This window comes from Diabrotica virgifera, chromosome 8 (assembly GCF_917563875.1).
Source record: "Diabrotica virgifera virgifera chromosome 8, PGI_DIABVI_V3a".
In the NCBI taxonomy this organism is placed as follows: domain Eukaryota; kingdom Metazoa; phylum Arthropoda; class Insecta; order Coleoptera; family Chrysomelidae; genus Diabrotica; species Diabrotica virgifera.
This window is the reverse complement of record NC_065450.1, coordinates 214,776,949-214,849,037: the sequence shown is the minus strand read 5'-3', so window position 1 is coordinate 214,849,037 and position 72,089 is coordinate 214,776,949.

The following is a 72,089-nucleotide window of genomic DNA, read 5'->3' as shown; positions in this document are numbered from 1 at the left end:
ACCTCTCAATGTTTTCAAATTCGTTGGTCTTGGGTATTCATCTATGAGCTTGACTCTGTCTTCGGCTAATCTTACTGTTTTGGTGTCCAATTGAAAACCCAAATAAATGACTTCTTTTTGAAAAAATTGACATTTTTCAATGTTTAATTTCAATCCCGCTGTGTCCAATTCTTCCAGAATTATTTCTATGTGTTTCAGATGACTCTGAGTATCTTGTGAAAAAATTAATAAATCATCGATATAATGAACTATGAAATCTTCGTGGCGATTCAAAATGGTATGTAGAGCTCGGACGAGTGCAGCACAAGCACTTTGCAATCCAAACGGCACTACCTTAAACCGGTAGACAATACCATCAATAGAAAAAGCGGTGTAGTTTCTACACTTTTCAGCTAACGGTATCAACCAAAAACTGTGTTTTAAGTCAATTTTCGAAAATATGTGTGACCCCGTGATTCTTCCAAAAATGGCCTCGATGTTTAGAGGTGATTCATATTGTGATACAGTGTGCTGGTTGATATTCCTGGCATCTAAACATAATCTCAATTCTCCACTGCTTTTCTTTACTATCACAATCGGGTTAACATACGGTGAATCACATCTTTCGATGATTTGATCTTCCAACATTTTATTTATTTCTTCTTTCACCTCTTGTCGATACTTGTATGGAATCGGGTAAGTCTTTGATCGAAAATTTCCCAAGTTTTTCACCTCAAATGAATGTTCGTACTTTTTAGCCACTCTGTTTTCCTCATTGATCAAATTTTCGTAGTTTCTTAACATCATCCGCAATTCTTTTTCTTTCCCTTCTCCACATATCAATTTTCTGTCTTTTTTCTCAGATTCTTCACACATGTTTACCGTGCATTCTGCATCCTCGTTTGCATATACCTCCTCTTCAAATACCACTGTTTCAATCATATTCTTTTCACTTTCATTTTTTAGCTTTATTTCTTCTTCTCCTGAGCCCGTCTCTTCTTTTGAGGAATCCCAGGTTTCCTTTGTTTCTGATACTCTCAAATTTTCTTCTTCTGGGCTCAACTCTTCTTTTGAGGAGCCACAGGTTTCATTTTCTTTTATCTTTTTCTGACCTTTTCTCCTTTTTTTTCTTTGTCCTTGCTTCGCTGCCAAATTCATTTCCACTGTTTGTTCTTTACCTGATTCGTCCGTATTTTGTTTCTCATGTTCCTTGTCCTGTTCTTTTTCTTTTTCTTCTGTTAGTTTCATCGTATTATTTTTAAAATCTATCACTACATGTTTTTCTGCCAATTCGTCCACTCCTACTATCATGTCATGTGACATGTTTGGCATTATTACACATTGTAGTGCATACATATTCTTGCCCAGTCGTACCATTACTCGTATGCCTTCATTTATAGTTGCCAATGTCCGTTTGTTTGCGCCCACTAAATTTACCCTAGGTATTTTATAAATTAAATTTGTTAAGTTAACTTCTTCTATTAGTTTTCTGTTGACCAATGTTATTTCAGATCCAGTGTCTATCATAATTTTAATTGGTTTCTCGTTGATAAATCCATCCACAAATTTTAAATTAACTCCATTTTTCTTTTCGTTGTTTCCTGCCAATTTAATAAACTCCTTGGGGTGACAAAAGATTCCTGTTTGATTTTTGGTTTTTAGTGAGCGCCGTCGTGAAAAGACGCCGGTTGCTCATCGTTGTTTATATTTTCGTCATAATGTCTCTCTCCGTCATATTCATCTGTCTGGGTATTATTTACTTCTCTTCTATTTTCTCTTGGTCTGTCGGATCTGTTTCGGTTTTCTCGATATCCCTGTTCATTTTGTCTACCATTATTTCTGTTTTCTTGATTTTAGCGTGTGGTGTTTCTATTCTGGTATTCTCGATTTCTGTCCTCATTCCATTGCCTATTTCTTTGTTCATAATTTCCTCTTCCGTTGTCTCTATTTTCGTTTTCCCTTCTGGGATTAAAATCTCGTCTTGTATAGTCCCTCCTATTTTGATTTCTATCTCTGTAATCTTGTGTTTCTCGGGGCCTGTAATCTTCTCGCGACCTTCTTGATTTTCTTTCTCTTAGACGTGATTCTCTTATTTGTAAGAATTGGCATAGACTATCTATGTCTTTGTAGTTTTGCAATGTGATATGGTCTTCCAGCGTTTCTTCGAAATGTCTTGCAATCAGTTCGACTAATTGTTCCGATGAGTAATTATATTGTAAATGTTTTGCATTATTGTAAATTTGTAAAGCATATGTCCTTTCTGATACCCCCATCCTATCATTGTATTTCCCATTTTGCAATTCCTTGTTAATTTCCAATTGTTGGACTTTTCCCCAGAAATAATTCAAAAATTTTTGTTCAAATTGTTGCCAATTGCCGAATTCTTCTTCTTTACTATCGAACCATAGGCTTGCTTCATATTTGAGATGGTTTCTGATAGTTTCTTTTGCTGTTGTAACGATGTGATGCCTCGGCGGGCGATGAGCTGCTGTTACCGGAGGGGACTGATGGAGTGTCCGTGTTTGCGCATTCCTTCTTCACGGCACCGCTGGGGGAAACCGAAGGAGAGGGCATCGAGAGCATATTTAAGGCGAGCTAGGAGAATGAGAAAATCAGTCATGGTTCGTGTATTGAACTTACTATGGCTCAACAGCTGATGCCTCGCGTATTGAACGAGCTTCAGCTGGCCTGGCAAAGATGCGCCGTTTGTGAGGCGGAACTATGCCTAGGTAGACGCCACCGTAGTGACGTGGAGTCTTGCCACAATCGTTATCGCAGTAGGCGGTAGTAGCGAGGAACGAGTGACTGCATTGAAGTGAAATGCCGTCTCCAGGCTACGTTGTTTTAACGTAGCGAGATTATTATTGTATATATTGATTATCGTATTATTTCGATGTTGCTATTATGATCGGATAACTATAATAAAGTTTAATATTGTTTTTCCTTTGCAGAAGATGGAATTATATTTTATTTTATTTGTTTTAAACTGTATATAATTACCTTTAATATATTTGCTTTATTTTTAAATTGTGTTTTACTGAGTCTGTCGTCCTTAAAACAACTACCCGTTACAAAATGGCGCCCGAGCAAAATAAAAGCTACGCAGTTTGTAACTACCCGTTACAAATTGGCACCCGAGCAATAATTAGAACCATACAAAGACACAGACTCAGTACCAGGTCCACGTCGTGGATAAATAAATAGAACCCGTTCAAAGATGATTAAGCTTCTTTGTTTTCAGATTCTTAAGGAACCGAAACCGAGAAGGAACCGAAAATAAACGTCGCCGATGCAACGAGCAGGAAGAGTTGCGACCGTTCGCTGTAGAAAAACCTTGGCATACTGTCCCAATGGAGTTGAGGGGATCACGCCCAAGATCTACAGAAGGAAGCACCTTCTAGCCAGTCATCCGAGACCAATTTACGAATCACCGAAAAATACGACATTGTTGATGGAACCGTCAAAGATGAAACCAGCAAGAAAAATGTGACCATCTGCTGTAGAAAAACCTTGATAAGCTGTCCCAATGGATTTGAGGGGACCACGAGCAAGATCTACAGAAGGAAACATCCTCTTGACAATCATCCCAGACCAGTTTGTGAAAGAAAATCGACAGAAAGTACATGCCTTAAGGGTAAACCGTCGCAGATGCAGCCAGCAGGAAGAATGTGACCATTTGCTGTAGAAAAGCCTTGGTACACTGTCCCAATGGATATGAGGGGACCACGATCAAGATCTACAGAGGGAAGCATCTTCTTCATGCCTTAAGGGTAAACCGTCGCAGATGCAGCCAGCAGGAAGAATGTGACCATTTGCTGTAGAAAAGCCTTGGTACACTGTCCCAATGGATATGAGGGGACCACGATCAAGATCTACAGAGGGAAGCATCTTCTTGACAGCCATCCAGGACCAGTTTACGAAGTAAGGAAGAACCGACCAAGACCACACCGATGATGAGCCCAAGCCGTGTTGCACACACGGCACAAAAAAAAATGTATGCTACATTTTTTTTTGTTTTCCAAAGAGAAGGGGGTGTAACGATGTGATGCCTCGGCGGGCGATGAGCTGCTGTTACCGGAGGGGACTGATGGAGTGTCCGTGTTTGCGCATTCCTTCTTCACGGCACCGCTGGGGGAAACCGAAGGAGAGGGCATCGAGAGCATATTTAAGGCGAGCTAGGAGAATGAGAAAATCAGTCATGGTTCGTGTATTGAACTTACTATGGCTCAACAGCTGATGCCTCGCGTATTGAACGAGCTTCAGCTGGCCTGGCAAAGATGCGCCGTTTGTGAGGCGGAACTATGCCTAGGTAGACGCCACCGTAGTGACGTGGAGTCTTGCCACAATCGTTATCGCAGTAGGCGGTAGTAGCGAGGAACGAGTGACTGCATTGAAGTGAAATGCCGTCTCCAGGCTACGTTGTTTTAACGTAGCGAGATTATTATTGTATATATTGATTATCGTATTATTTCGATGTTGCTATTATGATCGGATAACTATAATAAAGTTTAATATTGTTTTTCCTTTGCAGAAGATGGAATTATATTTTATTTTATTTGTTTTAAACTGTATATAATTACCTTTAATATATTTGCTTTATTTTTAAATTGTGTTTTACTGAGTCTGTCGTCCTTAAAACAACTACCCGTTACACTGTTTCGAAATTTCCGATGTGCTGTATTTTCTTTTTTAGGCTATTTATGAACGGCACTGGGTGTAATCTTCTTACATCCCCGCCAAACCTTATCTTCACGTCATCTGTGCTATGTATAACCATTTCTCTTCTTTCTCCGACATTCTGTTGAGTATTGATTTCCGCAATCTTTCTTTCCACTTCTTCTATGTCTGCTTGAATAGCGTTTTGCAACTTGTTTTCCAAACTTTCCATTTCTTTTTTCTGGCAATTCGTTAACTCCTTCATTTTATTTTGAATTTTCATTTCTTGTTCTTTCATGTGGTCCTTCATTCTCATTTCTTGTTTTTGCATGTGATCTTTAATTTTCATTTCATACTTTTCTATGCGTTCCTCTATTTTCTTATTGTTCTCTTCTATCGCTTGTTTTGTTTCCTGTTGATTGTCATCCATTTTTTTCTCCACTTTATCCATTGTCCTTTTTGCTTTATCCATTTTTTGTGACTGGAGTTGCATCAGTTGTAATAGTTTATCTATTCCTGATAATTCTTGCTGTTCTGATGCCATGATTGTCGTGTCTAAAATATCTTCTTGGTCTGAATGTTCTTTTTGTTTTTTGTTGTCTTTGCTTTGGCTTCTTGTCACAGACATTTGTTTTCAAGAAGTACTATCCCCGCCAAATATGAAATTTTACTAGTGTTACCAAGACGACTTTTTCTCACCCAAATATTATAAATTGTCAATAAATATATCAAATGTAAATATCGTAAAAATAAATTATTAAATCAGTTATGTAAAATTTGTACCTAAAGAGATCTAAAATTTTATGTTATCAAATGTAAGTATCTCACTTTTTACCACAGGCATATAAATTTTCAAATACCGGCTTTACTCTTTCTATCCTTCAAATTTGCCACTAGAAATACTTTACAATGCTTTCCACGTTGGACGACAGTTGATGTGATCTTGATTATTGATATGAGATAATATTCTTATATGTCACTTAATTTAATCAATGTATTAATACTAATCTAATTAATTAACCAGATCACATATCAATATGTTTTTAATCTCAGGGCGAATTATAAATTAATTACTTACTTTCGTGGCTTCAAATATTTCTTAATGGTTCCTAATCGGGATAGAAAAGAAAAGAGTAAAAAAAATACACATATATGGGTTACAATTATAATCAAAATATTTTTTATTTTATTTAAAAGGCAATCAATGCTTAATATTTGCTATTTCTTATTATTCTTAAACATAACATTTACAAATGGGAATCTTATTTCCTTTTAGTTTTCAATTGAAAGTTTTTATTAACATTTAACTATTAGGAGTTATTAGCACAACTCTATTTAAGTTTGATGAAGCTTTTCTGATATTATTGATTATGTTATTCAATTTTTTATGTGGAATTTAATACGAAAAACCCATACATTCATGTCCAAACAAATGAGACTGACCTTTTCCTGGTGAACTGAAAATGTCCTCACACAAGACCCGTTTCCTGCTATCCTTGGCTGCGATCAAACCTCGTCCTGGCTTCCAGTAATGTTCTCCTTTGTAAAACTAGCTCGAATAGTTCTCGTTCCTGCTTCTGTTGTGATGCTGTGTTCTACCTTTTTCGAAACTGCTATCAGCTACCGGGACACTCTTGGCTCAAGGAGGTTCTTTTACTCTCGACCTGGCCTACTTCTCGTTCCACGATAGATACTCCACACTCACGGAACTACACCGGCTTTCTCACTCTCCGTACACTACCGTCTACTACTCGACTTCACTTCTCGACAGCTCAAAACATTCTGCCCTCACTTTGTCATTCATTCACCTACTTTCTAAATATCCCTTCCAGATTCACAAATCAATCTTCCACCACCAACTCTCATTCGCAGTATTCCTCAAAACCAATTTTTAATCTTTCTAAATATGCTTAATGGATTTCAAAAGAAAATATTTAATTCCCATTCTAAAATACTTTCTAACTATTTACAAATTTTAATGACCTATTCTCTCTTTCAAATGAGTCTTATTTAGCATAGGCTAATGATCGAAACCTTCCGCGAAAAACGATAATGAACTATCATCTATTTCACTGAGTTTTATTTAGCATAGGCTAATGATCGACCTTCCGAGAAGAACGATAATGGTACGCGTCATTCACTTTGTTTATCTAAGCACATTGTTCCGAGTTTCGTACGCTTATTCTAATCACTTCTTAAAATTAAATATAACAATTTGTTGTATACAGGTTGTTCTAAATTTATATGCCCGAGGTTGAGAAAATTAAAAATATTTTATATTACAGTAAATTTTGTTTATAATTATCAAATTTTAATTTTTATATCAAATAGAAATATAACAATATGTACATATGTTTTAGTTACAAGGAATAAAACACCTGCATAATAAACAAATATACCTATTGTATGTTTTTCTGCATAAACAAAACAAAAAGCCGTGGTCATATTTTGCCCATATTGTCATATTATTAAATCCAAAAATTCGATCCGCGATCATATTTTTAATTTTATAATTTTTTTTTCATTTGGATTAGCGAACGTTCGGATTATCGACGCTCTACTGTATTCCTAAAATAAGTATTAAGTATCTTTGAGCTTTGAGTTCATCAATAATACAGATATGACAATATTTTGTACACAATAAAACCGAAACTCTTGCGACACCAAACAAATCACTGGTTCTTTTTTTGGTACTTTCTTCTCCGCTTCCTGTCGAGGGTTAAAATGGCTCGGTACCGCAGAATCTTCTCGCCGCCTCGAGCAAGGTCACTTTCGATGGATGATGCATCATCATCAGTGCCTTGCTTATAAAAAAGATTTCTCGTTCGTGCGGTTCTCGTGGTAAAAGACGATCAAGAAGATGAGGAAAGTTATCTAGAACATGACCGCCTCAGCTACCGGTCTTTGAAACGATGAAGGCTTGACACGTTCGAACGAACACACAGACATGCACGCACTTTTTTAGGATTAAAAATGAAGAGGGTTTTGCGACGTTGCCACTTCTTTATATTTATATACCCTCAAAATGTATGCAAAAAATTCAAATATCCGAGTTTGGATTTAATTTTATCCTCCACAAAACATTTTTTTTCACGAAAGTTGGTGAAAATGAAAACATTCTTATATCCCGAACACTGCATTTTTTTATTTAAAACATATATTTTGCTGTTACCCCTCGCGGTATTGGGACCGTGCAAGTTCGGCAAAGCGACCCTTATTTCTACGGTCTGCAACTTTATTCGCACTTTTAATTATATTGGCCAATTATATTAGTCCTGGTTACTGGATAATTGTCAAGGCCATAGCCCAAAAAAATAATAAGAAGAAAAAATAAGATTCAGGTTATGTTATTAAAACGTAAACAATTATATGTAATAAATAAAATTAGTTATTAAAATGCAGTACTGCAAGCAAAACACAATTAATTAATTTTACCTTTATACAGGGTGTCCAGAAACTCTACCGACAAACGAAGACAGGAGATTCCTCAGCAAAATTTAAGACATTTTAACCCAATTCTTTTAGTCCGAAAATGCTTCCTAAGGAAGCTAGAGCTCTTTGAAGATGGAGTCTTGTAATTAGTTTTTCTTAAATAACTCCAGAACGCGTTTATTTAGAAAAATGAAAATTGGTACGCATATTTATCTTCCAGAGGTAAATCGATCACATTTATTGTGAACTTCTAGTACCGGTCATAGGCGTCCCTTTTGGGCAGGGAAACGGTTATTTTATCGCATAGCTTTTATGTCCTTAATTTTTAAGCATTTTTAATACTGGATTATTAAATTATGAGGTATAATAGTACTAAAAGGTACTCTTGCATTAAGTCGGTAAAACACACCGTTTTCTAGGAAAATCGATTTGAAAATTTTTCGTTATTGATTTTCCAAAAAAAAAATTAAAAAAAAACCATTTAGAAAAGCAAAAACTGGTATGTTTATTTATATTCCAGAGATAAATAGATTTCATTAATTGCGAATTTCTAGTACCGGTCATAGGCGTCCGTTTTGGGAAGGTCAAGGGTTATTTTGTCGCATAACTTTGTTGTCCTTAATTTTTAAGAATTTTTGACTTTAGATTATTAAATCATGAGGTATTCTAGTACTAAAAGTTACTCTTGATATAAATTGGTAAAATACACCGTTTTTTAATTTTTTTTCAATTTTTTTTTTCAAATTCAAAAAACGATAAATTTTCAAATCGATTTTTCTAGAAAACTGTGTGTCCTACCGACTTAAATCAAGAGTACCTTTTAGTACTAGAATATCTCACAATAGAATAATCCAGTATCAAAAATGCTTAAAAGATAAAAACAAAAAAGTTATGCGATAAAATAACCGTTGCCCTACCCAAAACGGACGCCTATGACCGGTACTAGAAGTTCACAATAAATGTAATCGATTTATCTCTGGAAGATTAATATGCGTACCAATTTTCATTTTTCTAAATAGAAGCGTTCTGGAGGTATTTAAGAAAAACTAATTACAAGACGCCATCTTCAAAGAGCTCTAGCTCCCTTAGGAAGCATTTTCGGACTAGATGAATTGGGTTAAAATGACTTAAAATTACATGAGGAATCTCCTGTCTTCGTTTGTCGGTAGAGTTTCTGGACACCCTGTATAATAATTGCATATCATATCAATATTGTGGAGCAACATATAATTTTTCTTTTTCAATGACAGTAGATATGAAATGTACGTCAATTTGACAATTTCAATTGACAATATGAATTATTTAAGAAAGTTGCAATATTTCTCCGCTATTCGCGCACAATCGTTTAACGTATCCCTTTCAAGTACTTGCAAACCGCGAATAGGTACGTTACTTAAAATTATATACTTATAGATACTTAAACAAATTATATAAGTACGATATATTAAAATAATATTTTAATATTAGGATATGTATATTTATTCAAATAATTATTATTATGTATGTTTGTATTTACATCATCAGTAAAGCATACGTTATTTACGTTTGATTTAGACAGATCCGTCAATGTCAAACTAAATTTTAAATTAGGTACCTACATATTAAAAAAATATAATAGTTATTTATGATATAAGTGTTAAAAGTACACGTTTAAGGCACGCACGTGAAAGTTTGCAAAATGAGCGATAGCGAGTTCTGCAATTCACATGAGTGCCTTAAAAATGTACTTTTTAACACGCATATCATACAATATTTTTTCTTCAAACGTAATTACAGGGCAATATCTACAAAAACTTTTACTTGAACTTGACTGACATTCCATTTTTATATTTTTTTGACATTACATCAAAATTGCCTATATGGCCAATACGAACTGCAGTGCCTTAAACATTTTTTAAAGCACTAGTGCATTAAAGTAGCATTTTTAACGCTCGTATGGAGTGCTAAAAATTGCATTTTTAACACGGTTGTAGAAAATAGTTATTTATGATATAAGTGTTAAAAGTACAATTTTAAGGCACGCATGTGAAAGTTTGCAGAATGGGCGAAGCGAATTCACATGACTGCCTTAAAAATGTACCTTTTAACACGTATATCATACATTTTTTTTACAAACGTCTTATATATCAACAATTATAATTTATTCATTCTCAATTACAGGACAATATCTACAAAAACTTTTACTTGACTGACATTCCATTTTTATATTTTTCTTGACATTACATCAAAACTGCCTATACTGTCAATACGTAAATCATAACAACTATAGAATAACATCTTACTTTTATTGTTGTATATTTTAACAAATTTTAATAGTTTTTTTCTACAAACGTGTTAAAAATGCAATAATACAGTTTAAATTAAATATTAAAAAACCTTTTAAACCATCTTTTTCAAATTGCGCAAGTTGTACTAGTAATATTAATGTTAATAAATTAAATATAAATATTTTGACGTTTCACAATTTGACAATTCACTTTTAACTGCAGTTCCTTAAAATTTTTAAAGCACTAGTGCTTTAAAGTAGAATTTTTAACGCTCCTATGGAGTGTTATAAAATAAAATAAATAATATGTTTAAAAAGACAATTTGAGTATAGTTTAGTTTAAAGGGAATAATTTATTGACAGCTTTAAAAAGATTTGTACACTTTTGTATAACGGAATCCCCTTTAACGGGAGTAATAATAAATGAACTCTTCCATGTATTGTTGACGATTCTAATTTACACGAAATGTTTACTATACTTCATCATTAATTAATTTTTTCGCCAAATTGAAAAAAAAAAGAATGTGTGTGTACTTTGTACGCACGTAAGAAGTTATACTTCTATTATATGATTATATGATTATAAACGAAATTAATATACTTTTTATTTATATTTTATTTAAATATTAAATTAATTTATACTTACTACTTCTAAAACATTTTTATTAAAACAGTGCCAAAAATTAAAATAATAAAAAAATAAAACACACACAAACACATTAAAAATGCCACAAATGATTTCTGAACATTAATTGTCGGAAAAAATTTTAACTAAATACGTATTTTCTGAAAATAAAATTATATAATAAATATACTTACAATCATAAAATGTATAAAAAAAATAAAAAAATAAAAGTTTCTATTGGGATTCGAACTAACTTACCACGCGGCTGGTATTTGCGTTGTATTGGGATTCACTCGCATTAAAACTTCGCCACAGAGACAGCTTGTCATTATGTGCGAAGATCGTCTAACTAAACAGATTAACCTTTTGACATTTTTAACTTATGTAAATCAAATTATTTTGAGTTTGAATTGAAATGATTTAGAATTGAAAAAATACAACAAAACATAGAGTAAGAAAAGAATATATTATTAGGTGAATATTGATAGACATTTTGATGGTAATCAAATTATGTAAATAAAAGTATTACATACTACTTATGTATTTTGGTAGGTTCAAGGTAGGTATCGGAGCCCGTATAACGACTAATAAATTTCGCAATCACTTGCGTCGTGCAAAGTGGCTATGTTCAAATATCATAACAAAATTTGATCAACTATTTATAAAACACTTACCAGTGAAAGATTCTTTAGCTTTGAATAAGCGAGATCTGCGGCACTCATACCATACTAGTCACAGTTTCATGAGCTTTCACATTGGCATGCAACAATCATCTCTTCTTTGTAAATAAGTCCAAAAATATAATATGAAAACTATTTAAAAAGGCAGTATAACCATTAACTAACTTTTTGTTTGTTGTTTTTCTTTCTACAAATTTTAAAACGCAACAAGCATACATTATAACCAAACCACAGGCCCACAGCTGCCATATTGGATAATTTTTGTCATGTCATTTGAACATCCAATCAGAACAAAGTTATAATGCGCATGCGCCCGGTCGCTAGGTTTTACCATATACAATTTCACCGTCATTACGCCCGTAAAGAAGTATAACTTCAAAAATTGTTTACTTTTTTAAGAAAAATAAATTAAAGCTTTATGTAACTTTACATTTACTTGGTTTAGATCTCTCTCTCATCGTTTCCCCATTACTGAGGATCGTGATTTCTTCCAATATTCCTAACAATTTTTCTTCATTGGTCTCTATCTTCAGCTGCTCTAAGAGCTTCGCAGAATGAGTTTCCAGCTGAATTCATAGTTTGGTCGGACCATCTAGTTGGTGATCGTCCTCTTGATCTTCTCCCCGGAAAGTTTCCAGAAAGAATTAATCTCTCCTTGCTTTAGATGCAAAACGTTTATTATTTTACAAATTTGAAATAACAATTCCTTTGAAAGTTTGTTAATCCTAAAATTAACGGGGAAATCACTAGTATATAATATTATATATTAAATTGGGTATATATTATATATTAACTTAGAGGCATAATATACACTCAGCGGCACAAAATTCCGCCACCCAAAATTTTTGATTAATTTTGACAATTTATAACTTTATTATTTGTTCTACGATTTTCAAGATTCTTACACCAGTTTGTAGGTACATGTATTCATATTGTTTGGTATTATTCCGGTAACAAAAAATTTTGCTTGCATGTCATTGTACAGGGGTGAAAGGAAGCGTTGTATTTTCTCCTAATTTTAAAAAATTCTGTGGAAAAATGGAATAGCTGATTTTGTTTCATAGTCCTGTCATATTTTCCCGGGGGCATCACCAACATTTTATTTTTTGAATTATCCGAATATCTTTTTTCTTGTAAGAGCTGTACTATTTTTTGTAAATAAAAACACTGATTGACTCATACAATTGAGGTTGGATTGATAAGATTAGAATGGCCCGCATGCAGCCCAGATCTCAATCATATTGAGCATTTATGGGATGAATAAAAAAAGCTATTTTCCGTCATCCTGGGCCTCCAGAAAATTTGGTACAGTTATGGCCCTGGTAGAGGAATATCGGGCTATTCCCCAGGCAAGGAAAACACATCTTTATTAGATGCTAAACAGATTGCGAGCAGTCGTTGCTGCAAGAGGTGGACATAACCGCTATTGAATTGTTTTGTTTTGTTGTTAAATTTGTTTTGTTTTGTTAATTTTAGTGTGTTTGATATTTTTAATTAAATAAACCTTCAAAGCAGTGTTTTTAATTACAGCTCTTACAAGAAAAGAGATATTCAGATAATTCAAAAAAACAAGACCTGAGTGATACCTCCAGGAAAAAAGGAGTATGAAACAAAATCAGCACTCCAATTCTTCCACAGAATTTTTTAAAGTTAGGAGAAAAAACAACGCTTACATTCACCCCCGTATAATGCCATCTAAGCAAAAAATTTTTGTTACCGGAATAATAGCAATTGACATCAATACATGTACCTACAAAGTCGTGCAAGAATCTTTAAAATCGAAGTACAAATAATAAAGTTATAGATTGTCAAACTTAATCAAAAATTTTGGGTGCCGGAATTTTGTGCCGGTGAGTGTATATTAAATAAAATTAAATCTAATCGAATGGAATCAAATTGAATCGAACCGAATATAATCGAATCTATAAGAAGTATTCACTTCTGTCAGCAGTTTGCAAGTGCCACGCTCTAATTTTTTTTATTATTTTGTTTATTTCCTTGAAAAATAGTAATTGATTTCAGGGGAAAGCATTTAGGAGAAACATTTGGCAACATTGCAAGCATTTATTTCGTGATGTTAATTGTAGTGCGTTTAAAAACCTTATGTATAAAGCGTATTATTAAGCCTTTATCGTAATTTAAAATTCAGAAGCAGGGTATGCATTCGAAACAAGTTTTTTTCCGACTTAATACAGGTGCGCCTTTCTATTAGTTAAAAACTAATTTTTAGGTTTTTCAAAATAAACCATTCATGTGTTATCTCTCACACGCAAAGCAAAAAGTGTAGACTAAAACGTTTAGTGTTTAAAAAATGTTTTAGTTGCGTTTTTAATTTGAGTATAGTACAAGAGCTTTTTCGTAGCTTAGCTTTTTGCTGTGAGAACCATTGTGAGGAGGAAGTGGTCTTCTTGAAATACTATATCTGCTTCAATTTATTGGCATCATGGATTGGCTATATACACTTGCGATCATAAAAAGCGGGTCACTCGATGAATTATTCAAGTTAGATGTCTCGAATTTTCTAAACCTGTTGTCCGATTTGAGTGATTTTTTAGTGTGTTATAGCCTTATTCTTTAACAATATCGCCATAATAATATTGTTGCTAGACAAGTAAATTGCCATTGCATACCGGGTGTAACAATCATACTGTGTTTATTCCTCAAAGTTCGAAACACCCCGTGGAATGTTTTAGCATAGATAAAATATTGAAATTAAAACTCGATTGTAGACTTAGGCTTTCTTAACATTTTCTTTTTTGATTTATTTGTTTATGTTGGATAATAAAAAAGTTAGGCACCTTAACAACTAACCATGTTCTTCATTAATACGGGGTGTTTCTAAATAAGTGCGACAAACTTTAAGGGGCAATTCTGCATGAAAAAATAATGACCGTTTGCTTTATAAACGTATGACCGCAAATTCTTTGGTTTCGAGATACGGGATGTTGAATTTTTTCTTACAAACTGACGATTTATTTATTGCTCTAAAACCGGTTGAGATATGTAAATGAAATTTGGTAGATGTTAAGAGGTAGTTATGGCGCATTTTTGACATACAATTAAGAATTTAATATTCACCATTGGCGTGCATACGGGATGTATCTAAAATGTTTATACCCGTATGCACGCCAATGGTGAATATAAAATTATTAGTTGTATGTCAAAAAATGCACAATAACTGACTCTTAAAACCTACCAAATTTCATTTGCATACCTCTATTGGTTTTAGAGCAATAAATAAATCGTCAGTTTGTAAGAAAAATTTCAACATCCCGTATTTCGGAAACGAAGCATTTGCGGACATATGTTTATAAAGCAAACTGTCATTATTTTTTCATGCAGAATTACCCCTTATAGTTTGTCGCACTTATTTAGAAACACCCTGTATTGATGAAGAACATGGCTAGATATTAACGTGCTTAACTGTTTTATTATCCAACATAAACAAATAAATCAAAAAAGAAAATGTTAAGAGAGCCTAAGGCTACAATTGAGTTTTAATTTCAATATTTTATCTATGCTAAAACATTCCACAAGGTGTTCCGAACTTTTAGTAATAAACACAATATGATTGTTACACCCGGTATACAACGACAATTTACCGGTCTAGCAACAATATTATTATAGCGATATTGCTAAAGAATAAGGCTATAACATACTAAAAAATCACTCACATCGGACAACAGGTTTAGAAAATTCGAGACATCAAACTTGAATAACTCATCGAGTGAACCGCTTTTTATGATCGCGAGTGTATTTAGAGTTTTCTAATTGTCGACCAATTATTATTATACATCTATACGTATACCTAAGTCGATTTAGTATGAAAATACCCTTCAACGAATACATCATTTTCGAAGTTCTATGTCTAATAATCACGGACGTACGTTTTTTTCTGTCACTTCGAGCTTAATGCGTTAGAGCGAATTCAACAAACTATGACGCACTGAAAAAAGAATTTGGGATCAACTGTAACTTGTCTTCTTCTTATAGTGCCTATCCGTTTCGGATGTTGGCTACCATCATGGCAATCTGTACTTTGCACACTGCTGCTCTAAAAAAGATTTCTGTTTTTTGTGTTGAACCACGTACGTAGATTTTTCAGCTATGAAATCGTTCGCCTTCCTGGTCGTCGTTTTCCTTCCACTTTTCCTTGCAAGATTAGTTGCAATAGTCCATATCTTTCGCTGTTTCTCATGATGTGACCGAGGTATTCGATCTTGGCTGCTTTTATTGTGGTTAACAGCTCTTTTTTGCATTCTTAGCAAAACACCCATTCGACGATAAAGCCAAATGGCAAAAGCCTCAATTTTTTTGCAGGTGGCGTCTGTAAGAGTCCACGACTCAACTCCGTACAACAGTATAGGAAAGATATAACATCGTAGTAACCTGACTTTTATGGCTATCGAGACTGTAAAGTCGGGTCCATAGATATTTCGCCCGTCGGCAAATTCAAACAGATAACATTTGTATGCTATGAAATTCGATTAAACCGATGTCCCTTTGTTAAGGCGCATGCCGGTATTTTTACAACCGGGATACTCATCGTAAATCAATCAGTTTAACACTTGAAAATGTATACTTGGGCATTAGTACAGTTAAAATTGATAGACGATTATATTTAGATGAAATATTAAGCAATATAATTGAAACTTTTTTCTACTTTTATGGACAAAAAGCAAGTTCATTATCGGAACGTGATTCAAAATTATTCTGCAGATTATAATTGAAGCAATATTTGATTAAAACATCTCATTTTTGGTGGTAAAAATATATTAAATACATATATCAATTTGTCTGGACTAAAGGTGGTAAAAGATGGTCTGGAGTCTGAAGTTATATTTTTGTTTGAATTTGCCGAACGGACGATAGATAGATGGTGTCAACTTTAACTGTAACTTTTATTTGAGACATTTTTTCGAATTATGGATAGATGGTGCTATAATCGGAAAAAACGATTGTTGGAAATGGAAAATGAAATTAAAAAATGGAAAGTCCCCACTAAAATGGAAAACTTAACTTTTTTGGTTTTAGGATCTAATCTTTACAACTATAATGCTTGTTCACATTTCTTTCTAACGTCACTTAGTGGGTATATAAAGGCGGAGATACATATGCGCTCTGCTCGGTGTGCGAGCCGCTCGCGCGCAGCGTATTCGTCAGATTAGTACGTGTTTTCAAGTGACGCACAAACGGCACGCACACGGCGCACCACGATCTAAATTCTGTCGGTTTTTCAACAAACGCTTTGATGGTTCGCAATACGTATTTGGACGGGTTTGCGAGTGGTTTGTTGGTTTTGGCGCGCATGAGTTGAATATTTGTTAGTAATGGAATGGTCGGAACTGTCGGAAGGAAATTGATGTTTACCGTGGAAAATCATTATTGTGGGATCCTCAATAAAGAACCATTTAATTTAAAGAAACAACTTAAATCCGATCTGAACGGAAATAGAAGCTGAAATAAAAAAATGTACAGGCGGATCTTTTTAAAAAATGTTAGTTCATTGTTGTACTAAAAATAACATGTATTAAAAATAAGATTTATTATTTTATTTGGGCATAAACCACAATTCGAGTTTGAAATCAAGTTTACTTGACCTTTCGACTTTCACTTCGGAAATAGTTATCAATATCAAAAAAACATTCATAAGCAGATATATATTATGTGTCACCGGAAAGCGAAATAGGTAACGCACGACTTGGAGAACCTATAGTTTTCTAACTTCGTGTCTGGTGAAGCAACGCAGTTGAAACAAGCGGATATATTATAATTGTGTCACCGGAAAGCGAAAAAGGTAAGGCACAACTTGGAAGACCCAATAGTTTTCTAACTTCGCTTCTGGTGAAGCAACAGAGTTGGAACAAGCAGATATATTATAATTGGGTCACCGGAAAGCCAAAAAGGTAACGCACAACTTGGAAGACCCAATAGTTTTCTAACTTCGCTTCTGGTGAAGCAACGGAGTTGGAACAAGCAGATATATTATAATTGGGTCACCGGAAAACGAAAGAGGTAACGCACAACTTGGAAGACCCAATAGTTTTCTAACTTCGCTTCTGGTGAAGCAACGGAGTTGGAACAAGCAGATATATTATAATTGGGTCACCGGAAAGCCAAAAAGGTAACGCACATCTTGGAAGAGCCTATAGTTCCCTAACTTCGCTTCTGGTGAAACAACGGAGTTGGAACAAGTAGATATGTTATAATTGTGTCGTCGGAAAGCGAAAAAGGTAACGCACATCTTGGAAGAGCCTATAGTTTCCTAACTTCGCTTCTGGTGAAGCAACTGAGTTGGAACAAGCAGATATATTATAATTGGGTCACCGGAAAGCGAAAAAGTTAACACAGGGCTTGGAAGAACCTATAGTTATCTAATTTCGTTTCTAGTGAAGCTAAGCAGTTGAAACAAGCAGATACATTACAATTGTGTCACCGGAAAACGAAAAAGGTATCGCATGACTTGGAAGTACCTATAGTTCTCTAATTTTGTTTCTGGTTGTAGGAACAAGCAGATATATTATGGTAGGGGAGCAAAGTATGCTAAATGTGCAGTCACTCGAGCGCTTTGGCGACCTATTGGGTTGTGATTATTAGATCCTAAAACCAAAAAAGTTAAGTAAAATTTTCCATTTTAGTGGGGACTTCCCATTTTTTAATTTAATTTTCCATTTCCAACAATCTTTTTTCCGATTATAGCGCCATCTATCTATAATTCAAAAAAATGTTTCGAATAAAAGTTGTTTATTTTTATACAAACAATCCAAATCTGCAATAAGAAACGGGGTCTACCATTTAAGATTTTAAAGTAACCCCCCACCTCACCTCCGTGGGGGGTCGTGTTTGGAACCATTCGATAGATTTTTCAAAAACATTGATAAAGTGTATTTTGCAGTTTTTCGATATGATGTTTATTTTGCGAAAGATCGCGGGATTTGTATTTAAAATTTTAAATTTACCCCCCACCCCTCTCCGTGGGGGTCAAGTTTGGTATTTTTTGATAGATTTTTGAAAAATATTGAACACGTAGTTTTTAGTTTTTCAATCTGACGTTCATTTCGCGAAATATTCGCTTTTTTTTGTGAAACTTTTTGACTCACCCATTTCCGTACGCCCCGCTCAAATCGTCATATTTTTGAAATATAGACTCTTTTGCATGTACTTAACTTACCTTATCTTAATCTGACAATTTCGAATATTTTAAGGATAGATTTTTTTTCGGGCCCCCCTGGACGAACTCCCCTGTGTTAAGAGCCAATATATGGTAGAAATATATCTGCAGGGTACCAGATTTCTCCCCATATGATAATCTGACGCGCTCGAGTAACTGCAAAAATCCCCGCTTGGGCTCCCCTACCATTATATTTGTGTTGCCAGGAAGCGAAGAAGGTAGTTCCCGAAATGTTCCCAAACTGTGGCTTATTCCACATAAAATAGTAAATTGCATAAGATGACACAAGAAAATAGTTTCAGAACAATACCAAAATAAGATGTAGTAGAAGTACAGGACAGAGACATGATTATCTACAATTACTAAACGTTCGTAAGTTTCCTCTGGATCGTCAAAATGAAAAATTTTAACGAACAATAACCGCGCCACGAACGCGCTGCGCACACACGGCGCGGAGTTCGCGGCGCGGATATGTATTTCCGCCTTAATGTAACCAATTCTGTAACTATTGACTGATACTCTTGATGATTTTTCTGCTCTAAAATTTCTAAAACGGTAAGTTTTTGAATAATCAAAAAAAAATTGAAGCAGAACTATTTTGATATGAATTAATTACTGTCTGAATTGCAGAATTTGCTTATTAAAAGCACATTTCTGTCCTCAAGTGTGTAATGACAATTTCCTTGTAATCGTTTGATGCTGCCAACCATTATAGAGAAATTCTCATTTCATACTTAATTAATATATAACTCGCAAGTAATTTTGAACCAGGAAACGAAGCTGTTTCCAAAATTCCATAAAATCTATTATAGTCTAATGCCTCCTCTACACATCGGCAGACGTGTCCGCGGACGGCATCTGCGTATGCATCCGCAGATGTGTAGATGGGGTAATTTGATCGTCTGTTGTTTACCTCGGACCTCTACGACGCATTAGTTTTCGCAGTGAATTCAAAGTAGATATTGCGTCACCCGAGAATTAACAAAGACTGAATGATTTACAGATGTGTACCTACAGATGTATGGTCACCTCGTGATGATACATCGGCAGATGCATCCGCAGACGCGTCTGCCGATGTGTAGAGGAGGCTTAAAGCGACCCAAATAACATTCCATGCAGAATTAACAAAGCGAGTCGAAGAATTTTAACAAAAACATAAATACGCCATGATCCATACCAGTGCTGTGTTTAGGGATGGGAGTACAGGATAAGTACGACTACGACTCGTCTGCATGTTCACGCATTTCGGTCATTGTTGTTGATATTTAGATATTTAAAGTCAAATTCCAATGAAACTAAAAGGATAATTGTATAAAGCTGCTATTAGTGCGGGATCCGAATAGGAGGTCGAAATGTACCCATCTGCTTGCCGGATGAAACATTTTTTTTTATTAAATTTCATACATAGACAAATATTTCTAGCGTGGGTTGCCTATCCAAATCGTGTCATAGCTATCCTTAAGGGGGTTCAAATCAACATTTCAAGCACATTTTTGTGGATTTTTTTTGAAAGTATGATAAAATTATTTTATTTTTAAATTAAATAAGCGTATACAGTATAATTCAAAGAATACTCGAAAAAAATTCAAGGAAAAATATTGAAAAATAAGCTAACGGTGGCAAATTTTTAAAGACACCTCGAGAAAAAAAATGGATTTTGCGGTGGACATCCGAACTTATCATTGAATCATGGTAAACAAAAAATTAAAAAAGATTTTATTAGCTTGTATGTTTATCGAGATAATTTTGTCTAATTTATTTACTTATAACGATTTTTGACTTTTTGGTATCACTCAGAAATCAAAACAACGAAATTTCTTGCACAAGAAAGGGCGAATATCAGCATATTTATTATTGTTAAATAAAAAATAAGCATAAATCAAAAAATATCTCGACAGTGTTACCTCACAAAATGTCTAAAGAAAATATATACAAAATTCCAGATGGATCGGTCAAGTAGTTTTTGAGTTACATTCTACAGCTTTTGAAAAAAGCAGTTTTGAGAAAAAAGCGTTTAAAGTATTGTCAACTTTTATTTTCAATTTCTGTTTTATTTTCAGTTTGTCTGTCAAATCGTAAAATGATGCACACCGGAATATCTATTTAAATCGCGGAGTAATTTACAAAAGAAAATAAGAATAGCTGTTGACCGTTGTTCATTACGTTCAAGCGTGCTGACGCGAACCTGCTGCAAAGATAGGAATATTCAACACTATCTCCCTACCTTCGACTCGCTTTGCAGCATCTTCGCGAAAGCGCGCTTGAGCGTAGTGAGAAAAGATCCACAGCTGTTCTCATTTTCTTTTGTAAATTACCCCGCGACTCAAAAATATATTCTGGTGTGCATCACTTTACGATCTGACAGACAAAAAAGAAATTGAAAATATAAGTTGCAATAATTTAAATGCGTTTTTCTCAAAACTGCTTTTTTTTCAAAGCCTGTAGACATTGTAACCCAATTTGGAATTTTGTACATATTTCCTTTAGACATTCCTTGAGGTAACACTGTCGAGATATTTTTTGTTTTATGCTTATATTTTGTTTAACAATAAAAAATATGTTGATTTCACCCCTTTTTCTGTAAAAAATTTCGTTGTTTTGACTTCTGAGTGGTATCAAAAAGTTACAGATCATTAAAACTAAAAAAAACTTGACAGCGTTACTTCTAGAAACTCATAAGCTAATAAAATATTTTTGAATATTTTGTCTACCATGATCCAATGATTAAATTCTGATGTCCACCGCAAAATTCATTGTTTTTTTGAGGTGTCTTAAAAAATTTGCCACCGTTGGCTTATTTTTCAATATTTTTTCTTGAATTTTTTTTAATATTTTTTGAATTATACTTAATATGCTTATTTAATTTAAAAATACAATTATTCTCTCATCCTTTCAAAAAAAAATTCACAAAAATGTGCTTAAAATGTTGATTTCAACCCCTACGCCCCCCCCCGAAGATTTGGGGTGGAAAAAGGTTTAAAATCTACCCCCCCTGGGAGGGGGTAGATTTTAAACCTTTTTTAGGATTCTTCTTTCCTCCATTCGTCTTATCGTGCTAGCTGTAATTGTTTATTTGTTTAATTTGTTGTATTTAGTTTTGTTTCGTTTGACTGCATTTTACTCGCGATAATCGTGAAATTAAAAATGCAAATATTATACATTAAATACTTATACATATCAACCATGAATAACTATCCCTTAGATATGTTCCTATAAAATCCGGCACTGACCAGAGCATATTTTCCTCCATCATGTCGTATATCTAAATCCAGCCACACAATTATATCCAATCGGCCCCCTTACACACCAATTACTGTCCCAGTAATAACCTAACAAAACACCGAATTAATACGACCACATGTTACCTGCTGACAGTTGTAAATGACACAAGTTTCTCTCTCTCTCTCTTTCTGATCCCTGCAGTGGCTTCGTTAGGCCAGTTTGGTATGTCGATGAAATTAAGATTCGGAGGTATGCGACGAAAAAATGTGCGATCGGTTCTGCTGATAGTTCAGAATAATAAGTGAATGGATTTTTGTTTTTTTAAAGAAGGGTAGACCGATTATATTTAAATATGTGTATGTTTAAGTAGATGCATAGATACGGATCAAAATATTCCTGCCATTGACACTGTTACTAATCACACCAGACATATCAACACCTGGCGGGATTAGACAAAGTATAAAGTTTCACATATAAGAGACCATGTCCAGATGGAACATACCCAGAAACGTTGAAATTGGTCAGTGAAGAAAGTATTGAAATATTTGTCCTTTTTTTCAATCGCATTTATAATACATACAGAAAAATACGTCAAGTCTGGCTAGAATCAATTGAAAAAGCCAAACCCACAATCACAGCAACGATTTCCGTCTAATAAGCCTTATGAGAGTCACACAGAAAAAGTCATACATAAGCGAATCTATAAAATAGGGCGATAAATTTGGATTTAGACTTTACTTTTTCGTGTCTGGATCCGACTATAGTTTTTCTGCCTAGTATCGGGCTGCGTCTACACCCCTTGTATTTGCGAGCCATAAATCATCGAGGGTGCACTGAATGGGCAAAGTCTGCACACTCTCAGGTGCTCCACGTTCTATATTTCCCCACATTCGCAAAGTGCGTCGTTATATGTCTTGATGCACCATTTAATAAGGTTCTGTTTTACAGAGGCAACACCTGTACATATGCGGTTGGGTGTTCTCCAGTCCAGGTTCATTCCATTAGGTCGTTCTGGATGAAGGGGGAACAGTTCGGGTGGTTCGAAGCTGACATTTCTCATAAACCTTTTCCTTGATTTAAGTCGGCTGGTTCCTGGCGGTTCGTCAAACCCGTATAATTGGTGATTTTCATCGAAAGTTTGCCTGAACTTCTCCACATATTGTGAGGCGCATCTACGGTCGTCTGGTGATGCGAATCCAGCTGCCCGGTACAGTAGGGGTAGAGGGGTAGGCCTCATACAACCGGTAATTATTCTACATGTTTCATTTAACGCCGTGGTCACTTGTTGGGCGTGTCTAGATCTATTCCAGACGGAACAAGCATATTCCCTGTTGAGAAACATAAGGCCTCAGCTGTTGACTTTAAGACCTGGAGGTTTGCACCCCACTTGCTCCCTACAAGTTTCTGGAGAAGGTTGTTTCTCGTAGAAACCTTTTGTCTTATGCTCCGACAGTGGAATTTATACGTTAGTGATCGGTCTAGTATATTTGGGCCTATCAGTATGTTCCAAGCGTTGTCCCTCCCAAGAAACATTCAGTTTTACATGCGCCAAATGGTTGTTGAGATGGAATGCACATACTTGGGTTTTAGTAGGGTTTGGCTTTAACGAGTTTTGTTTGTAGTAAGTTGACATCATGTTTAAAGCCTCTTCCATTGTCGACTCTACTTGTGTGAGTGTTTTCCCCTTTAAGGCGATACCAAAGTCGTCAGCGTAAACAAAACTCTCAGTCTGGGGGTGCATTGGTTGTTCGTTGGTGTATATGTTAAATACGGACGGCGCTAGAACGCTTCCATGGGGTAGGCCATTTTTTGGGTTCTCCATCTGCTCTTCTTTCCATTTAGCACAACGTAGAAGCGACTACTACATAACAGTGATCTAATGATATTTACCAGGTCATAGTCAAGCAAAGTGTTATAGATCTTAGTTGGCAAGGTTCTGTGGTTTATCGTATCATAGGCCGTTGTGAGGTCTATCAAAGCCACTCCCACTATCTCTTTCTGCTCAAATCCCTCCTCTATGTACTCTGTTAAGTTCAGCACTTGGCCTGTGCATGATTTACCTGGCCTGAAGCCTGCTTGTTGTGGGATTTTTGCAGCTAATTTTTAGTTTAGTTTTGCATCTAATTTTTCCTGGATGCGGTTCAAAATGAGGCGTTCATACAATTTATACAAGTGGCATAGGAGAGATATTGGACGGTAGCTACTCGGTAGTTCAGGGTCTTTCCCAGGTTTCAGAAGGGCTACTACTTTTGATTTACGCCAAAGTTCTGGAATCTGGTAGGTAGAGCGACAGATGTTAAATAGATCGAGCACTCATTGTCTCGCTTTTTGTCCGAAGTGTTTTATCTGCTCTGTTAGGATTTCGCCCACCCCAGTCGATTTTCCATTTTTCATAATATAGTCCATACCATTTTTGAGCTCTTCGATGGTAAATGGGTTTCGCAAGAGAGTTCCTTCCTGTTCTTGAGTTCTTATAATCTTTGGCGTTTTGCCATTCAAAAGCAGTTGGTAGGCTATCTGATTTGGCGTTATCGTACATGGCTCTTCCATTTCTGTGGGATCACCGTTAAGTTTTTAAATCATATTCCAAGTTCCATTTTACGTAATGTCTCGCTCCACCGTTCTGGTCTTGGATTCAGAGCCAGCATGGGAACGAGAGAAGCCCTGTTCAGTTTACTAGTTCTGGTCAAACATGCTACGACCAACAGAAATATATATTTTTATACTTCATAGTTCTTTGAAGTGTGGATCTAATGGAGAATCCTCAAAATTTCATGAACATCGAATACCTCAAACGAAGAAGTTGTGCTGCATATAATAGACAAAGAACGAAAACTTTTTAACAAAGTGAAAGTTCGAAAAACATCACACATAGACCAAATACTGAGAAATAATAAGTAATACCAATATGCTCAACTAATAGTGAAAGGAAAGATCGAGGGAAAGAAAGCACTAGGAAGGAAAAGACTTTCGTGGCTAAGAAACATCCGACAATGGACAGGGCTAAATTTTAAACAGCTTATAAGAACAACCTACAAAGGTTTTGTTCGAGCCTTTCTTTTCCAGCAAATCTGCTCGTTCATTCCCATGCACTCCTTGATGACCCAGCACACATATTAATGTCCGGTAAAGATTATTGATGTTTATGACACAAGATAGAAACTTATGGAGAAATGCAATTAGGGGAGCCCACCCCGCTTAGGGCAAAGATAATGATGATGATTTGATGATTAAGTAAAGTATATTAGGTCCTCTTTAATATCTGCGTTATAAAGGCTACCGCCGAAACATATAATTCCAGCAGGTGCACCTGTTATAGCCCCTAAAGATGCCGTTCTACATTCTACGATGCCACTCTACGAGCCTAGGCTCCTGCCATATTTAGAAGTGCGACAAAAACAGAATAAAATACTTACTAATATAGTTGATACTGATGAGTGTGATTTTTGTTTACTTACCTAAAACAAAAGAGAGTATATTAAAAATTACCAATAAAAAAACAAAAACATCGATTTTTCTGTTATATATCTAAAGGCCCGTTTTCACGCTACGTTTTCTTGTACGTTTTATGGGTCATACAAAACGTACGACAAAACGTACGTTTTGTCCAGTGTATACACATATCTTCGATCTGACCTTGGATTTCATTTCGATTCGACAAGACGTACGTTTTGCTTATTACACGCCACATTTTATTGTATAGGATTTGTCCTATCCAACAAAACGTATAATAAGACGTAGCGTGAAAACGGGCCTTTAAATATCTTAGATAGGAAAATTCAACTCTTCAACAATTCAATCAATATTATGCATTAGACGAATGTTTTTCAAGAACTTTTTGGTGGAGTAGTGAAAGTTGCCCTTGTTGAGCTGCCCTCCCCCCGGCCCCAGTCTCAAAAATTAAAAAACAAATAGCCCTGATTTATGAGCTATTTATGAACTTTCATATTCCACAATTTAAAAATTTTGAGCTATTTACACTGGGCAGGAATTTAATATTTGAGTGATGCTGAGTCAGCCCCTCCCTCATACTACTTAAAAATAAGGATATTGAATCGACCTTTGTGGCAGAATTCGATTTTTGAGCTCATCCCTTTCACCCGCAAACAACCCTTTAATTGATTCAACTTAAGAGAAAAATGACGAGAAAAATTAAAATATATCGTACCGCGGATATAATTCGTATAATGTATACACTCTAAGAATAAACTCTTAAATCACGGGCATTTCGATTCTTAAGCTACAACCCCGTCGCAAGAAAACCTTTCCGGATTAATAGAGAACTGTACTTAAAACGAATTAAATTAATTATTCTTTGGCGACTACATAATAATATTTTTTAATAGTTTATTAGCTCTCAAAATACGCGTATTTAGATCATTGAACTGCAATTTCTTTTCTATAGTGCAGTCACTAAAGCTAAAACTCAACTATTACCTTCGATTTCAGTGAACCTTCATCGATTTTCACGAAAATTGGCAAGTGGTTAGGTTAGAGGATACCTCAAGAAACAAAGGTGACATAGTGCCATCCTGCGCTTTTACTCTGAGGGTGCATACCACCTCTTCTCGGGGGTGAAATTTTTTTTATTAAAAATAACTCCACAAATCGGTAGAGGGACAAATTGTATGCAAAATTTGTTATATAAGTTATTAAAATAAATTATTACTTTTTGAGTTATTAAAAATCAAAGATTTTAATTTAAGTGAAAAAAGTGCCTGTTAAATGGGTTTTTCATAAATAACGCAAAAACTGTAAGTCATCATTACCAAATGTATCATTACCAAAATTGAAGCTTTGAAAAACCTTTTAATGTTAATTCAAACTGGGTTAGAGGTGATTTAATGTATTTTACTCAAATCTACATATTCAGGCTTAAATAACGGGAAAACGATGTATTTTATATATTTAATATAAGCTTGTCACAGTACTCAGGAATATTACGAAAGAAGTTGTATTGATAGCATCAAAAAAGCTACAATGAAATTAAGACGATCCTTTCGAATTTTTTTAGGAAATAATGAATAATAAAACATACCTACGCCATTTTCACAAAAATTAATAATTTATAGTAAACCCTATGAGACTTTCTTTACTTTGGCATAAGTATCTAATGACCTCAAATATTTTGACCGTTTTAGAATGCATATTTTTGAGAAGATATATACTATATACGATTTAAAAAAATTAGAATTTTTCAAATATTCTTAAATTACACTTTCGTTTGATAATAACTCGAACACGGACAAAAATACTCGATACACGTAAAAAATGATAAAACAACGGAATAAGAGCTTTTTTGTTAGCAAATATTTTATTGTTTTTTGTTTTTGTATGATACAATATTACCGAGATAGAAACGTTTAAAACCTAAATTTTACTGCCAAAACCATGTAACTGGGGCCCTTTAACCTTTAATAAGTGATAACCTTTACCCTTTTATAAAAAAAATAAGTGATTTAAAAGATTAAATTTAATACAATTTTATAGCTCTTGAAATTACCTTTGAAAGGGTTGTTTGGGGTAAACGAGATAAGCTCAAAAATCGAAACTATATCAATTCGAAAGCTCATAAATAGCTCGTAATTCTGCCATAAAGATCAATGCAATATCCCTATTTTTATGTAGTGGGGGAGGTTCGCTCACGGTGTAACGTGCTTAAAATTTTTAATTTGCGAAATATGAAAGCTCATAACTAGCTCATAAATCAACGCTATTTATTTTTTAATTTTTGCAAGTGTGGGGGCAGCTCAACAGGGGTGTCAAAGTAAGAGTTTCATTCAATGATTTTTCGTAGCTTCAAAATTTAAAAGCAAAATTAGCTTTAAACACAATTTGGTTGGGAAATATTTCCAGAATTTCACTAATTACTAGGACAAATTCCTAGTGCGTTAGTTTGCGTCGGCGATACTTATAAATAAAGTAAAGTTTTCATCATACTGTGCAATAAACAAAAATGTCAAATGGTCACATGTGTACCATTTCGTGTTAAACTCAAACTTTCATAAATCATCTTAACATCATTAAATTTATCTTGTCTCATTAGAAGAGCTCAGACCGGCCTATTTCTGCTTCTCGACATCAACTTCATCCAGGCCTCGTCCGAATGGGTAGGTGGATATGCAGCGAGGTGATAAAAATTATCATTTTCGAAAATTACGGCAGTTCATCTTCATGATTAGTTGCAGCGCACGTGTACATATGTGTTTGTGTCTGATGATTTTTTCTCGGCCGATTCTAGAGAAGACAAGTTAAAATTGGGTGTGTACGATGTACAGGTTTATTCTAAAGGGGAAATTGAAAATATAAAGCGACTGCTAGACGATATAAACATATTTAGTTAGTGTCAAGAATTACTGAAATAATAGTGGCACTAATTTCTCATTTATATAAATATAGCTGGCGCCCAACCAAGCCAGCGCAAACAAGGCAAACGACCATACAAGGAATAGACACTTTCCTTATCAAATTAGGGAACTTATTTAAAAAAGGAAAATCAGAATGAAAATGGCATAAGTCATGAAATTACAAAAAATGAGTTGTCCATTTTTCAAATCCCGTAACATAGTAATATTCAGAATAAAAGTGTTTTTAGTCGTTAGTACACGAATTCGCCATGAAAAATATTTAGAAAGCGGGATCCAGGAAGAAGAAGAACATCTTGGTTAAAGAATCTCCGAACCAAGTTTAACACAATATCTGCGCAGCTTTTCCGCGCTGAAGCAGATAAGATAAAGGTTGTCATGATGATGACAGATCGCCAACATCCGTCCTTGATAGGCACATCAAGAAGAAAAGAATGCGTGAAATAATTAATAAATTAAAAGCATAATGACACTCAATAGTCTAGGCGCCAAATAGAGGTCACCATGTCATTTTCAATTCTGATGGACAAACTAAACGGTTTCTTATGGATTTTGGGCTGCTGATTACTAATTTCGAGGGGGGATTTCGATCCGAGTGGTCAAAAAATTGTTATAAACAATTTAATTGTTTATAAATTGTTTATAAGGCTCTGGCTCATAAACTAAAAGAGATAAAAAAATGTTTCAAATAAAATTTGTTCCCTAATAAAAAACGAGGAAATAACCGTTTACTAAACTTAAATCCGACAATTAGAACACAAGATATTGTAAAATTAGTGCACAATGCAAATTGCAAAATAAGGTATTAAATTAACTTAAATTAACTTAAATTAACTTAAATTAATTAACACTTAAATTAACCCATCGTAACTCGGCTTCTACGCATGCAAATGAGCCTTATAAGGTGTCCTTTTAAAGCTTAATTAAGAGGCTTCCAAACAAAGTTTGTTAAATTATTTGATCTTCGTTTGTTTTAAAGTTATACCCGTTTGAAGTTATAATTTTCTTAAAAAAATTGTACATTAATTTGTTTATAAAGGTTTCAAGCAAACTTGAGCTATAAACATTTATACTTTAATTAACAATAATGATAAAACAACTCAAAAGGAACAATTTGAGCTTACGAAAATGTTCGTAAGTTTATTTTTGGCTAAGATGTCGATATTTTAATGGCGCGCTATGAGGCGCAAGATTGGCTCACAGTCAAGTAAGTATGTATTCTTAGACGCTTTATCGATCGTAACTCGGCTTCTACGCATGAAAATGAGCCAATATGTGATATCCATATAAAAATGGATCGAGTTCTTTTGCAGCATCATCATTGCATATAAAACGAGCATTTATGATGTGGCGGCATACACACAATTGACGGGCCTTGATGATGCTGCAAAAGAACTAGATCCACTTTATATGGATATCATATTAGATAATTAGACTCTGAATCCTCAAAAAGTTTTAGTTTTACTGCCTACAAGAACAGACTTGTACCACCATGTAACTGTTAAAATTTCGCTAAGAACTTATGCAGATGTAAAAAAGCTGATATTCTATGTATATCTCTATGCAGATTTGCAGATTTGCAGATGCATGAAAAAAAAGTTTGTAAAAATAGTATTAATAAATAATATCAACTTACTTTTTAGTTATACTTCTGAAATATTAGTTTTTAATGTTTTTTTCTCATTTAGTGCAAAAAATAGAAGACAATGTAAATAGAATGAAAGGTGATACGAGGTACAGTATGATGATTTAATTATAAGAATTATATGATAAAATTTTATTAGGATCTTCAAAAATAAAAAATGAAGATAACGTATGTATACATAGAAATTATAATTTGCATCGAGAAGTTAGCGCGTGAACCTTTACGCGGTGAGCCGATTTTGCGCCTCATAGCGCGCGCCATTAAAATATCGACATCTTGGCCAAAAATAAACTTATGAACATTTTCATAACCTCAAATTGTTCCTTTTGAGATTTTCTATCATTATTGTTCATTAAAGTATAAATGTTTATAGCTCAAATTTGCTTGAAACCCTTATAAACAAATGAATGTACAATATTTTTAAGAAAATTGTAACTTCAAACGGGCATAACTTTAAAACAAATGAAGATCAAGTAATTTAACAAACTTTGTTTGGAAGCCTGTTAATTAAGCTTTAAAACGACACCTTCTGAGACTTATTTGCATGCGTAAAAGCCAAGTTACGATCGATAAAGCTTCGAAAAATACTTATTTTGCAATTTGCAATTTGCATTGTGCACTAATTTTACAATATCTTGAGTTCTAATTGTTAGATTTAAGTTTAGTAAACGGTTTTTTCTTCGTTTTTTGTTAGGGAACAAATTTTATTTGAAACATTTTTTTTATCTCTTTTAGTTTATGAGCCAGAGCCTTATAAACAATTTATAAACAATTAAATTGTTTATAACAATTTTTTGACCACTCGGATCGAAATCCACCCTCGAAATTCGTAATCAGCAGCCAAAAATCCATAAGAAACCGTTGAGTTTGTCCATCAGAATTGAATATGACACGGTGACCCCTCTGGCGCCTAGACTACAATTTATATAACAGATCTGAATGTTGAAGTGAACATGAACACTCAGATTCATCTGAATTTGTTGACGATGCAACAGTGATGTTGACTTCCATTCTGACCCACCCAGGCCTACCCCTAATAATTCTTAGTAACTAGCCTAATAAGTTGTAACTGTAAGGTATTCTTCTAGTTCAGAAGACGAAAATAGAGACGTCTACTTATTTTCTGATGATGAATCAACACGAATAGACGCATTCTAAACAAGTACAGAACTAGAAAAATACTTCGAAATCCGTCCAAACGTGAGCAAACTATAGCAAAGGTAGCCCTAAATTATTTGAACTTTTCAACATACTCTTTGTTCCTGTAAAATGAAATGTAATGGCAGTGTAATAATGTAATAATAGTAATAATGTAAATGGGACATTTCAAGAAACAAAATACATTTTTATGTTGCTTAGACTTGGACATAAAGATGTAGTAAAACAAAAAGAAGTCTAGGAAAGGACGGGAAAACTCAGAGATTTTCTTGGAATAAATGTTCTTTGAAACCAAAAGATGAATAATTTAGAGAGAAATGTGAGCAAGAGGAAGAAAAACACAACAATCCTCTGAACTGCAGAAGGCATTTAAAGAAGAGTAAGATATTTCTCTATTATGATTCTTTGGCTTCATCACCGGTTTATACATACACTCCGCAGACATACTGTATACGAGCTTCTGTATAAGAATTTTCAAATTGCAATGCCATATTCGGATTCAGCATAATCAAAGACAAAATAGAAACATATTTGATCAGAGCAAAATGATGAATTTAACGATATTTTTAAAATTATTTATACAAAACAATTGTTATTGTTTAAACAATTAATAAACAATTTGCGGCCAAATCTGCGAGTAGAACTTTTTACTGTAACATGTATACAGTGAGCACGTAAAGGTTGGAATAAATTAATTTTCTCGAGAATGGACGATTTTGGAAGAAAATCCCAAAACAGGTCAATTTTTATTTTTAAATTACTTTTTGGCATATATATCATATTAGTGACGTCACCCATCTGCGCGTGATGACGTCATCCATGATTTTTTTACATGAGAATAGGTGTCGTGTGATAGCTAAATTGAAAGGTAAATCAATTCTCTATTCAGTAATATAAACATTAACATAATTATTTATACAGGGTATCCAAAAAAAATTTTTTGGATTAAATTTATTGACATAAAGAGAAGAATGTATGTAATTTATTTAATTCAAAATACATTTTACTGCTCTCAGAAAACAGAAAAAAATGTTTTCCACCTACCTCTACCGAAAGTATACTTTTCCGGACCTGATTGTAGGGAGCAAAGTTATACTTTTCCTCCCTAGGGAGGAAAATATTTTTCCTCCCTAGGGAGGAAAAGTAAAAGTGACGTCATTTATGAAATATAACTTATTGACGCCCTGTACAATATCTATTTTCTATTACGTAAGTATCTATACATTTTAACGTTTATTTATAAAACACCCAGTATTTTGCAAAATGGTAAAAAACAGTAAATTGTTATTTTGATTTAACAATGTTTACATTAATAATTTGACTTATATTTGACAGTTGACAGTTATATTGTACCTACTTGCTAGTTTTAGTTTTAATAAATTTTGTTGGTTAGTTACATAAATAAATTAAGTAAAAATGAAAAATGACTTGTTATTAATTTGAGGAAAGTGGAAAAACCATATGTATAACATGGGAGTAAAGTGCCTTTTCCTCCCTTGAATGATTACTGCCCTCCGCTACGCGTCGGGCAGTAAACTTCATTCTCGGGAGGAAAAGTAGCACTTTCCTCCCTTGTTATACAAATAGCTATTTCCACCTACCTCTAGGGTTGTAGGGAGCAAAGTTGTAGGGAGCAAAGTTGTACTTTTCCTCCCTAGGGAGGAAAATATTTTTCCTCCCTAGGGAGGAAAAGTAAAAGTGACGTCATGGTATTTCATTCATGAAATATAACTTATTGACGCCCTGAATAATATCTATTTTCTATTACGAAGTATCTATACATTTTAACGTTTATTCATAAAACATCCTGTATTTTGCAGAATGGTAAAAAACAGTAAATTGATATTTTGATTTAACAATGTTTACATTAATAATTTGACTTATATTTGACAGTTGACAGTTATATTGTACCTACTTGTTGTTATAGTTCTAATAAATTTTGTTGGTTAGTTACATAAATAAATTAAGTAAAAATGAAAAAATGACTTGTTATTTGAGGAAGGTGGAAAACCCATATGTATAACATGGGAGTAAAGTGCCTTTTCCTCCCTTGAATGATTACTGCCCTCCGCTACGCATCGGGCAGTAAACTTCATTCTCGGGAGGAAAAGTTACACTTTCCTCCCTTGTTATACAAATAGCTATTATTTGACAAATAATCATGGCTTTTCGCTTAAATTAAATGTTTAAACTGTCACGAGATTGGTGGGTTGGCTGCTTTAATATCGAATTTAAACAAAAAACAATATTTATCTGCCAAATAAACATTTTTTCCTGTTTTATGATAACAGGAAAATGAATTTTGAATTTAATAAATTACCCACATTCTTCTTTTGATGTCAATAAATTTAATTAAAAAAATTTTTTTTTGGATGCCCTGTATAAATAATTATGTTAATGTTTATATTACTAAATAGAAAATTGAATTATCTTTCAAATGAGCTATCACATGATCCCTATTTTCATTTAAAAAAATCATCGATGACGTCATCACGCCCAGATGGATGATTTTTTTTCAAAATCGTCCATTCTCAAGAAAATGAATTTATTCCAACCTTTACGTGCTCACTGTATAAACTAACAAAAAAAGTTTTAGAAAAATATAAGCTTGTTTGAATTTTTCCGAAACAATGCATGTTTTCGTTCTAATTGCACTCCCCTACACAGGGTGTTACGAACTTTCAGGAATAAACACAGTATTATTGTTACACCCGGTATACAATGACATTTACCTGTTTAGCAACACTATTACTACATCCATATTCTCAGAGAATAAGGCTATAACATATTAAAAAAATCACTAAAATCGGACAACAGGTTTAGGAGATTCGAGAAATCAAAAATGACCCATTTTTAAGGTGTCCCATTTTTTTGGCCAGGAGTGTATTTTGCTTTACTATTTTTCATATTCCTAACTTGTCTAAAATATTTGAAGTCCCTATTTCTTATTTCTTTGTTTAAATTTTCAATTTCTTCAATTAGAAATGCTAGATTGATCAGTATATTAAACACTATTAGCAACAGACTCTTGTAGAAAATCATTCAATAATAATTCGAATCATCAATTTTACTTGAAAATGTTGACAAATTCCAAACGTCTCCGATGCTTATCATCATTAATTTAAATTGGGCCATGTTAAACAAAAAGCAACCAACCCTCAATTTGTAAATTAAGAGAAAATTAACTTTTTATGTTTTTCTAAATATTTAATTTTCCGTCGTATTTTTTTAAACGATAACTTCACTAATCAATAGTTTAATTTTAGAGCAATTTTATCATAGTAGTATCAAAATTATCCTAATAAATTTTTACAAAAAAAATAGCCATATTGAGGGTTGGTTTCTTTTTGCTGTTGGAAATATATCTAATAAAATGCAATCTGCAAAATCCAACCAACCCACAAAATCCATGAATAAAACCGAATAATTTCAGTCAACTCAGTAATACCATACAGTAGAATTTCTACTATTAAACATAATATCAATACAAATAAAAAATATGCGATAATCAGTCAAAACAACAAACCATACTATTTAAAAAGTAAGATAAACATAGCCTTAATCCTAAAACTTACCATTTTCTGCAATTTCGCGAGCCGCTTTAATTATTTTAACACTTCTTGATTTAAACATATTTTTCGCATTAAAGATTCAAAGATTTCTTCATAATATAATAGATATAACACAACAAATAGTTTAATATTTAAGCACGAACTAATATTGGTCAGTACCTACACGTAAAAACAAAAAGATGCAACATTCCAGGAACCGTAATCGGCATAACAATATCAACCCACTTGGCTGGTACTTTTCGACAGTGCAATGTAATAATATGTTCAGTCCAGTGATACACACAAACAATCCAAGTGGGTTGGTAGTCTTATGCGAAATCTTAAGTGAACTATTATTAAACAGAAATAATTTGGAGTAGTATTTTTCATGGTTTAATATTTAGAATGGCTTGGTTGCTTTTTACACAATGTAGAATACACATTTTTAAATCGATATGTGATATTATCTTGTTTTCCTCAAAAATGTGGGTTGGTTGCTTTTTGCATAACAAGGCCCAATTGTAACTGAGAATAAACTAACAAAGGGCAAATACTTAGCAATTTAAATAGATTCAAAATAAAAATTTATATACGAATATGTACTGTGGAGTGGTTAAATGGAATTTTGATCCGAAAGATCGAACACAAAGGGAGATGGTAAAAAAATACGAAGAATTGAAAGAGTATATATACATAAAAGGAACTCCTTCAAAAAGTTAACAACAAAAATATTGGTACACTAGAAACAAAAAAAAATAAACATGGCTGTAACTAGTACGACAAATTTCATGATTTAAATGAGTTTCCAGGACTTTATTAATTATGTCTTCCCTAATAGAATGCTAATAGGTCCTTAAAATGAGTTTGCTTTTAGAAAATTTATCCTCCTCTAGTAGTAAAATAATTTTTACCTTCAAAATATGCTTTTACCCACCGAAAACTTGTACCCAGGAAATCCCGGATAGCAAATATTCAAAAGGTGGTTTTACCTAGCTAATAAAAATTTGTCCCACACCAACCCGCTGGTAGGCATTACAATTATTATAATTTGAATGTAGTAAGTAAGAATTTAGAATCCACCTAGTGTGGACGCTGCGTTTATTATTTAGTATCAACTTGAATCTAGTAAGGTCTGGATGCCGTCTTTAATTAGTTTAGAGTAAAAACTCTCGCGTATTTTATATAGTTATTGTGTGTCTCGCTTATACTTTAAAAGCTACACGTGTCGCAAACGCTTAATTATTAATTAAGTTTGGTTATTAAAACTAAAGAAAACATCCTTAGTCCACGTCTTAGTTAGTGACCTTAAAACTGTATCAGTGCCATTGTTTTTATGTTTCGCGGAGTAGTGTTGGACAGTGAAGAGGCGGTTTAAATACAAGAACTCTACGAAAGAACTTTGACCAGATCTTAATTTAGTTACATGTAGTAACAAAGTTAGTAATTAAATTACATATTTGTTAATGCTTGTATTCTTTTATTCCCACGTTAGTGGTGATCCTTCGAATTGTAATTTACTACTTGCTTTATTACGCTCTAAATGGTAGTAAGATCGCCATCCTAATTTATTGTTCATCTTCCTAAAGTTTTGTTGAACAAATCTTTTACCAGACTGTTCTCGAACAGTTAGCAAACAGAACGCAAACACTGCGCGAACTTGGCGTACATCTTAAAAAAAAGAATGTGTGTGTACTTTGTACGCACGTAAGAAGTTATACTTCTATTATATGATTATATGATTATATGATTATAAACGAAATTAATATACTTTTTATTTATATTTTATTTAAATATTAAATTAATTTATACTTAATACTTCTCAAACATTTTTATTAAAACAGTGCCAAAAATTAAAATAATAAAAAAATAAAACACACACAAACACATTAAAAATGCCACAAATGATTTCTGAACATTAATTGTCGGAAAAATTTTTAACTAAATACGTATTTTCTGAAAATAAAATTATATAATAAATATACTTACAATCATAAAATGTATAAAAAAAATAAAAAAATAAAAGTTTCTATTGGGATTCGAACCAACTTACCACGCGGCTGGTATTTGCGTTGTATTGGGATTCACCCGCATTAAAACTGCACCACAGAGGCAGCTTGTCATTATGTGCGAAGATCGTCTAACTAAACAGATTAACCTTTTGACATTTTTAACTTATGTAAATCAAATTATTTTGATTTTGAATTGAAATGATTTAGAATTGAAAAAATACAACAAAACATAGGGTAAGAAGACAATATATTAGGTGAATATTGATATAAATTTTGATGGTAATCAAATTATGTAAAAAAAAGTATTACATACTACTTATGTATTTTGGTAGGTTCAAGGTAGGTATCGGAGCCCGTATAACGACTAATACATTTCGCAATCACTTGCGTCGTGCAAAGTGGCTATGTTCAAATATCATAACAAAATTTGATCAACTATTTATAAAACACTTACCAGTGAAAGATTCTTTAGCTTTGAATAAGCGAGATCTGCGGCACTCATACTAGGCACAGTTTGATGAGCTTTCACATTGGCATGCAACAATCATCTCTTCTATGTAAATAAGTCCAAAAATATAATATGAAAACTATTTAAAAAGGCAGTATAACCATTAACTAACTTTTTGTTTGTTGTTTCTCTTCCTACAAATTTTAAAACGCAACAAGCATACATTATAACCAAACACAGTCCCACAGCTGTGCCACAGCTGCCATATTGGATAATTTTTGTCATGTCATTTGAACATCCAATCAGAACAAAGTTATAATGCGCATGCGCCCGGTCGCTAGGTTTTCCCATATAAAATTTCACCGTCATTACGCCCGTAAAGAAGTATAACTTCAAAAATTATACACTTTTTTGGAAAAAAATGCAGTTTTAGGTTATGTAAACTCAGCCTACGGGTCTGCGGAACCTTTTATTATCATTTATATTTATTTTGTCTATTCGCTGTGTGCAAGTACTTGGAAGGGATACGAGAAACGATCGTGCGCGAGTAGCGGAGAAATCTTGCAACTTTCTTAACATATTTCTTAAACAGTGGCGACTCGTGACTTTTTCTAAAGTGTTACCAAAACCCAGTGATGTGGGAGGGAGGGGATGCGGCATACGGTGAAGTAGATGGGCTCGGTTTCACTCGCAAAAACGCTCCATCCAATATGGCGGAACAACTCTTTGGTAGTTTTATCTGCTCTATATAAAATATATAATTACAAAATTATACCGGGTATCCACTTATATTTTCCCCCATTTTAACTGCCTATAACTTCTAAACGGCTCAAGATAGAAATATGCGGTTTTCACTGAAATGTTTTATTTTAGTAAAAGTTTTGTCTGAATGGATGGAATTTTTTATATCGCTTTCAAATACGAAATAAAAAATGGCGGATTTTTGAAAAGAACTTTGTTGACTTTTTTTTAATGGAACACCCAGTATATTCTTTTGTAAATTGAAAGAAAGGTCATTCACCTATCTAGCAATATAGAATTTTTCAAAATCGGTTGTCAAATCACTGAGTAATTAATTTTTAAAATGAGAGGTGCAACGTGGATATCACATACCTAAATAACATAACTAAGCAAGTTATGTGATTTCCACATTGCATCTCTCACTTTAAAAATTAATTGCTCAATCATTTGACAACCGATTTTAAAAAATTTTATATCGCTGGATAGATAAATGACCGTTTTTTCAAGTTTTTAGGTAAATAACCATTTTTTATATCGCTTTTAAATAAAAAATGGCGGATTTTTGAAAAAAAACGTTGTTGACATTTTTTATTAAAACACCCAGTATATTTTTTTTGTGTCTTGAAAAAACGGTCATTTACCTATCCAGCGATATAAAAACTTTTAAAATCGGTTGCCAAATGGCTGAGCTAATAATTTTTAAAATGAGAGATGCAATGTGGAAATCACATAACATATATCATTTTGCTCAGTTATGTTATTTAGGTATGTGATATCCACGTTGCACCCCTCATTTTAAAAATTAATTACTCAGTGATTTGACAACAGATTTTGAAAAACTTTATATCGCTGGATAGGTGAATGACCTTTCTTTCAATTTACAAAAAAATATACTGGGTGTTCCATTAAAAAAATTCAACAAAGTTTTTTTCAAAAATCCGCCATTTTTTATTTCGTATTTGAAAGCGATATAAAAAATTCAATCCATTCAGACAAAACTTTTACTAAAATAAAACATTTCAGTGAAAACCGCATATTTCTATCATTAGCCGTTTAGAAGGTATAGGCAGTTAAAATGGGGGAAAATATAAGTGGACACCCGGTATTATATTACATAAATATATAAATAATTAATAATTTTAATAACTAATTAATAACACATTCCATATATAACGTATAAAAACCTGCCCGTCGCCATATTGGATGTAGCAAAAAGTGTCAAATCAAGTGGTCCCATCTAGTAAATACAAAATCATCCCTTATGTCGTATCCCCTCTCTCCCACATCACTGCCAAAACCAGATGTAAAAAATCTTATTTAAAAAAATTATTTTGAACCTTCCAAATACAAGTTTTTGTTTATTTGCAAAAAATGTTAATTGTACAAAGAGGAACAGTACAAAGAGAAACAGAATTGCATAAAGAGGATTTTGTCATTAATCCATTTAAGAAGCATTTCTCAATGGAAATTAAAGAAAATGAGGACATTTGATCTTGCAATTGGGTATTTCTTTGGCAGGTTTTAATCCCCTTCATTGCTAAAAAACTGCTGTCAACGGATGCACTTGTAGCCAAAACTGTTCAAAAAAGATTTTCCAATTTAAAATCTTCCTGAAATGCATTATCAAGTTATCGATATAATCTGGATTATTAAAAAGAACTGTCAATTCTGTTATTAACTACTCTGTCAAATTTTTGTACACATAGCTTTACAAATTGATGAAAGGCATCTGGGAATTTTTTGTGTTATTTTTAAAATTGTCAAAATCATAATATATTGCCAAACACTCGAGATGCTTTACATTAGAAAACATATTTTTAAGTTGAATAATCATAGTGTCAACAATTAAAAAAATCGTCAACGACACTCATCCATGTTTAATTGCACGCACACTGTAATAGGTAAGTAACCATTGTAACCATTCCAAAAAGTGGTAACAAGAGTTCTATTATCCACAGTCCACAGCACCATAGCGCACCCACGCCTTCGCCTTTCAAGATTTTCAGACACGAGCCATTTCCGGCTGTCCGACCGATTTCGTTACCACAAACAAAAGTGGTAACAAAATAACCTGCAACCGAGTCGCATAAACTCGTCAATATTTTCGTGCGTCTAGTTGGCTTTTTACTGAATTACTATTAATTAACAATCAAATTTCTATTGTAAAAAAAATAAAATGGAATTATTTCACAGTAGTCATAAAATATTTTTATTTGCAAGAGTCTTAACTGTTACCGATGGTAACAGTGGTTACATGGACGCTTCGCCAGTGTTCTTAAATAATTCATAATTGTCAATTGAAATTGTCAAATTGGCGTATATTTCATACCTACTGTCCAGTGGCGGATCCAGAAATTTTTTTTGGGGGGTGTCATGGATCTTGAGGGTGAGGGTGATTTAATTACTTTTCTCTGATGCAAGGTCACTTAGTCTTAGTCACTCTATTTTTTTTGTTGGACGGCTCTCGGCTTTCTTTTTTTTTGATTATTTAATTGATATTTATTTTCAGGGGGGGGTCATCACCCCCGTGACACCCCCCTTAGACCCGCTACTGCTACTGTCATTAAAGAAAATGGGATTGCGCAAATGCTGTGTTATAAATTGTAAAAATTATATGTTGGTCCACAATATTGATCTTCTTTCTTCTTCTTCTTCTTGTAATAGGACTATGTCCTGTTTCTTTTGTTACAGTCTCTGCTGCGATCCGGAGCTCCAGCTCTCCTACCATCGTTTTTGGGTCTTACTATGGATCGCTTGGTGTTGGGCTTCTGTCCATCCGATGTACGTGGTCTCTCCACATGCGTCGTCGTGCCCTTGTCCATCTCACTACGTCTTGAACGCCTATCTCTCTATGTGTCTTCGTTCCGTATTCTATCTCTGAGTGTAATACCTCTTATGGATCTTAGGGTTTTCATCTCTGTTGTTCTCATTATTTGTTTGGTCTTTGTTGTCTCCCCCCTTGTCCCAGTACGGGTCTAACACATGTCTTATAAATGCGGACTTTGCTTTCGGTGCTCATATATTTATTCCGCCAGATTATATCCCTCAGGAAACCAGATATTCTCGCTGCTTTTGTTGCCTGCTGTTTTGTTTCTTGCCACAGATGTCTGTCGCTAGATATTTCCACACCCAAGTATCTACAATCCATTACCTGTTCGATTATAATATGGTCGTCCACTACTAATTTACATCTAATTGGGTTCTTGGATATTACCATCGATTGGGTTTTCTCTGTGGATAGTGTCAGGTTATACTTTTCGGCGGTTATTTTAAATTTTTGTAGTAGGCGTTGTAAGTCATCTTCGTTTTCGGCTATTAATATTGCATCATCTGCGTAGCAAAGTATTCTCATGGTTCGGTTACCCATTTTGTATCCCTGATTCATTTTGTTAACATTACCTATAACTTTATCCATTATTAAATTAAATAAGCATGGACTGAGGCTGTCCCCTTGTCTAATGCCGACATTGATTTTGATTTCCTCCGTGAGCCCGTGTGTGGTTTTTAGTCGTGTTTTGTTGGATCTATTGAGCTCTTTGATTATGTTTCTATACCTCTGACCTATGTTTTTCTTTCCAAGGATAGTGAGCACGTCCTTCCTTCGTACTCTGTCGAATGCCTGTTTCAGATCTACAAAGCATGTAAACATGAGCTTGTCGAATTCTGTTGATTTCTCAACCAATTGTCGCATGATGAAAATAGTGTCAAGGGCGAATATAAGGGGGGGCCGAGGGGGCCCGGGCCCCTCCCGAAATAAAAATAAATAAATGAAATGTCTTAGATCTGCTTTCAAAAGAAAGGGAAAATGCCGATAACAACTTTAAAGTCCTGTATAGTCAAATACAGGAGCGGGCTGACAAACTTAAGATTAAAGAGGAGGTTCCTAGAATTTGCCGCCTTCAAACAGCCCGCAACAACGTTCCATACAGTATCCAAGAAGAGTACTATCGCCGAGCTGTTTATTTACCTTACCTAGACGATTTTTGCAATTCGCTGAAGGAACGCTTTGAGTCTCACAAGGAAACAGTTGCATCCTTACAAAACATCCTTCCAGAATTTTGTATCAAAACTGATTTCTGTGCATTGGAACCTGCTTTCAATTCCTATGAAGAGGATTTGTCCCATAAAGAGGTTGTGGAAAGCGAGTTCATGCTGTGGAAAGAAAGGTGGAGCCAAGAGAAGTATGAAAATCTTCCCAAGTCAGCCGTAAGCTCTCTTGAAAAATGTGACCAAGATTTCTTCCCAAACATTTATGTTCTATTAAAACTGCTAGCAGTTCTGCCTGTTTCTGTGGCAACCGTGGAAAGATCGTTCTCAAGTTTAAGAAGGCTAAAAACATACTTGAGAAATAGCACTTCGGAAAATAGGCTTAATGGGCTAGCGTTGCTTTCAATCCACAGAGACTTTGCAATAATCAATGAAGAAGTTCTTGACAAGTTTGCGAGTGTACCAAGAAACCTTGATTTTGTGTTGTAAACTTAAAATATAAAAGTTGTAATAAAGTTGTAAACTTAAAATATTAAATTAAAATAAAAATATACCAATTCTTTAAATTTTTTTTCGTGGGAGTATACCCGAACCCCCCTCTGCTTATTCCATACCCCCCCCTCGGATTCCCCGGTTATTGGGCCCCCCCCAAAATATTTTCCTATATCCGCCACTGAATAGTATCTATTGTAGATCTGTTTGGGCGGAAACCCTGTTGTTCTTCCGATACACCGACTTTCTTGTATATTTTTTGGGATATAATTTTTGTCAACAGTTTTGATGTAGAATTGAGTAGTGTAATTCCTCGGTAGTTCGTAGGATCCGTCTTTACGCATTTCTTGTAGATAATATTGATATGCTATGCAATTATTAAAGTGAATTTAATTAATTGTATTTTGCTTGTAGTACTGCATTTTAATAATTAATTCTATTTACTACATACAATGTTTACCTTTTAACATTGATTATAGACACGCTTTTAAAAACATAACCTCAATCTTACTTTTTCTTCTTCTTTTATTTTTGGGCTATGGCCTTGACAATTATCCAGTAACCGGGACTAATATAATTGGCCAATATAATTAAAAGTGCTAAAAATGTTGCTGATGCTACGACACTAGGTGTCGCTCTTCCAAATTTGCACGGTCCCAATAGTCGCATTGACAATTCTAACCATTTGTGACAGTTTTTGTTATTTGTGATATTATATTCTTCACAGATGAGTAGTATCTGTACTTTTCATTTAAGTATTTTTTTATAATTAAAATATCGAAACAACTTCGGATCACATCGCATCCTTTCCTGGTAAAATTTTATTGTCGATAAACGACCCATAATGTAATTTAATAATAACATACGAACTTTCACGTCCAAAAATGGCATATGATTTTATATAATTTAGCCTTATACATCGCATACCGACCATAAGGTAGACTCGCAATATTTGGACGTTTAATTAGTTGATTGCAGTGAATCATGCCAAGATTTTATTTTAATACCAGTTGATTGAATAATCTTGAAAGAATACAATCTCCGATAAAAAAGCGGAATCAATTTTTTTTCACAAAACACATTAAGTATGTTCTGTATTACATTGTAACCATATGAAAATCTTGTTCCTTACATTATTGATGCAATTGCGAGAGTCTCATTCCTTTTTTATTTGTATGGTGTTCTCTCTGTACATTTCTATAATAATGTGTAAAAGATTCCCATTAACATTTAGGTCTTTTAAGACTACCCACAATTTTGATCCCGGAACATTATGTTATATCATGCTTAATCAAAGTTTTTTTATTCAGTAAAAATGTTCGAATCAATTATAGTAACTATAGAAGAGAACTAACAAATTATAATTTCCTCTGGAGATCCGCTAAGAAATTAAAACGATGGATAGATCTTGCATTAGTCTGCATTAAGAAATACAGATGGACACTGGGAAAAAGGAATTTAGAGAAGGCTACTAAATTTGCTGAATATCTCGAGGAAACATTTCGACCAAATGAAGCTGAAAGCATATTAAGTTATCGTAGCTGTTAAATAACAAAGCTCAAATCAAAGAAAGGTTAGTACAGTGGAACCCAGATAAGTCGACCCCCGATAACCCGGAAGTCCGGCTAACCCGGAACGATTTTTATCAGACAAACATTTCAACAATAAAAATGTATGTAATATAATATTTGAGAGATAATGGGTATTTGTGTAATTTGAACTACATATACGATTTTTTTCTTTTAGTAAAAATGACTCATGGCACACGATGTTCATTGTCGTGTTATCGGAAACAACAGGCACCTGTAGTATCCTTTATTTACTTCAAACTGTCTTAGCATTGTTTGAAAAAGACTAAAAGACTAATAAAAATTCTTTTTTAAACAATGGTATTAGTCTTCACTGTTATTAAATAACATAACATCGTTGCGATTGAGACCGTATTGTGTGTAGTACAGTCGTATTGTTCGCTTCCGTCTGTAATCGTTGGTAAATCTATTCAGATTTTGTGTTTGCGTGTTTTTTTGTCTACCTAATGGCAACAAAACGTAAAAATGTTGTAGTGACAATGGAAAAGAAACTAGAAGCATTAGGTAAAATTGATAAAGGCGTAATTGATACGTAATTCAGATGTGTACTGTGCATATATGTATATTTCATGTTATTTCAATTATAACGGAGTTTATCTGCAAGTATACCGTATTTTATTAATTTTTACCATTTTCTCCGGCTAACCCGGATTTTCGATAACCCGGATCGGCCGCGGTCCCGATTAATCCGAGTTTACGAGGTTCCACTGTACCTTGTAGACTTCTGTCACACAAAAGATTTTATTTTCAAAATTGTGACTTTCGTTCTCAAAACATTTTTATTTTGAGCGTCCTTTGTACCAGTTGCTTGAAAAATTAATGATATGTCTCCTAATCGATGTTTGTTTTGGAAGAGATTAACAGATTTATTGGCCACAGTTATGCGAAGTATTTCACGCCAGCGATATTCGCTGTAAACATTCATTAAGAATTTGGGTTCCTTATTTTGTTTTGTAAACAAAGAGTCTCTTTGTATACACGGACAAGTTCTAGTTATTTGGGTTGCGTAATTTGTGTTGATTCTTTAGATTTACGCGATTGGCCTAAATCGCACTTTTTGAGGTTTTCCTAAAAGTTTTTTTGAAAAGTTTTTTAGAGAAGCTTTAGAAAAATATATGATCAAAACATACATACTGTTATGATCTGCTTCTTATTAATTTTATATGAATTATTATTTATTTGATTAATTATTTAATTGTCGCAAATCATACATAAAAATCAATAAAAAATCTCAGGGTGCCTTTTTATAATCTTAAAAAAATGTCTAAATGATCTTACGTTATACTTATCTTCTCTCGTGGTTTCAGTATCTCTTAGTTGATCCTAATCGGGGTAAAATAGGAAAAAGAAATAAAGCAAAATATAAAATAAACATACAGAATTGTCTTTTATTTATCAAAATCAATACTCTAAAAATCTATCAAATCTAAAACCTGTGGACACAGATGTCCGAATGAAATTTTTACCACTTAAATTTATTCTAGTTAAAAAAAAAAACAATTTATCGGTTTGTTCCCGATGACTTTGGTAAAACAAACTAAACAAAACAAATTTATGTATTCGCAAGATTACCTATATTTCCTATCTACTTTTTGAAATATTGGAATTTTAATTCATATGCTTTTTACTCAAAATTTTAGTTTCCGAACATAAAAATATCTTTCACATAAATTGACTGACCTTATGCTTCACTCACTCTGATGTCTTCTCGTGACCCAAAACAGCTCTCCCTCGTTGACTATGTTAAAGGCTACTCATCAAAGCCCTCTCCGTTCTCCAGCTTCAAAACTATCAGCATACCAGCACCAATTCTCCAACAAGCCAGGCCTATTTTGACCAGTACTCGATTCAAACAGAACTCCAAAAATTCTCTGCTCTTCTTCTCACAATAATACAGAATCAAAGAGGTATTTCGTCTCAATTTGATCTGTCTCTCGTTCCACTTTTCAGCACTATTCTCCACTATCAAACAACCACTGGTACTTGCTAACTATCTATCCACGAAAACGTCGAACTGCTCCTCAGCGATGCCAATACTGCCTTCTTTTTCAAATTCACTCAACATTCACCACTTTTCCCCTTCCAAATTGCCAAGAATCAGAAACATTTCTCTTTTCCATTCGACAAACAAACAGTCATTCTTTCCAAAATTATTCCGACCATCCTAATTACTTTCGTGGAACTCTACAACATTTACTCGGGGCGAAACAAAGATATTAAAATTCCATACTTTCTTTTAAACCATTTTTCTAGAAAATGATAATTACCTCTACCTGTAGATTCTATAGTTCCCGTAATAAACAATCTTTTAACATTTTAAACCTAAATACATCGTCCTTTTCACTTTAATTATTCACAAAAGTCTTTAATAGTTCATCGAAAAGCTCATTAAAAGAGAAATCCACTTACATCCAAACTAAATTCTAATCAATATTTACAGATCAATATACAGGGTGTATCAAATTTATGTGCCCGCGTTATTTAAAAAAAAATTAATTTAATTTTCATTTTGCCTTTGATTGATGAACTGAAAACACAATAATACATATATACCATTCTCTCTCTCTTTGTCGTTTCCCCATTACTGAGGATCGTGATTTCTTCCAATATTCCTAACAATGTTTCTCCATTGGTCTCTATCTTCAGCTGCTCTAAGAGCTTCGCAGAATGAGTTTCCAGCTGAATTCTTTATTTGGTCGGACCATCTAGTTGGTGATCGTCCTCTTGATCTTCTCCCCGGAACGTTTCCAGAAACAATTAATCTCTCCAAACTGTCGTCACCTCTGCGAACCACGTGACCAAAGAATTGCAGAATTCGTTGCAGACATATTGTGGACAGCCTTTTTTTAATATTGAGTTGGTTTAGAATGGAAACGTTTGTCTTATGAGCTGAGCTGTCCAGGTATGCGCAGCATTCTTCTCCAGCACCACAACTCAAAGGAATCAATTTTTTGGCGCTCGCATGCGCGAAGAGTCCAAGTCTCTGCTCCGTATAGAAACATTGAGAATACAAGGACATTCACCAGTCTCATCTTGATATTTTGAGAGATAGATCTGTCTTTCCAAACTTTAGTTAGGCGACTCATCGCATTTTTTGCCATACCAATACGTGTCCGAATTTCTGCTTCACAGTTACTATCGTTAGTTATACTAGACCCGAGATAGATAAAGGTGTTTACTATCTGGTATTCCTGTAACATGTTAGTCAGTTGAATAGTGTCGAATCTGTCGACCACCATTATTTTTGTCTTAGCTTTATTGATTTTCAGACCAACTTTATTGCTTTCGTACTCAACTCTTCGCAGAAGATCAAACATGTCTTGCTCATTTGCTGCTATAAGTGTAGTGTCATCAGCAAATCTTAAATTGGAGATTTTCCTACCAGCTACTGTTACTCCACCGGCCCATCCTTCTAAAACCATCCTCATGAAATGTTCACCATAAATGTTAAATAAGTCAGGGGACAACACGCATCCTTGTCTAACACCTCTCTCGGTCTTGAATTGGTTTGAGAACTTCTGATCTAGTCGTACTGTCGCTATATTAGACTGGTACAGATTTTTAATAAGTGTCACCAGGTGCATTGGTGCGCCCATTTCTATTAAAATTAACCACAGATTTATCCAGCTTACACAATCAAATGCCTTTTGGTAGTCAACGAAGCATATAATCATAGGTAGTTGAAATTCTCTAGACTTTTCAATGAGTTGTCTCATGTTCAGGATTTGTTCCCTTGTACCTTTACCCTTTACAAACCCCGCTTGTTCCTGAAGTATTTGGTAATGTAGATAGGTTTTTTAATCTGTTTTTGATGATATGCAATATAAGATTTTACTAGCATGTGTTATTAGTGACAGTGTGCGGTAGTTTTCACATCTGGTGGTAGTTCCTTTTTTGTGTAGTGGGATATAAATTGAGGTACACCAATCAGATGGCCATTTTCCTGAATTCCAAACAGCGACACAGATAGAATGGATGATATGTAATCCTTTGTCACCTAGTAACTGTAGTATTTCACATGGTATTGAATCAATGCCTGGGGATTTATTTCTCTTTAGTGATTTAATTGCATCTTTGACTTCAGTAAGACAGTAGGTTCTCTAGGGTAGTCAGAAGGCCACTGATTTTCTGCTGATACTTCGTTATTTTTATATAGCTCGCCATAGCAGTTTCGCCATGTTTCCAATATTTCATCAGTATCGGTCTTTAAATTACCTTACATACCATTACAAATCTCTAAATACACTGGTCGTCCATAAAGTAAAGAATGTAAAAAACAGTTTTTCGATACCGGTATTGTAGTTTTTCAATACCAAACGTCTGAGCCAGAATGGCACTTCATTTTTGAGCTCTTCGTCATATACGCTTATGGTGACGTCTTGTGCAGACCTTGCTCTTTACAACTGACCAAAATTTGTGGTCAAATGGATGGTGGCCAATGGCAAATTATTCGGAAGGCGAGGAATTGGGAGAAGAAGAATATCATGGTTAAAGAACCTGAGGAAATGGTTCTCCACAACAACAACTAATCTCTTTAAAGCATCAGTTAATAAAATAATTATATGAATATGAATTATATGAAATGAATAGGCACCAAAAGAAGAAGAAGCATTCGATGTCGTTGATTTCTTTGCAGATTGGCCCCTGTATCTTCCAAGAAAAACTGTGAAAAGGGCGCACATTGGCTGTTAAACCTGTGTCTAGAGAAGACATCTAGATGTTGTTTTGTTGATGTTGGGCCCCGTAATCAAACTGATTGTAGCTAGGATAAGATCATACGGGTGGGAATGATAGGGAATGAGCATAGTGTGAGGGAGTGTAAAAGTCCTAAGCTCTCTGAATTACTTGTTATAGGTAAATGTTTGTTCGGATTCGTCCATCCTCGGGTACTTTTTATAATTCTTTATACAATGACATACAAAATGATTTGTCATCTTCGACTTCGCTGCACAGCTGCACCCTTTCTTCTTTGGCAGCTATTATTGTTTGCTTTCGTCTTTCCGTCTCAACTGAACTACCTTCTCTATTTTCATTTTCTCACTTGACCTCAATTGCAGTGGATATCTTTATCTTTTACATATCTGTTTATCTGTTTTGATTAGAAGCAGAATAGATTACGAATGTTTTCTCTTATCGACATCATCGAAGCCCGCTGTACATGTTAAACACAGAATTTACTGTCGTTTAATGAAAAATATTTAGATTTCAAGTTGTGGGAAACTATTCGTATTGCTTTATAAGCTTTATAAATTCTACTACATTTTTGACTCGACAAACAAAAAATAAAATCGTCGAACGCGCGCCATTAAAGGTGTTAAGTGTCGGCCGCCCGGAGCTCAATCGATAAAATGCCGTGTTTAAACAAATCCAAGAAATTACAGACAAGCTCAAGAACAAACTAAAAAGTACTAAGTCTCAGAAGAATCGAAATAATGAATAAATTACAACAGGTCCAACGTATTATATAGTCGTTTTTCTTTATTTGGAGTGTAATTGCACATTTACTTAATTCTCATTTAAATAAAAATGGTTCGAGTGTTACTTTGATGGTGATGAGCTGCTTTCTCCGGTTAAAATAATAGCCGTATTAAGACTATCGAGCTTTATTTAAGGCTTGTAATATCATCAAATATTTATACCACAAAATCGAATGTAATAGTTATTTATGATATAAGTGTTAAAAGTACACGTTTAAGGCACGCATGTGAAAGTTTGCAGAATGAGCGATAGCGAGTTCTGCAATTCACATGAGTGCCTTAAAAATGTACTTTTTAACACGCATATCATACAATATTTTTTCGACAAACGTAATTACAGGACAATATCTACAAAAACTTTTACTTGAACTGACATTCCAATTTTATATTTTTTGACATTACATCAAAATTGCATATACGGTCAATACAAACTGCAGTGCCTTAAAATTTTTTTTTCTACAACCACTATTCAAAGTGCACTTTTCTGCACGGTTTTATGTTAGCAAACTTGATATTTTCTCACAGTATAAGACATTTGACATTAGTGTGCAGAAAAGTGACGTTTCTGTGCCGCAAAGTGACGTTTCTGTGCCGCAAAGTTCTTTTCTGCACAGTTGACTACCTCATTCTGAGTAACGTTATATTCTGTTTGTTTACATCCGTGGACTACCGCATTCTGAGTAACGTTATATTCTGTTTACATCCGTGGTTAAACTTTAGACAAATATATAACCTATAAGACAATTATTATATTTAACTATAGCATAGAAACTAAATTATGGATGTTACAACTGTTTTATTTTACAATTTTATTCTTATTAAACATTTTATAATTATCAAATAACCAATAAGGATTTAGCAACCTGTGCAAGAGACGTCGAATGAATTAGGTTTTGTGTAAATCCGTGACTGCATAAATATAATGTCAATAATGTGTAATAATTGTTTAAATTTAAACAAATTAAGGCAGTGCATTAATTTTTTAACTGATTTCTGTGCAATTTATTTAGGTATAAGGAATTTAAATTGATTAGTAGGTATTAATTAAATAGGTACAGTTTAAAATTTATCACATAGGTACCTATTATAATTAATCGTCGTTTGGAAATTGTGATTTTTATTTTTAGGAAAAACTGTGCTTGTAGAAAAAGTATAGTGTGAAACACGTGCAGAAAGGTAATTTCTCACTCGTTTGAATTGCGGCACTCGCTTGCGCTCGTACCGCAACTTTTCAAACTCGTGAGAAATTAGTACCTTTCTGCACTTGTTGCACAATATACTATTAAAGCACTAGTGCCTTAAAGTAGCATTTTTAACGCTCGTATGGAGTGCTAAAAATTGCATTTTTAACACGGTTGTAGAAAAAAGTATTTATTATGAGGTTCCTTAATATAGTAGCTTTGATTATTTAACGTTGTTAGTAATCCAATACTTCCATTAATCCATTATACAGTGCTAGTCAAAAGTCCGTACCCCCCTCGTATCTTTTGAACGGTTATACTTATAATAGTGAAATTTGGAGGGAGGAAATAAACGGATTTAGGCGTCTTAACTAGTTATGACAGGTGACGTAATAATGACAGATGACGTTGCAGCGCCACCATGACAGATAATTTTAAATGGGACCTTATGGCAAGTGATACCTCGTTTGAAAGGTATTGAAAATACCTATTCAGTCATACTAATTTTGTTTGAGTTTAAGCTAAGTTTGATGAATAAATGAAATAATAGAAAATTGTAGTTTCGCATTTAATTAATAAAAATTCAAACCTCCGCCTATGATTACTTGTCAAAAGGGTTGACGTTGATGTAAAAACTATTAGAGAACTGAAAAACGTGAACTTTTTTGACAAAAAAAAACATAGGCGGACATTTGAATTTTTATTAATTAAATGCGAAACTACAATTTTATATTTATTTCATTTATTCACCAAAATCAAAATCAATTTATATCCAAAAAAATTAGTATGGCTGAATAGGTATTTTCAATACCTTTCAAACGAGGTATCACTTGCCATAAGGTCTCATTTAAAATTATCTGTCATGGTGGCGCTGCAACGTCATCTGTCACTATTACGTCACCTGTCATGAATAGTTATGACGCCTACATCCGTTTATTTCCTCCCTCCAAATTTCACTATTATAAGTATAACCGTTCAAAAGATACGAGGGGGGGTACGGACTTTTGACTAGCACTGTATAAAATAATCAAGACTTTCCAAAATAAAGTATTGAGGTGCATTGTTAACGTACCTTGGTATATCCGCAATTAATATATCCACAGAGACCAGAGACCTAGGGGTGGGATATGTTGATACAGAAATACAAAAAATCGCTTGCAAGCACGAATAAAGGCTTTCACAGCACCAAAACGTCGATGCCATTCAGCTTCGGGATTCGGGATAACACATAATATGTGTTATTACACCATATTATGGTGTAGTGCATAGTGTAAGTTAAACGAAAATGCTGTTTTGATTGTTGCACGAGAAAAAAGTGCTTTAAACATTTGAACAAACTAAGAATACACCACTGGGTAATTCTTAGTGGTTAAATTAGATACCTAAATAGTAAGTTAGGATCTATAAAAAATCTGACTGATTGTTTTTTGACTAGACTAGATTGTAGCATTAAATAAACATAAAAAACATGATTTCAAAATTTATGGACAAAATTCAAATAACTGAATTTTTGGCTTTAGATTTTTGACTTCCATAAAAAACTATTTTGATTCAATATCGAAAAAGCACCCTAATTTTCAATCGAAAAGCACCCTATAAACTCGATTTCAAATTTTGAGATATTTACTAAAATTTAAAAAAAATCCAAATCGAAATATTATACTACTATCATTAACAAGCAAATAAGTTAATACTTCATAAGACAAAGGGTGTAGTGATGAAATCTTGTGCATCTATTTTGGGCCCCGGAAGAATTATTGCAAAATAAAATAACCATGGTGGGAAAATTACGAAAAAAATAAAAAAGAAATACCATCTGCTTTCGTTGGCCAACGTACCGGTCCTCAATTTTCGGATTTCAGAATAAACTGCCATTGACTTTGGTGTCATTCTGACCAAAAAGAAAAAAAATGTGTTATTGATATCTACATTATAAGATAATGATGACAATATTATCACAACTAAAACACAAATAAACAGAAATCAGAAATAAAACTGAATGCGATGTGGATACAGGTGACCAAATGGCATGGCAACTATAGTGTTTCCAGGATCTGTTCATAGTGTTCATGCTGCCATTGAGATCTTTTTAACATTTTAGATACTTCTGGTATCAATGGCTTCGTCCTTTACAATTGAAATAAAAACCCATCGCCAGGGCCGCCGAGAGGGCGGTACAGCCGGTACATTTTACCGGGGCCCGGCGATGTAAGGGGCCCGGCGTCGACCAGACCAAAGACGTAATTTTTCCCGTTTTTTTTTGCTCTTCACTTTATGTCCATATTGCGTTTAATTAGATAATACTCGGTACTCGGCTATATTTAATATTATGACCTTTAATCGATTTTGTTTTAAGTTTTGACAGCAATAAATCACAGGAGTCAAATACTGCAGTGCCGTCAGATAAAACTATGGTATGGATATGGAGATTAAAAATATATCAGAGCTTTTAGAATATTTACAAAAAATCAGAAGAATCCATGTTGAAGAATCTAAATTAGTTACCAGCAATTATGGAATAAATCCAGAATTTACATCAAATAAAGAAAAACGGCGCAAAAAGCCTGTGAGATTTTTTGATGATTTGCCTAGTAGTGATGCGACTGAAAATTTTGAGCCCGGCGCAATATTTAGCTGGGAAATATTGTTTATTATTGTCATATAATAAGCAATTTAACCAGAAGATTTAATGCAGAAAATAAAATTTATTCGCTATTTAATATTCTGTGGATATTCCGAGATAAAGAGGACGATAATATTAAGAAAAAAATTGGTATATGTATTGCGCGAGTTTTATAAAGAAGACATCAGTGAAGAATTGATAGATAAAATTTTTCATTTGAGAGCGATATATAAGGATAATATTAGCGAATCTCAACTTTCTCCAATTGATTCGCTTAATAAAATTAAACATCTCTTTGAATCGTTATTGCGTTAAGAATATTTTGCGCATTTCCGGTGACAGTCGCAGAATAAAAAAGATCCTTTAATTTTCTTTTTCGCATAAAAAATGCTATGAGGTAATGATAGTTACAATGAAACAGGATCGGTTAGCTACCTATCAAGTTTGTGAATTGAGAATGATTTGGCAATATCATGCGATTTTTCGAAAATTAGAGACATTTTTGCCAATCAGAAAATTCGAAAAGCACCTGTATTATAAATATTTTCACTGTTATAAATATAATCAAAATTTGATAAAATGTATATTTGAAATGTTTATTATTATTAATAATTTTATTTCTATAAAAATTAAACAATTTTTTCGCTCTTCACTTTTTGCCGGGGGCCCGCCCTTCACTTTTTGGTGGGGGCCCACCCTTCACTTTTTACCGGGGCCCGCTCATCCCTCTCGGCGGCCCTGCCCATCGCAACAAAATATGAGAAGATACGAGTACTTGGAATGTGTGGGCTCGAGTATGGTTCAAGAGCAAATTAAAAGAAGATCCACTCAACTATCATTACCTAAACTACTCAAAAGGATGCTAAATGTTCCAGGGCCTAGTTCTAAAGGACTGTCACCAACAAAAAAGCAACGATATACTGTTTGTCTATGTGCCAGAAACATATGAAGTTTATCTGCACTTCTTGTAATGAAAAATAAGTTTCATTTATTTTAATTAGTTAAGACGAAATTACACGGTTCACTTTTGCCTTTCAATTTGGACGAAGCAACCAAATTGATCCCTGTAAACATAAAAGTTAATCATTTAATGTCATTGAATGTTGTCTTTCAATCGCATTGGAAGAATTGAACATGCTCAATATTTTCACTTCTGGCGTTCAATCTTCATTTCGACGACATCTTACATTCACTTTTGCTCCATTGCTAGTATTGCTTTCACTTCTGCTCCATTCAATCAAAGTAAATTCAATTCGGTTGAACCGTGTAAGTTCGCCTTTAGACATTTCTTTATGTCTGCGCGAGTGACCAAGAATTAACCTCATATTATTTAACTCTGTTTTGTTAATAGTTTACTATAATAAGCGCTCTATTACCATAAAAATGTTCTTTGTCCCATTACAAGTTAAAAACGCAATTAGTGAAAGGGTTAATTAGCAAGACTCAATTAAATTGCTATTGCATCAATCCTGATCGGCAATATAGTTCTCTTCAGCATTTATACAGGGTGAGTCATGAGGAACTGTACATACTCCTACCTCGTATAGAGGCCCCTATGGGGAATAACAAATGACAATTAAAAAGTGTCTGCTCCCATTGTTTAATAATATACAGGGCGAGTTTCGCATTTTGACAGAAATTTGTATTCGTCATAATTTTTGAACGGTCAGATCGATGTGTCTCTTATTTTGGTCAATCGTTACACTATTGCCACCTAATCAACTGATTTATTCAAACTAGAAAAAAATCAGGTCCGGCTTTAAAAAAATTAGTTCGTTTGGGTCTTAGAAAAAATTTCACCCTGTATAAGCTTTTTGAAAACTCTAATATGAATTTTACAAATTAGACAAATAGACAATTAAAATAACATATTTATTTTTTTCCGCACACGATTGCTTAATTTTTTATAAAAAAATCAAATTTGATTATGAATTAAAAGTTTGGTAAAGTGAACCATAGATTTAACAAAATTAAGTTTTATTACCAAAATTAATTTTTTTTTAACAAATATTTAATATACGTTATCACAAATCAACTGATTTATTCAAACAAGAAAAAAATCAGGCCCGGATTTAAAAAATAAGTTCGTTTTGGTCTTAGAAAAAATTTCACCCTGTATACGCTTTTTGAAAACTCTAATATGATTTTTACAAATTAGACAAATAGGCAATTAAAATAGCATATTTATTTTTTTCCCCACACGATTACTTAATTTTTTATAAAAAAAAAATCAAATTTGACTATGAATAATTAAAAGTTTGGTAAAGAGAACCATAGATTTAAAAAAAAATAACTTTTATTACAAAAATTAATTTTTTTTGAACAAATATTTAATTTATGTTATCACCCAATCAACTGATTTATTCAAACTAGAAAAAAATCAGGCCCGGATTTAAATAATTAGTTTGTTTGGGTCTTAGAAAAAATTTCACCTTGTATACGTTTTTTCAAAACTCTAATATGAATTTTACAAATAAGACAAATAGGCAATTAAAATGGCATATTTATTTTTTCCCCACACGATTACTTATTTTTTTATTAAAAAATCAAATTTGACTAGCATAAAAAGTTTGGCAAAGTTTTTGCATAGATTTAAAAAAATTAACTTTTTTTACAAAAATTAATTTACAAAAACAATGTTTTTCTTAAAATTAAAAGTTTTACCATTTTTTTTTTCTATAACACGTCTAGATCTAAAACTTCCCATAACACTTCTTTTGGACTCTATAGTTTAACATAGACGTGATCAAATTGATAAATTTTAAATTTTTCCACCTAATTTTTGCGATTTACAAGTTTGCAACTTTTACAAGAAGAAGACTGAAAGTCTACAACAATTTTCATAGTCTTCACAATGGTAAGAGGTATGTGCTGTAAAAATTTCAGAAAAAAAATATTAAAATGGAACAGAGTTGTAGCGAGTTAAACCGTGAGTTCATTTTTTTTTTTCATTTTTAGGTTAAAATTCCGATTTTGACAAATTTGATTTTTTAATAAAAAATTAACTAATCGTGTGGGGAAAAAATAAATATGCCATTCATTTTAATTGCCTATTTGTCTTATTTGTAAAATTCATATTAGAGTTTTCAAAAAGCGTATACAGGGTGAAATTTTTTCTAAGACCAAAACGAACTAATTTTTTAAATCCGGACCTGATTTTTCTCTAGTTTGAATAAATCAGTTGATTGGATGGTAACATAAATTACTTATTTGTGCAAAAAAAAATAAATTTTTGTAATAAAAGTTATTTTTTTAAAATCTATGCTTTACTTTACCAAACTTTTAATTCATAGTGAAATTTGATTTTTTTATAAAAAATTAAGTAATCGTGTGCGGAAAAAAATAAATATGCCATTTTAATTGCCTATTTGTCTAATTTGTAAAATTCATATTAGAGTTTTCAAAAAGCGTATACAGGGTGAAATTTTTTCTAAGACCCAAACGAACTAATTTTTTTAAAGCCGGACCTGATTTTTTTCTAGTTTGAATAAATTAGTTGATTAAGTGGTAATAGTGTAACGATTGGCCAAAATAAGAGACACATCGATCTGACCGTTCAAAAATTATGACGAATACAAATTTCTGTTAAAATGCGAAACTCACCCTGTATATTATTAAGCAATACGAGCAGACACTTTTTAATGGTCATTTGTTATTCCCCATAGGAGCCTCTATACGAGGTAGGAGTATGTACAGTTCCTCATGACTCACCCTGTATAAAGTTACGGAGTTACGGAGCTACGTCAAACGGAGCACTAAAATAATTGCAAAACAATACAGTGTGTTGGTATGGGAGGAGATTCCTACGGTCAAAAGACCACTCGGACGTCCCAGAATGCGATGGAGAGATAACATCCAAGCAGATCTCCGAAAAATGAACATCCCATTTGACCCTAGGTTGTTGGAAGACTGAACAAATTGGAAGAAAGTTGTATAGTCAGCCAGGACCCACCCAGGGTTGTAGCGCTACAGTGACGGTTTAAGGCATCATGGGGCCCTAGGCGGCCATAAGAAGTAGACCCCTTTATAGCAGCCATTTACTTAAAACAAATTTACAGATATTTATGTTGTTTTGGGAAGTAGTTACTCCAAAGTGTAAAAAATATCATTTTTCTTTTTTTTACATTTCACGACCACTTCTTATTAATAGTCCATAGCTAATATGCCAAAGAAAAAAAGGGATATTGTGTCGATATGTGATTTTGCCCTGGGTATGAGTGCCACTCCTTCGGGGGTGAAAAAGCATACATTCAAAATAAGTGCGGAAATGATTAATTATAAGTAACTTTTTTTCAATCGAGTTTTTTCACTAAATCAATACTTTTGAGTTATTTGCGAGTGAATATTATGTTCATTTTTCAACAAAAAAAAAACACGTTTTTAGACGGTTTTTCGCAAATAACTCCAAAACTAAGTATCTTATCGAAAAAATATTCTTAGAAAAAATATAGCGTATACAAAATTAAAAAAAAAATGATGTATGTATGAAGTATAATATAAGTATAATATTATATAGACCCAGTATAAGCAGAACTGGAGCTAATGAAAAGTAGATTCGACAAATTACAAATCAAATATTTCAACGTAAATAACCAAAAAATTAAGCACTCTTCGGTGAAAAATCATCACAACTTTTTTAAAGTGTTAAAAAAGTTTTATTTTTGTTTTTTTTTTAACAAGTTTAAAGCAAGTTTTTTAAGTAAAGCTTAAAATAATGTTGATTCCTCTTTTTGGCAAAAAAATCTTTAAGATTTATGAAAATCTTGAAAAATCTTATAAGTCTATTATTTATATGATCTGTAAGTTCCACCGGTTCGCAGTGCTTATATTTCAAAACATTGAGATTTAAAGTAAAACAAATTTTTTGAAATTTTGAAAAAAAATGTCTTTTTTTTCAAAATAATTTAAAAATATTAGTGGTACCAAAAATCTTAAAGAGTAAAAAAATGTCGGTTTTGCTTTTCTGAATATATATTTCAGATTTTTGCTTTTTTGAAAGATAGAAATTGGTTAAGTTATGACTATTTAAAATTTGCATACCCTGGGTAGAGAATTTTTCATTTATTAACAATTAATAAATGAAAATAGTTTCTATCCTTGTGGGATCGGTACTCACCGGAGGGACCTCAGACGTTCGGATACAATTAGGGTCTCTTTGCAAAAACAATGACGACTTTGCTAAGTAACAAGACATTTACTCAACACACACTACCCATTACACTAGGTACCTGATTGGAAAAATCCACTGTACCATGCCAATGGCCATTAGTTGTCGAGGCATTAAGCCAAAGAAAAAAAATTGAATACACTCGTGATTAGTGACTTGTTCAAGCCCTTTCTACTACAGCCGTTTTATAAATAAGCACTGTATACCGATAAAGCTCAGAGCATATAAACAATACATAAGTACAGTAGCTTGTGAAGCGGTACGGATTAATTTCATTTTAGATGCTAATTAGGGGATTATTCTCAACAGTTTTTTACCCAAAAAATGGAATCAACTTTATTCTGAGCGTATCTTGCTTACTTTTTATGTTAAATTTTTTTTAAAAAACGAGAATAATGCTTTTATAAACATTTAAACAAGTTATGATGAGTTATCCATAAAAAGTGATTTTTTTATTATTTCACGTTGAAGTATTCAATTTGAAATTTGACGAATCAGAACCTCTTTTTCATTAGCTACAACTCTGCTTCTACTGGGTCTACAAACTGCACACATACACCTTTTTTTCAATTTTTTAAAAGCTATATGTTTGCTAAGAATATTTTTTCGATAAAATACTTACTTTTGAGTTATTTGCGAAAAACCGTCTAAGAACGTGTTATTTTTTGTTGAAAAATGAAGATATTCACTTGCAAATAACTTGAAATATATTGACTTGATGAAAAAACCCTATTGAATAAAAGTTGCTTAGAATTAGTCAGTTTATCCACTTCCGGACGTATTTTGACGGTATATTTTTTCACCCCCGAGGGGGTGGACTCAACCGTAGAGCAAAAACACACATTGGCACAATATCACTTTTTTCTTTGCCATGTTAGCTATGCTTATTCCAAATTTCATGTCAATCCAAAATCTTGTTTCAAATCCAAAGGTTCTTTAAAATCCGGAGGTTTTGCAGTATTTTACCGTGAGTTAATGGACAATAAGGCCCATCGGTGGGTAGAAATTGAAAAAAAAAATTGTACCATACCAAAATAATTACCAGCTTCTAAGCAAAATTTGCTTGCAAAATTGATCACCAAATTGAGGGAATGATTAGAACATGGAATATAAAAATGCCTTTGAAGATAACTGCTTAATTTGTCTTGAAGTCGGTTGTATTTTCCTGATATTTGACAGAAGACAAAGCAAAAAACTGAGTTTGATTGGAAATCATAAACTAACCATTCTCTTTTTTTTTGTCTCAGTTAGCTCTATTTGATTTTTTTAACATTTTGTTTTTTTTTAAATTACTGCTTAAATAATTCAATATTAATTAATGCTTTTGTGTGGGATGCGGGCCCCATCAAGTGCCCGGGCCCTAGGCGGCAGCCTATTCCGCCTAATGGTTAATCCGGCACTGAGCGCTACGTGATGATGAATACAGTGTTTTGGTTCTAAAACTTGTGGGAAACTTTTAAACCTACATGTTAACTTATCCTTTCAATAATTTTGAATCCGTCATAATTCTTTTTTCCTTGATCTCTATAACTTCCCTATTTACTTTTGTCCATAAGTTTCTATCTTGCGTCATACCAGTATCAATCTTCTTTACCTACATGTCCTGTCGAAGCGCCTCTCACCAAGTCTTCCTTGGTATTCCTCTCCTAGTATTTGCAGGAACTTACAATTCAGCAATTCTTCGTACTATACAAAAATCACAATAAAGATGCACTAGAAATAAACAAACCACGTTGAATGTTACAAGGAGCACTCCCAAATCATGATTTGCTATGTATATACATTGCAAATTCCAAATCATGATTTACAAAGTTTATACATTGTAAATCATGATTCGGAAGTGCTACTAGTAACATTCAACGTATCTTGGTTTGTTTATTTCTATGAAATAGTGCATCTTTATTGTGATATTAGTATAGGTAATTATCATTTTTACGTTGAGCATGCTCGAAACTTCCTAATATATGCTCTCTCACGTTGGCATCAACTGGTGCCAATCCTGGACTTTCTCTAATATATCCAACATCTTTCTTTCTTTAAAGCACTGTATAACTTCGGTAAATATTGCATCACTTTCTAATATTAATCTAGTTTTCAAGTAACAAGTAGATTATTCTGATGTAACCCTTTAGCTGATCCAACCCATTGGAATAATTTCTAGCCCTACCTTTAAACCCAACCCTCTAGAAATACAGACATTTTTGGACTATTCAAAAGAAAAATATCTCTTGACTATCGGCTCTCTTAGCACTACCTCCTCTCGCCAGCTCTATGACAGATGTGTTATTTTAGCGATAAAGATTAGTTAAACAGAAAAGTGACGTATACACGTGTTCCGTGGTGTGGTTGCGTGTGTGACAAATAACCTTGTCCACGGAAACAATTAAATGAAATTAAAATAAATGTAAAAACAAAAAACTGTCTGTCAATAATATATTTATTTCAATCGGTAAAAACGTGAAAATGTCTCGAAAGAGGGTTTGTTATTTTAGCGAGGGTGTGACCGCACAGGGTGCCCGTTGTGACTCTACTGAACTAGACCACAAACACTAATCTGTCATTATGTGGTTCTACCATATGGCCAGACAGGCGACAATTTATTAGATCTGGTGTTTAGTCCTGTCGCCAGTGGGGGTACAACGGCCTCGTTAATTCAGATGGACTTACCCAAGTTTTTTTTATGTATTTTGACCCGTAGAACACGAATTTTTTGGGTAACAGTTGATCCGGATGTCGATAAGATTGTTATAAACAAAGAACTTGAGGAATTACATAGCAGCGATTTTTCGCAAAAAAAAAACATTTTTTTGTATTTCTTGGACGATTTTCAGCAAAAAATGGTCTTACAAGTTTTTTCGTAGGATGCATACTTTTCGAGATAAACGCGGTTAAACTTTCAAAAAATCGAAGAAGTGCAATTTTTGAACCGGAATAACTTTTGATTAAAAAATAAAATAGCAATTCTGCTTACTGCATTTGAAAGTTCAAGTAAAATGACATCGGTTTTGATTATTTGCATAGCTAAAAATTAAGTTTTTATTTGCCAAACAAAGCTATAAACACATAGTGTTTCCCGTGCCAAATGCATGCGTTTTAATGTACGTAATATACGTAGAAATTCTTAATGCGCGCCTACTCGTTCGATTTCAAATTAGAAATGCATTGAAAACACCATTCAACCACTATGTGTTTATAGATTTGTTTAACAATAAAAAAAATATTTTTTAGCAATGAAAATAATCAAAGCCGATAGAATTTGACTTGAACTTTCAAATGCAGTAAGCAGAATTGCTATTTTATTTTTCAATCAAAAGTTATTCGGGTTCAAAAATTGCAATTTTTCGATTTTTTAAAAGTTCAACCTCGTTTATGTTGAAAACTATGCATCCTACGTAAAAATATTTTTTGCTTAGAATGACTCAAAATATACAAAAAAATGTTTTGTTTTGCGAAAGAACGCTGTTATATGATTCCTCAACTTCTTTGTTTATAACAATCTTATCGACATCCGGATCGACTGTTACCCAAAAAATTCGTGTTCTACGGCTCAAAATACATAAAGAAAACTTGGGTAAGTCCATCTGAATTAAGAAGGCCGTTGTACCCCTACTGGCGACAGGACTAGTTTTAAAAACTGCAAAGGCATTTTACCTGAATATGGATATATTTTGTTTCTTAAAACTTAACAGGCATGTGGTTTGTATACTAAATGTGAATTTTAAATGGACGTATTATTTCATTTTGAAAAAGTGACTGCATAAGCTTCACTGATGATGCATAAGGATGCTGAAATAGCTATATGGAGATGGTGGTCCAACTCGGAATCAAATATAAACAAAACCTGCCTTGATCTTTTGTATCTTTTTCATTTTTACTCAGTTTTGAGTATTTAGAAACTGTCTTTTGGTCCTTTTCCTAGACGAAGAGAAGGTAAATGCGTGGCCTAAGTGTCCTCTATTTGCTGTCTCCTATTTTCGTCGTCTCTGTGATTATATATTGTAAAATCCGGAGATACGGGATGCAGCCAGAAAGCAGTTTATTAACGAAAAGTCTTAGATTTAAAATATTGTTTATTATATTTTTATTTCAATTATTTTAATTGTTTAAACGGTAGTAAACTTTGTATCTGGAGCTTTTCGATGTTTTCCTCGTAATACGAGAGATGTCGCTAAATTGCGTCTCAAAAGGTGGGTTCATTGCATTGCGATGGTTTGCCTTAAATAGGCAGAATGTTTATATTTTCTTCAGAGTTGTGACTGCATAAGCTTCACTGATGATGCATAAGGATGCTGAAATAGCTATATGGAGATGGTGGTCCAACTCTGAATCAAATATAAACAAAACCTGCTTTGATCTTTTTTATCTTTTTAAAAAGTTATTAAAAATTAAAAATTAAAATTAGCATTTACAAAGTAGTAATTGAAACGTGTCGCTACACACGTGATTAAGCTCCTCGACCCCGTTAGTGATAAATCGAACTCATATGAGAAACTCATCGCGTTTGACAACCGCCTAATGCCGCAAGAGTATGCAACAGTAGTATTGGTGATATTGGTAATATAAACCTATTGCAGTACCTACTAACAAATCTGAAATTATTTTAATAATTTGACATATGTACATGAACCCTTAATTGTAGAGATACATTAAAACTTAGATGGAATGATGGTGTAGATGAAAATCGGTGCAACAAACTAGCAGCTGTTGGTAATAGATTCAACTGAATGTCGAAGAGGACTTGAGAAAAAGGTCAAAAACAGACGAGCCACTCTGCAGCGCTACTCTGTGGATCCACAAAGTGGCTTAAACAGGCGATTTTGTAGCCCCAATGATCTTGTAATGGTCGCCACAACAGCGAGTATCGGCGACACTGGCTGGTCACAGTTGCCACTGTCGCTCGTCTGTAATGGCACGTTTAATTTACATAAGAATTTACGGCCAATCATTGGAAGCTTCTTTGTGGATCCACAGAGTAGCGCTGCAGAGTGGTTTGCTATGAATGCTGAAGAGAACTGCACGTATTACATACATACACATTCAAATCAAAACTATAATGATTAAAACGAATCACTAATCAGGTCACTCGAATGAGTGAGTCATCGTCGTTCGACGGCTCTTTCGCTTGCATTATTTTAACTTTTTTTTGACACTGCATGTCCACTATTTTAATTTTAATGGATATACCGGTGAAGGCTGAAAGAACATACCGGGCTGGAAAAGATTGCGTAACGAGTGGGAGGTAATGCATTTTTATAAAGAGGCGTAAGTTGTCTTAAAGAGTTGTATAAGCAAGCTTTTACGACTGATTACATGTAATTAAGGTGAGATAAGTACATAGTTGTTTAATATATCTGTCAATAAAAAAATGGACAAATCCAAATATTTTCTTGACGAGAATTGACGCTAAGAAAGGCACAACGGGAAGAAAAATAGAAGATGGACTACGAATAGAGACGTAATAGCTATTTGTATAACAAGGGAGGAAAGTGCTAATTTTCCTCCCGAGAATGAAGTTTGCGGAGGGCAGTAATCATTCAAGGGAGGAAAAGGCACTTTACTCCCGTGTTATACATATAGTTTTTCCACCTTCCTCAAAAAACAAGTAATTTTTTCATTTTTACTTAATTTATTTATGTAACTAACCAACAAAATGTATTAAAACTAAACCTAACAAGTAGGTACAATATAACTGTCAACTGTCAAATATAAGTCAAATTATTAATGTAAACATTGTTAAATCAGAATAACAATTTACTGTTTTTTACCATTCTGCAAAATACAGAGTGTTTTTAAATAAACGTTAAAATGTATAGATACTTACGTAATAGAAAATAGATATTGTACAGGGCGTTAATAAGTTATATTTCATGAATGAAATACCATGACGTCACTTTTACTTTTCCTCCCTAGGGAGGAAAAATATTTTCCTCCCTAGGGAGGAAAAGTACAACTTTGCTCCCTACAATCAGGTCCGGAAAAGTATACTTTCGGTAGAGGAGGTGGAAAAAGATCTTTTGTTTTACACTACGGTGCATACCCGCACAGACGTTTTTTTTATAAAAAGGATTTTACACAGAACTTGGACATATTAAGGAAAACATGGGAAACAAACAGAAGGGTGTTGTTATATTTGATTGTTCTCGTTGTCTAGGGCTTACCAACGTTTCTCATTTGTTTAAGGCTTTTGTCATATCAGTCATGTGTCATATAGGTAATATTAATGTATCTACGTCATGCATTATTTGTATATACCAATGATACAAACCAACGACGTATGCCGTAGATATATTAATATTATATGACACAAATGAGAAGCGTTGATGTAGTAGTATTTCGCAGTAGGATAATTATAATATATAGTAGTATTTCACAGTAAAGTCCTATTGAAGAATGATAACAATCTTAAAAAATGTAATTTCTATCTAAAACCAGCAAATACATTATGTTATATGGGCTTTCGATATTTAACCGTGGAAGATTTTTAACCAGATTATTAACATATTTCTAATTATTTGCTACTGTTATAATTTTTAATATCACTATATTTTTTCAATTTGTTGGCTAGAATAATAATACATACACATACATACTTCCAGCAGTGCATTGATGGTTTAGTTCTGACATCCTTTAAAATGCATTCAATTCAGTTGCTAGTTACTGTCCCTAATGTGAGGATCTAACCTTTGGAACAATGGAAAATCAATATATTTTTGGAATATCAATGGAAAACATAATATTTTAATAGAAAGGACTCAAAAATGTCATTATTTGGCACTATAATAAGTTACTTTGATTCAAAACAAGCTTTTGATCAAATTTTGTAGTGTATAAACGTTAAAATACCGTTTTTTACATTTTTCTCCATTCCCAAAATACATCATAAACGATTTGGCTGAAAATTTGCCCACAGATAGACAAAACATAGGACTTTAAGTGGTGAGAAGGATTTGAATTATATTACAATACCAAAAAAATTACATGCAATATTATAGTCAAAAATATAGGCGTCTACTGTAATGGTAGGGGAGCCCAAGCGGGGATTTTTGCAGTTACTCGAGCGCGTCAGATTAGCATATGGGAGAAACCTGGTACCCTGCAGATGTACCTCTACCATATATTGGCTCTTAACACAAGGGAGTTCGTTAAGGGGGGCCCGAAAAAAAAAATCTATCTTTAAAAAAACTCGAAATTGGCAGATTAAGATAAGGTAAGTTAAGTACATACATGCAAAAGAGTGTATATTTCAAAAATCTGACGATTTGAGCCGGGCGTAAGGAAATGGGTGAGTCCCAAAATTTCACAAGAAAAAAGCGAATATTTCGCGAAATGAATGACAGATCGAAAAACTAAAAAATATGTGCCCAATATTTTTTAAAAATCTATCGAATGATACCAAACACGACTTCCCACGGAGAGGGGTGGGGGGTAAATTTAATATTTTAAATACGAATCCCGCGATATTTCGCGAAATGAACATCAGATCGAAAAACTGTAAAATACACTTATTCAATGTTTTTGAAAAATCTATCGAATGGTACTAAACACGACCCCCCATGGATGTGGGGTGGGGGGTTACTTTAAAATCTTAAATAGGAGCCCTCATTTTTTTATTGCAGATTTGGATTCCTTACGTAAAAATAAGTAATTTTTATTCAAAACATTTTTTCGAAATATGGATAGATGGCGTTATAATCGGAAAAAACGATTGTTGGAAATGGAAAATTAAATTAAAAAATGGCAAGCGCCCACTAAAATGGAAAACTTTACTTAACTTTTTTTGGTTTTAGGACCTACTCTTCATAACCCAATAGGTCCCCAAAGCGCTTGAGTGACTGCACATTACTTTGCTCCCCTACCATAAGTACAATTAACTCGAAAATATCGACCTCACCATAAAAATTCTTAAAAAGAAATTGTAATAATTGTAAATACGATTTATTTAGGACAATTTCAGTTCCTACCATTTTTGTCGAAAAGTTAAAAATGGCGGAGATATTGAGCAAAACAGGTTCTCCTTTAAAATCAAGATGGCGGTTAACGTAACGGAGGAATTCATTCGTGATTTTTAATTTAGGCTACTTTTGACTCCCCTAAAGATCAGAAAAATAAAATTTTGGGCAGCTCGGCATTCAAGGTCAAATGCTATCCCGACTGGACTAATATATACTTTTGAGTCTGATATTACTGCATGTGACTTTTTTGGTATTGTAATATTATTCAAATCCTTCTAACCACTTAAAGTCCTATTTTTTGGCTATCTGTGGGCAAATTTTCAGCCAAATCGATGATGACGTATTTTGGGAATGGAGGAAAATGTAAAAACGGTATTTTAACGTTTTTTACACTATAAAATTTGATCAAAAACTTGTTTTGATTCAAAATAACTTGTTATAATGCCATATAATGACATTTTTGAGTCCTGTCTATTAAAATATTATGTTTTTCATTGATACTTTACGACAGAAAATCCAAATTTGTTTAAATAAACACCAAATCACTGTAAAATCGCATAAAATAACATTTTGAGAAAAAAAGAAGAAGAAGATTTTTTGACCTTAAATATCTTATTTTTACGTCCCGCAGAAGCTATATACCAATTTTCAGACAAATCGGAGATCCAAAATTTTTTGCCTGAGTGATTTGACATGGAATGTACCGTAAACATTTTATAATTAAAAAATCCACGAGGAAAAAATTCTCCTGTAGTTGGCTGTATACCATTTATTACAAAAAACATAAAATCCTTTATAAAAGGTATATTTGTTAAAATCCCTATACAGGGCTACATCACAACATAACTAGTTTTCAATCGGTTGACGGATCATCATCAGTGTTTGCCTAAAATGTGTATAACCTGATAAAATAATGCAAAGTATTTAAAATTTTGACTACGATTTTAAAAGTTATACGTTATACTCACTTGAATCTTGAATCTAACATGCTAACCACCAAAGTAAAAAATATTTGGGTAAAAACCCTTTACAATTAATACCTCATAGGAACATAGAAGTAAATGTAAAACGAAACATGGATGTTTAAAATATCCAATGTTTCATGCTCTAGGTACCATTGAGCTCGAATTTGACTTGTTCAAATCATGACTTTATGATAGCAAGTGGCTCTGCCGATAACGGAAATTCTGAATGATGCCATGACAGAAATGACAGTTCCACAGGAAGTTAAAATTTCCCTGTTAGTTTTGTGAAATTTATTGTAAAGTTTGTTAAATTACGAAACAATAAAAACAGTCGCTCCCACTGTGGTAAATAATCTGTTAAAATGAAAATTTTTTGCTCAATTAGAAATCCAATGAAATCAATTAATTTGTGGTCATCTGATTGAATACAACCAATAAAACCAACATTATACTGAAAACAGATCCCATGGGCTGTTTTCACTCAATCATGTAGCTATGGATACCTACATTTCGTTTCATTTCGATTTTGACATTTCAAATATTCAATATTTCAAAATGTCACGATTTGGTTGTAATACTGATGAGAATATTAATGAAATTATCGAATCAAATATACCAAAGAATACTGTTTACAGTAAAAAATTTGTATGTTAATTGCACATTTAAATAAATTGTTTCTGCTCTGTATTTTTTTTCATAACAAGCAAAAAATTTTCTATCCGAATAACCCTCGAACATTGATAAATGCTCAAAAATTTTTTAACAACTTTCTCAAGCTTGTTGCTTACAGGCAACAGACCTCCGCCTACGGCGTCGGTCTGTTTCCAAGCAACAAGCTTTCGAAATCTGTTATAAAATTTTTTTCGAACAATTATCAATGTCCTTGGGTTATTACTACTGAAAATAAACTTGCTGTAATAGTTAGAATGTTTGCAATGAAATAAAGGCAAACCACGGATGGTTGACGGATCATCATCAGTGTTTGCCTAAAATGTGTATAACCTGATAAAATAATGCAAAGTATTTAAAATTTTGACTACGATTTTAAAAGTTATAGGTTATACTCACTTGAATCTTGAATCTAACATGCTAACCACCAAAGTAAAAAATATTTGGGTAAAAACCCTTTACAATTAATCCGTCATAGGAACATAGAAAAAAGATGTGATTTTAAACATGGATGTTTAAAATATCCAATGTTTCCTGCTCTAGGTACCATTGAGCTCGAATTTGACTTGTTCACATCATGACTTTATGGTAGCAAGTGGCTCTGCGGATAACGGAAATTCTGAATGATGCCATGACAGAAATGACAGTTCCACAGGAAGTTAAAATTTCCCTGTTAGTTTTGTGAAATTTATTGTAAAGTTTGTTAAATTGCGAACAATAAAAACAGTCGCTCCCACTGTGGTAAATAATCTGTTAAAATGAAAATAAACTTGCTGTAATAGTCAGAATGTTTGCAATGAAATAGAGGCAAACCACATTACACGTTAGATCGAAAACTTGATAAACGTTATTAAGCCCTCTTATGTGAACATCTAGGGTTTAGAAAAGCAATTCTATGTTGATTTTAAGTTATCGCTTTTATTCGAATGATTGGAAGTTGTTAGAGTATGTAGAAGTTCAATAAAAGTTCACAATGGGGGTGACAGAGGTGTAAAATTGTCTCATAATCTGGAAGGGATGTATAAGGCAAGCTCAGATTGATGCGACTAATTCCCAAGGACCCTGCAGGCTACTCAGAACTCTAAGGATTCGACAAAACGATATAATAATTTTATAATTGTATAATATTTAAAGGGTTTTCAACCACATATCTTGGTGGCGTAAGCATGTCGTAAACCTGTAAGATAACCACCTTGTAATTTTTTCAATCTTAGTCAAAATTAACCTTATGTTTGCTTTCATTAATACTTATTTCAGGTACAAAGCACTGATGATGAACTTTTTAGTTCGAAAAGTTCCGCCCTTTGAGGGATTTTAAATAAAATATACCTTTTATAAACGATTTAAGTAATTTTTTAATTACAAATTACAAATTTTTCCATGCAGCGATAGTTTTTCTCTCTTTCGCTGTACCTCCCTTACTCTCTCCATTTCTAGTTAAATCCTTCTTTCAGTGTCCGTAGTGGAGAGTATGCCAAGATAATGATAGGCTATAACAGGCTATAAATTATACTTAGAAAAATTCTCGGACCTCACCACGACACTAACACAAACCAGTACAGGATCAGAACTAATATCGAATTAAAAGCACTCTACGATGATATCAATATTGTCCAAGAAATTAAATCACAGCGACTAAGATGGGCAGGCCACGTGCACAGACTTCATAACGAGAGACTTGTAAAACTGGTATAGGAGGAGATTCCTACAGGCAAAAGACCACTCGGGCGCCCTAGAATGCGATGGAAAGATAACATCCAAGCAGATCTCCGGAAAATGAACATTCCATTTCGTCGGCTAAGAGTGTTAACCTGCTAACTCCATTTTTCACTGAGAGTGATATTGGGGTGGTTTCTGGGTCTGTGCACCTTCATACACCACCCCCACAAACCCGCCGACACCAATGTAGTTTAGAAATAATTATCTCTAAACTACACTGGAGCCAGAGGGCTTATGGGACAGTGTATGAAGATACACAGATCCAGAAACCACCCCAATATCACTCACAGTGAAAAATGGAGTTATAGCAGGTTAACACTCTTAGCCGACGATTTGACCCTAGGTTGATGGAAGACCGAACAAATTGGAAGAAAGTTGGGACATCTTGGATATTAGTGCACCCTAATATGTCTGTGTAGATTTTGGCATTGGATCCGACCATCACTTGTAACACCGTTGCCGTATCCTCTATTTTTTCATACTATCACATTATAATTTTTTGTGATATACACGAGCAGGACACCCTCAAAAAAGCGCTAGTTTTCGAGATACTGACCACGGAGGGGCTAATGGCTAATTTTATTCATACGTTATATTTTCGAGGGTGCTGAAAACGAAAATGAGGTTTATTTTGAATTTTATGTGGGGGAACATTGTCAAAATCGCAATTTTAACCTAAAAATAAAAAAAAATTAAATCACGTTTTTTGCGTTTACCTCGCTACAACTCTGTTCCATTTTAATATTTTTTTCTGAAATTTTTACAGTATGTAGCTCTAACATTTCTGAAGACAAAGGCACTTCAAGTTTTTTCTCTTATCATGATAAAGGTTATGAATTTTTCAAAGAAAAAGGTGCGGATTTGTGCATTGCAAAGTTTAATCGCAAAAGTTGTGTGACGAAGTTTAAAATTTAGCTTCTTAATCACGTTTATTTGAAAGTAGAGAGTACAAAGAAGTTTTCTGGTAAGTTTTAGATCAAAATGTTTTATAGAAAAAAAAATAGTGCAACTTTTAATGTCGACATTAGAAATCCCCAATATAACGCTTATTTTTTGAGAGACAGACAATCTAGGTCTAATTTATCACCTTTAGTACTATCCTTGGATTATAAGCTTTCATTTGACACCTCATTTGTCATTCTACCTAGAAGTATAATGACTGAAAAGTAAACGTTCTTATTCTATTATTCTTGTAGGTACATTTAACATTGATTGAAATTATGAAAGAAATGGCATGGCAACACTGTGACGCACAAACATAAGATTCAGCTGTGCGTTACATAGGGTGCACTAGTTTCCAAGATGTCCGAAAGTTGTACAGTCAGTCAGGACCCACCCAGGGTTGTAGCGCTACGTGATGATGATGATGAACTTGTATTAAATTATCTTGTACCAGACCTGTTATTAATATAATTAAATTTTGTAAATGTTTATAAAATGAATATTAATTTTTTAATGCATTTTTTAATGTAATTTAAGTCTAAGACGCCATCGTGGCGCCACTTCTTAGTTAAAAGTAAAACTATCAGCGTCAACAAGTTTATTTCCATAAAATAAACATAATAAAGCATTCTAAAAGTGTGAAAAAAGTATAGTCTTACGAATAACATTAAGCGAGTTTCATGAAAGCTACAAATCAAAATCTTGTTGCAGTGAAATTTGATAAAATATATGATATATTATAGAAACCCATGACTATTCAAATATTATAGAAAGTAGAATTGTAAAAATATAAAAGATTTGTTAGAAATATTTTATCTCTATACCTGCTATACTAAAAATTATTTTTTTACGTTTTACCGTCATTCATAAAGAAGAACCAATACAGAATTGGAAGACCTATTTAAAGAGCCAACGATCACGACGACGATCAAAGCACAGCGAATACGATATTTGGGGCACATCGCGAGAATGGGAAGTAAAAGAATGCCAAAAATGGTACTCTCACGAAGACCAATACAAAAGAAAAGGAAAGGCAGTCCAAGAAAAAGATGGAAGGACAGTGTCTGAAAGTCTGAAGAAAAGTAACATTGAGAGATGATGAAAAGAACTAGCATTGGACAGAAGGAGATGGAGGGAGGTGGTGAAGGAGTGTTATAGACTGAAATGTAATTAAATAAAATTTATAGGACTAAAATAAAATGTAATCAAAAATGTAAAAATTGAAAATATCAATCAAAAACGCAATACTTATTTTCCAAATTTGGCACTTGAAGGTCGCTCATTACAAATCTGACATTATTTTTTTGGAAATCCAAAATGGCGGATCCAATATGGCCGGAAAATTTTTTATTTTAAATACAAATTTTTTGAAATTTTG